We start from the raw sequence: 72,089 nt of genomic DNA, 5'->3' as shown, positions 1-72,089 counted from the left end.
TACATATATGAGGCAGCCAGGTGGCACTTAACCCTGTTTGCCTCAGTTTCCTCATCTGTAAAATGAGTTGGAAAAGGAAATGGCAAATCACTCCAATATCTTTGTGACCTCATTTGGGGTTTTCTTAGCAAAGAGTTGGACACAACTGAAACGGCTCAGCAATAACAAATACATACACACACACACACACACACACATATATGCCTATGTACACGTATATATACATATAGTTACATATAGAAATGTATCATTGTTGTTGTTGTCATCATTATTATCCAAGTTGCCTTGGGCTGTATAGTTAGTAAGGCCAGGTCTTCTGGCTCTTAGATCAGCACTGTTTCCACTGTATCACATAGTTTACTCCTCTCCTACTATTATCAGGGGATTGCAGCCCTGCAGATTAGCCCCTGGTGCTGGCCCCAAAGAAATCGGGCCAGGAAGTTTGTTACCAAACTCTGTGCTCCTCCTTCCTGGCCCCATAATCTGCTCTCCAGGCACTGGCTCCTACCCTTTGCCCTCTGTTTTCATGATGAAGTACAGGGCTGTGGACCATAGCCAGTGATGGGCTTATCTTCCATTTCCTAATTCCCACAGGTGCTTTCTAGAGCTCATCTGCAGTGGCTTTGCTAAGCACTGGTGTTTGCAGGGCACACGGAGAGCACTAGACTGCAAAGATGGATTCAGCTCCAGGAGAAGGAGGTCTTTGTGCTGAAAGGTTCCTTCTCAAAGAGAGTGTGATCAAAATGCTTTTCTACCAGTGTTGGAACCCTTCTGAAGTGGCCAATCACCCATCTGGCCGTCTGCCATTGGTATAGAAGCAAAGGGAAAAGAGGATGGTTATTCTGGCTATACCAGAGGGAGTGTAGTTGGGTAGAAGGCATGTAGTTCTTAGAGTCAAAAGACCCAAGTTTAAGCCTGCCTACACCTATAAATTTCCAAATCTGTAAAATGGAAGTAATAATACCAAGCCGATTCTCCTCACAGGATTGTAAAGATCAATGAAATCACAGAGATTATATATACATATATATATATATAAATCTTCATATAAATATAAACAGTTGTTATATTGGAGCAGCTCAGTAGTGCCATAGTGCACAGAGCGCTAGGCCTAAAGTCAGGAAGACTCTTGAAGTCTTGAACTCTTTGAAGAGTTCAAATCTGGCCTCAGACATTCACTGCAGGACCCTAGGCAAGTCACTTAATCCTGTTTGCCTAAATTTCCTCATTTGTAAAGTAAGCTGGAGAAGGAAACAGTAAACCATTCCAGCATCTTTGCCAAGAAAATCCCAAATGGGGTCATGGAGAGTCGGATATGACTGGAAAAACAACTGAACAACAAGTTATCATATCAAGATTGGGATCTTTTTTTTTCCTTACATTATTTTCCTTTTCTTCCCCAAGCATCAAGCTGTGTGATCCTGGGAACAGAAGATGTTTTTGGAGGGTGGTATTTGTCAATATGGGAGAACTGATAAATATCTGGTAGGCTGGGACAGATATCAGAAAAGGGGACAAGTTATTGCCCCCATGAATCAAGTGCTGAAGGGTTGAGACTGTAGCAAAGGAGAGAAAAGCCAAGTTGGAGGGCCTAGAGAAGTAAGGAACCCAGTCTTCAGCTTTTCCACAACAATTAGTGCTATTACCTTCTCACCACAGGAACGTTACTTCTACGAAGCTCAGTTTCCTCATCTGTGGAATTGGAATAATAAAATTTGCATTACTTATCTCAAAGCGTTTTTTGAAAACAAACTACTTTGTGAATTGTAAAGAACCATAAAAAGTGAGTTATTATTATTCCTATTTGAATTGTGTCTCGCAATCTTCAAAGTTATTTCATTTATATTATCTTTATTTTATCATTTGCTCAGTTTCTGCACCTGTAAAATATAGATAATACCTGTTATTCCTCCTTCAATAAGTTGATGTGAGGCTCAGATGAGATAAAGTGTCTTGTGGATCTGATATACAAGATGGGGAACTAACAAATATGGAAGACCAAAAGCCATTCCCCAGTGGTTAAGTGGTTAAAGTATATGCACAGACAACTCTCAAAAGAAGAAATGCAAACTATGAACAACCAAATGAAACACTACTCCAAATCACAAATGGTAAGAGAAATGCAAATAGAAACAATTCTGAAGTTTCACATCATACCCAGAAAATTAGCAAAGATGATAAAAAATGGGAATAACCAATGTTAGAGGGGTTGTAGAAAGACAAATTTAACAATGGCAATCTCTACTAGGTCCAAAGGAGGTGAGTCACTTGCTTTTTCCCTTTCTACTCAGCTTTAGACCCACATAGGTGGACCAGGTTCAAACCTAGGGGAACCAGGTGTCGAGAGAGAGAAAGAGAGAGAGAGAAAGAGAGAGAGAGATTGCACTCCTTGTCTCTCTACACTCTCACCCCTGAGGCCTAGGGAAAATTCCTTAAAGTTTAGGTTCCACACATATGGGGGATGTTCTCAAAAGAGGAAAGTAGAAAGAAACTCAATGTAGGATAGCTATTCATCTCCTCTATACAAGAGGAATGCTTAATACACAAAAGACTCACAAGTACACATTGACAAAATAACAACAACAACAAAACAATTTAAAAACAAAGCAGTGATATAACTACTACATTCTCCAGGATATTGAGACTTAAAACATGAACACATGAATCATTTGGGGGTGTTGCTGAATTGGTATTTTACTTGTATGTTGATGATTCTCAAATCTACCTGTCCTGCCCCAATCTCTCTGCTGACCTCCAATCTTACATTTCCAGGACCTTTCAAACATCTCAAACTGGATGCCCAGTAGACATCTTATTTTTTTAAATTTTATTTATTTATTTATTTTGGCTAGGCAATTGGAGTTAAGTGACTTGGCCAGAGTCACACAGCTAGTGAGTGTTGTATCTGAGGTCAAATTTGAGCTCAGGTCCTCCTGACTCCAGAGCTAGTGCTCTATCCACTGTGGAGCTTAACAGTTTTCCAAATGCTATCATATATGTATAAGTAGATGTTTAACCCAGAGATTCCACTACTAGTCATATCCCCCCAAGGAGATCACTGATTAAAAAAAGAAAGAAAGAAAAGCTCCATATGTTCTTTTTGTGATAGCAAAGGATTGGAAACAAAATAAAAGCCCATCAATTCAGGAATGGCTAAAATAGTGGTCCATGAATGTAGCAGAGTATTACTATGCTATAAGAAATAACAAACACGATGAATACAGGGAAGCAAGAAAAGATATACATGGACTGATGAAAAGTAAGATAAGTAGAACCAGGAAAATAGTATAAACAATTACTAGAATGTAAATGAAACAACAGCTACCACAAAAAAAAATTTAAAAGGAAATTTAAGAAGAAACTTCTCTTTATCCTTTGGAGGAGGCAGCCAATAGATGAGGAACATGGCCTACATTGTCAGATTTCTTTTTCAATACGTTGAGTGATTTTGCTGATTTATTTTTCTCTTCTTCCTCTTTTTTTTTTCTTTTAAGAATTTTTTTGTTATATGGAAAAGCTCCTAGATGGGAAAAAGAGATTGAGGGAAATTTTAGATATTAAAAATGAGGTCTCAATGATATTTCTTTAAAAACAAAAAAGAAGAGCAACAATCAATACATACAACGGAATCATAATGACTAAGGTTGGCCCCAAAGATTTGATATAAGAATTCACCTTTCATGCCTCTTTGTAGAGGTAGAGGACTATGGCTATAGAACGCTGCATATAATATTGGATTTGGGTGATGTGAGTTTTCCTTAAAAAAAGGGTTTTTTTTTTTCCTTTTTATTCTTTGATATAAGAGATGTCTTTTTGGGAGAGGAAGGGGTAGGAATATGTAAGAAGGGGTAGTGATACAAAAACAAAATATATTGATTAAAAATTTAAATTAACAAGCAAACAAAGATAGATCTTAAAGCCTGGTAGATTTTTTTATCACCCCCACTCCAAGAATGTAGGGTTCCTGAGGATCAGAGCTTTGTTCTTTGTTCTTCATCTACGTGCTGGGTACGCTCCTGCCAATGGCTGGCACATAGTAGGCCCTTGAATTGAATTAAATTATTTGGCTCTAACAATGAGGTGGGCAGAGCATTTTACATAGGAGAAATTGAGACTCAAGGAGGCTGGTGACTTACCCCAGCTTCAGAGTCAAGATTCAAATCTGAGAGTCAAGACTTCCCTGCCTCTTTGCAGCATAAACAGTCGTTGCTAATAAACTTTACTAAATCAAAGCTGTTGGTTCCTTTGTATTTAGCATAGTTTGTCCTTACAGTTTCAGATCCCTTCCCTGAGAAGGTCTTAAGCTATTTGTCCCAGACCCCTCAAGTCATGGGAGGACCATGGCAAGAACCAAAGTCTGAGTTTTCCCATAGTCCCCAATTTCCAGTTCTGTGTTCTATACACTAGTACCTATTCTTTGCTAAATTATTTCTCTCTATATTTTCTCTATATACAACCCAGATATTCTATATCTCTCCCTCCAACTCCCAATATCATCTTCCAGAGGGAAGAATATGTTTTCTCCAATGAGAGTTAGCGTAGGAGTCTGTAACCTCAGTTCGTGCCAAAATTGCTTTCCCCTGAGCCACGGCAACTTCAAACCAGCAGTTGTCCCAGCAGGCCATGCATGTGTGCCTTCAGCTAGCATATGGCATTAGAAGGCAGGTGGGCCAAGTTACGATCTCCATGGTGGTGGGGCGGGGGGTTAGCTGGTACCTGGAAGAACCCATGATTCAGCAGGAAGCTAGCACCTTTTGTGACTAGTGCAGGGCAAAACTGAGAAACCATCTGCAGTTTCTCACAGATTGAAGAAATCTAGGTAAGAGCTCTCCCATGCTGCCTGGAAAATAGCATTATCTGCCCCATTTCTGTCCTTTATTGTGAAACCTAGCCCCATCATAACCAAGCAAATAGTCAAGTATAGTGGATTGAGTAATTGCACTGAGAGATAGGACACCTAGGTTCTGATCTTTTCTCCCCGTTTTAGAGTCGGTGGGCATCATAGAAAGAGTGCTGGGTTTGGAACCAAAAGATGTGGGTTCAAAAACCAAATCTCATACTTATTAGTTGTATGACTGTCATGAGTAAGTCACTTAAATTCTCTTAGCCTCAGTTTCCTCATCTGTAAGATGCAAATAATAATAGTACCTACCTCAAAGGGCTTTTGGGGAGCTCTAAAGGGATGAATGATTTATAATATAAAGTGTCTTGAAAACTTTAAAGCAGTATATGTTGTTCAATTGTGACCAATTCTTTGTGACCCCATTTGGGATTTTCTTAGTAAAAATACTGCAGTGGTTTGCCATTTTTTTCTCCAGCTCCTTTTACAGATGAGGAAACTGAGGCAAACAGGGTTAAGTGACCTGCCCAAGTTCACACAATTAGTAAGTGTCTGAGGCTAGATTGGAACTCAGGTCTTCCTGGCTTCAGCCAGGAAGATAGACTGCTAGGCTATCCACTGTGCCACCTAGCTGCCCTAAAGTAGTATATAATTATCAGTTATTATTATTTTCACCTCCTTCATTCTCTAAATCAGCCCCCTTTGGGCAAGTCCCTCCTTCCATTTCTGTCCACAGTATTGATTTCATAGATTTATGTGGAGCTTAACAGTTTTCCAAATGCTATCATATATGTATAAGTAGAGCCTATATCAGATTGCATGCCATCTTTGGGCATGGGGAGGAGAGGGAAGGGAAGAAAATTTAAAACTTAGAAGCTTACAGAAGTGAATATTGAAAACTAAAAATTAATTAATTAATATTTTTAAAAATGCTATCATGTACATTAGCTTATTTGAATCTTTCAAAAACCCTGTGAAGTAAGCAGGGATAAGTAGTATTATTTCTATTTTACAGATGTAGAAATGGAGGCATTGAGAAGGTTAAGTGTCTTGTTCAAGTTCATACAACTAGTAACCAGCAGAAATGGAACTGGATCTAAAGTCCCAGGAGCTGGGGGAGATACAAAGATAACATAACATATGGTTCCTACCCCCATGAAGTTTAAAGTCTGTCAGCATTATATAAATAATGCACTAGAGGAGCTCAAAACCAAGTGTTCTGTGTGGTCCAAAGGGAGAAGATTGTTACTGACATGGGGACCAGGGACGATTCATGGAAGAGATGGCATTTGAGTTAGGCTTTATAAAGGATGGGTAGGATATAGGAAGACATGTCAGTTAAATTCTTTGAATTCTGAAGGTCAGTGATACCAGAGGATTAATGGCTTTTCCCTTCTAATGAGATTCAGCCAAATCTTCCCTGCTTCCTCTCTCCAAACCTTCTAACTCTGCCCCAGTTCTCTGCCGATTCAGTACACCTGAGAAGCATGACAAGATTTCTAAAATGTGTGTGAGCTGCAGAGGTAGTATGGTCATAATGATTGGGGCACAGGGTTGGAATTTGGGAGACCTGGATTATAAGTCTGGACTATGCTGTTGATTTGCTGTATGACATTAAATGATTCATTTCAGCCCCTCTCTGGGCCTATTTCTTCATCAGTCAAAATGAAGGGATTAGTCAAGATGATAGCTAACCTCTTGTCCTAACCTAACATTCTATGAGTCCATGAGGCTTTTCAAGGGTCTAAAAAACGTGATTCCCAGAACAGTTGGTTGTACGAAGCATTATTTCAAACCTGAGTTGAGAAGCATTTCAAGGTTCCTCCATGAAAGTTACATGTGGATCTTTGCTAACAGTCAACAAGATCCCATTCTAAATCAGACATAAACCACAGTGTGTGGGTGGAATTTTAGCTTGGCAAGACTCATCCCCCAGCCAAACTTCCCCAGGCTACTTCTCAGTAGCTCCCCTGGGTCTTAAAGCCTGTAGTGTCTGAGGACTCTAAGAAATTCCAGCTGTTGTTGAGGAAAAGGTAAGGTCTGTAGAGATATGCTTCAGACCTAGAGGAAGACTTAAAAGTAGCACTGCCAAGGTCACAGAGCCATATAGCATGACCGTCACCATTAACCACGAGTGAGTGTTTTCACTCTAAAGCTAACTGTTAGGTAGGAAACTTGGTGCATCATGGGAAGTATATAACTGCATGCAGAAGAAAATATATATAGAATAAATACAGGAAGGAGGGCACTAGCATGGGGGGAAGGGTCAGATGTAGGAATCAGGAAAGGCTTCATACAAAAGGGAGTACTTCAGCTGCATCTTAAAGGAAATAAGGATGCTATGAGGCCAAAATGAGGAAGGAATACATCCACGCATGGAGGAAGGCCAGTGCAAGGGCATGGAGACAAGACATATAGGTTTATATGTAAAGAACAAAGAGAAGGCCAGTTCAGCTGAACAACAGAGCCCACAAAGGAGAGTAATTTATAATGAAACCAGAAAGATAGGTTGGGGCCAGGTTATAAATGACTTTGAAAGCCCAACAAAGAAATTTACATTTTATCATGGAGGCAATAGAAATTCAAGTTGCGGAGTGACAAAGTCATATCGGCCCTTAAAGAAAATTATTTTGGCATCAGCTTGTAGAATAGAATAGAATAAAGTAGAATGAAAAGAGATTGGAGGCTGGGAGACCAACTAGGAGGATGCTGAAATAATCTAGGAGGGCCTGAGGGCAAGAGGACCTCAACCTAGGTGGGAACTGTGAGAACAGAGAGAAGGGATCAAATGGAGGATGGGGTGGGGGTATAAACAGCAAGATTTGGCATCAAGTTGGACATGTGGAGGAAAGGAGAGTGAGGAATCAAAAAAAAAAGAGGAACAGGAAGAGGGTGGCTCCTTGTCAGAAGTAGGGAAGTTTATTTGAAAGTTAGATTTGGGGAGAAGATGCTGAGTTCTACTTTGGACATGTTTTCATTTGAAATATCTCTGTGATATCCAGTTTGAAATGCCCAATGTTGATGATGTAGGCCTGGGGAAAAAAAAAGAGATTATGGCTAAATATATAGATCTGTGAGTCATCTTCATAGATACAACACTGAAATTCATGTAATCTAATGAGGCTACCAAGGAAGACAATGTAGAAATGAAGAGGGCTCGGGCCAGAGCCTTGGAGAACCCACACAGTTAGAGGGCTCACAGATGATGAATCACCAATGGAGATATCACCAATCAGATATATAAGAGAACCAGGAGAGATGTGGTACAAGAAACCATCGAGGTTAGAGCTTCTGGGAGGAGAGGGGTCAGCAGTGTCCAATGAAGTAGGGATGTCAAGAAAAAAGACCATCAGCTCTGGCAATTAAGAGATCATTAGTAACTTTGGAGGGAGTAATTTCAGTTGAATGATGAGGTCAGAAGCCAGACTGTAAATAGTTTAAGAGGAAATGAGAGGAGAGGAAATGGAAGCAACAAATGTAGATGGTTCTTTTTAGGAGTTTGGATGAGAAAGAGAGAAGATATATGATAATGACTTGAGAGTATGGAAAGGCCTGGTGAAGGTGTTTTAAAGCTGAAGGAGATTTGGGCATGTTTGAAGGCAATGTTAGAAAAGGAACCAATAGATGAGAAGAGATTGAAGATCAGAAGAGGAGGTTGATTGAGGGGGCAATGTGCTGGAGAAGATAGGAAAGAATGGGATAAAGGGTATATGTGGAGGAGTTGGACTTGGCAAAAAAAGTCTCTCATTATCAGAGACTAGAGGAAAGGAGGAGAGGGTAAGGAATGACATCAAAGCATTTTAGATGAAGAGAAGTGAAAAAGAGAGTTCATAGTATATGGTCTTAACCTTCTCAGTAAATAAAAAGCCCGAGTCTTCAGTTAAGAGAATAGAAAGTATGGAAGCATGGAAGGTTTGAGGAAAGAAGAGATGATTTGATACAGTTTTTGTGGGGTGTAGGTTAGGAAATAAATTGAGAAAGAATAAAAAGATTGCCTTGCTACAGTGTGGTCCCAGTAGAGGTTAGAGAACATAGCTTTATAGTATACCCAGTAAGTTTTCCAGCACCATTTACCAATATATGAGTAGGAGCAGAAGAGGCATAGAGTGGCAGCAATCTGGGGTTGGAGCTTAGCAAGGGGTGAACAGAGCTAGGAGAATTGGGCAAACAATTTGAAAGGAGACAACAGAGTGGAGTTGAATTGGTTAACTAGAAGGTTGAGAATGGGAAGAGAATTAAGTGAAATCAAAACCTAGGTGATGGTTTGAGAAAATACACGAGGAATGGAAGGATTAAAGGGTGCTGCAGACAAAGAATAGGTGGGAAAGGCATAGGATAATGGAATGATAGAAGGTTATAGTCAAAAGAATGTAAGATTTTTTGATTATGGATTTTTTATCATATTATTAATGGAGAGATCCAACATGGGACCATCCTTATTCATGGCTGAAGTGAAATGGAAGAGTAGGTCATGAAAAAAACTGAAAAGATTGTGCAAACAACCTCATAAAAAATGCTCCAAATCACTAATTCTAAGAGAAATACAAATCAAAACAACCCTCAGGTTTCATCTCACACCCTGTAAATTGGCAAAAAAAATGATTTAAAAAATGGCAATAAACAATGTTAGAGGGGTTGTGGAATAATAGGCACACTAATGCATTGTTGGGTGAGCTATGAATTGGCACAACCAATTTGGAAAGGAATTTGGAATTATGTAAATAAAGGGACTAAAATGTCCATATCCTTTGAACTAGAGACTCTGTTACTAGGCTTATGCCCCAAGGAAACCATCAATAAGAAGAAAATCTCCATATGTCAAAATACCAAAATATTCATAGCAGCACTTTTTGTGATAGCAAAGAATCAGAAACAAAGTAGACACCCATCAGTTGGGGAATGTCTAAATAAATTGTGGCACAAGTATGTTATAAGAAATGATGTGTTGGGGCAGCTAGGCGACGTAGTGGATAGAGCACCGGCTCTGGATTCAGGAGGACCTGACTTCAAATGTGACCTTAGACACATAACACTTACTAGCTGTGTTACCTTGGGCAAGTCACTTAACCCCATTGCCTAGCCAAAAAAAAAAGATGTGTGCTAAATACAGAGAAGTGTGGAAAGATCTATGTGAACTTATGTAAAGTGAAGTAAACAGAACCAAGAAAACAATATACACAGTATCTATCTACAACAATGTCAATGGAAAGAACAATGATACACCAAAAAAAAAGTAAATGCAACAAAACTGTAAAGACCAAGCAGGATTATAATGAAGAGGTATGAGAAGATACCCCTAACCCATCCTGTCATGGAGATGTGACGTTCACAGGTGTTATGCTTTATGCATGTTTTCAGACTTTTTCAACGTATTAATCGGTTATGGTGATTTTTTTTCTCTCTAAAAAATACTATTTGTTATATAGGATGACTTTCTGGAATGGCTAGTGGGGAAGGGTTCTAGAAATAATTATGATGATGTAATAAACAGAAAATATCAATAAAAACTTATTTTGAAAACAGATTTTGAGAAATGAAGAGGTCTTGGTATTTGATAGGCCATTGATACAAATATTGAATTCTCCTGTATATAAGGGCAGAAGTTGGGGAAGAGCTGAAGATGGTGAGCTATAGGTACTAAACTCCTTGAGACAGGAGGGAGAATGACTTGGGGTTCCATATCTAACCTCCACCACAATCTGTATTTCATGAAAATTTTTAAAAGCTTGAACTTCAAAGGGGGAGAGGTTGCTGAGAAATGGCAGTAAAAGGAGTGTCTGGAACTTGTAACAGGGAGCAAAGATTATTCTAACTACCTTTTAAAATAAATACTATAAAGGATGGCAAGCAATGTCATGCCATCGAGGAAAAGGCAGGTCTCTGTGAGTGCAAGCAGGTGAAAAGAGGATGAGAACAGGTCCATGATAAAGGGAGGTTTATTTATTATGAAATGGGAATTGCAAGGGGCATCTTGGAAGGCATAGGCAGAGTTGGAGTGGGACATGGAAAGGGAAGAGTTGAGCAATATGAGGATAAGAGAATGGTGGGGGAGGGGGGGAGGTTACTTGTTCCTAGGCAACTCTTAGGCAATTAAGAAACACAAAAGTAGGGAGAGTAACAGATAGTGGGAGTTGGCTAGCCATAGGAGTAGCAAAGGGTGGCACTTGAATTAGAACAGTCAGTCTCAGGGATTCCACCACGGGCTTTTGGTGGTTCCACTCAGAGGAATAGCCTCAAGGGGAAAAAAAAGTTGGTCAGATGAGTTTGGAAGAAACTGATCTGTAATACAAGGATATGTTTATCGATGAAGAGGATGCATCATAAAAAAAAAAAGAGGATGCATCATGACAGCATGCATTGCTATCAGAAACTTATCAGAATTAGAAATAATATAGGAGGCAGAGACATATGTTCCAGGGTATGTGTTCCTTTCCTCCACATGGCACTGTCTTTTCTCCTTGTTTCCCCTCAAGACAAAGGCCATGGCCGCCCAGACTTCTTGGCATGCTCAAGGCACTGTTTCATGGCACCTCTCTATGGGTGATGACAAAGATTACATTTCTTTGGAACTTTATGATGTGCAAAGTGATGTAGATACATGATCTCATTTGAATCTCACCACAAGCCAGTAAGGTCAGTATTATTATAATTCTCATTTTACAGATGAGGAAACTGAGGCTTATAGAGGTGAAGTTACTTAACCAGGATCACAGAGCTAGTAAGTAAGTATCTGAGGTAGCATTAGCATCCAGGTCTTGAGCACTCTAACCTCTACTGTGCTGCATCTCTAGCAATAATCACTCATCCAATGATGTGGAGGTCATATTTGTCTGTGATTACTGACTTAACTTTCTCTCCCTCCCAGGTGACTGGCTCTTCCTTGCCTCTGCCAGACTCTGGTCTTTAACCTCCAACGAGAGACTTCAACAATTCCATTCCATTCTACAAAGATTGTTTTGAAAACCTACTATGTGCAAGATTCTGTGCTAGGTGCTGAGGATACAAAAACAAAACAGTCCCTGCCCTCAAGCAGCTTACATTCTATTCAGTGATACAACAGGCAGACAAGCAAGTACATATAAAGCACACACACAGTGATTTCAAAAGGGTGAGGACATTAATCACCAGGAACAGCATCACCACTGCCCCGTCCCCTTCTACTACCAGAGCAAACCAAAGAAAAACTTCCCCCCAAGTCTCTCTGAACCCAAGCCAACTTCGCAAAGGGAAGGGAGCAGAGTCTATAACAACTCCAGGCCAGTGAACTTGACTTCAATTCCTGGCAAAATTCTAGAAACATATTATTAAAGGATGTTTAGTGAACATCTAGAAAAGGAAGTGGTGATTATCGACAGCCAGCATGGCTTCATCAGGAACAGCTTATTTCAGAATAACCTCATTTCCTTTATGACAGGGTTACTAGACTGGTAGGTCAGGGAAATGCTGTAGATATTTGCCAAGATCCAGCCAAGTATTTGACAAAAAGTCATTAATGTTATCCTTATGGACAAGATGAAAAGAGGTGAGCTAGATGGTTGTATGATTAGATAGACTCCAAACTGGTTGAATGGTCAGACCCAAAAAAGTAGTCATTTGTGGCTTGGAGGAGGTCTCCAGTGGAGTGCCTTAGGGATCTGTCCTTGGCACTGTGCTGTTTACCTCTTTTGCTCTTAACTTGAACTTGAATAAAGATATAGACAGCATGCTAATCTACTTTTCCGACGACACAAAACCAGGAGGGAGAGCTTACCCGTTTTAAGACAGTGTCAGGATCCAAGAACATCTTAAAGAGTTTGAACAGTGTCCCAAATCAAAAAGCTGAAACAATACGGATAAACGTAAAGTTCTCAATTGGCTTGTTTTCCCCTTAAATCAACCTGACAGATAAATATTGGGAAGGCATGGCTAAATAACAGTTTGGAAAAGAGCCAAGATCACAAGCTCATTCTATGTCTGTGCTTTCATTCAAGTCATGGATAAAAGCGATGACCAGTACAGGTCCAAGGAAAGGTTCCTGGGGCACTCCACTGAATATCTTTCAAGTTGACATCAATCCCATCAAGGATGTTTTTGGAAAAATTTTGATATCTGACATTAGAGCCATCCCTCTAAGCATCTTATTATCTATAAACCTCACTTAGCCAGCCAATAGGCATTTAAGAATTTACTAGGTGGCAAGCAAAGGTACAAAGCTACAAAGAAAGGTAAAAATATGGCCCCTACAAGGAGTTCACAGTCTAATGGAGAAGACAACATATAAACAGCTGTGCACATAGTTGGATATATATGTCCCCACTAAGTGTCATCTTCACGTTAAACATCCCCATTTCTTCAACCAATCCTCATACAGCATAGTCTCCAGTCCCCTTACCATCCTGATTCTCCTCTACTTGTCAGGCATCAACTTGTCAATATCCTTTCTATAATGTGGTACCTGGAATTTAACCTACTATTCCAAGTGTGGTCTGGCCAGGACAGAGTGAAGAGGGACCATTAACAACCTTCTATGCACACCATGCTTCTCTTCATGCAGCCTAAGATTACCTTAGCTGGTTTTCTTTTTTTTTACTCCCATGTGACATTTCTGCCTTACTTTCGAGTCCACTAATGCTCCGTCCTCCCCCCCATCCGAGGTGGTTCCTAACCTCGAGTCTGCTCAGTCCCCCTCCAACCCATTGCCAGGTTGATATTTCATAAACAGAACTTTTATCATCTGTCCCTTGCTCAAAAATCTTCCATGACGCTTTATTTCTTCGACAGAAAGCCCAGAACAGTAGATCAGAATCTCCCACTAGACCACAGATGTAAAGCTGGAAAGAGCTTTAGAGATAAGTTAAGTCCAGTCCTCTCATTTTGGAGATAAGGAAACCTGAGGCCAGAAAAGTTAAGCGACTTCCTCAAGGTAATCCATGTGCAAAGCTGGGCTTTAAACCCGGGTCCTCTGATTCTACAAGTTTTCTTTCTTCTTTCTGCCTCTCTCTTTAAGACCTTACCTTATAGGTCTCCAAATTGTTTTCCATGATTCCTTTTCAGCTGTTTGCCTTGTTTGCCAGCAATGGTGCCCCCCTCCCTTCCCTCTTCCAAATTATAGCTTTGTCCTTCCCCTCCCTTAGCTCCCCTGAGGTCATCTCAAAGGCTTAGGAAAAGTAAGGCAGCTTCCTCTCCCCTAAAAGGACCCTGTTTTTACTACATTCAGCCTCAATTCTGCTTATGTTTCCTGTTCCTTCATAATATGAAAGTAACTTGGAGACACCGGGCTGGGCCTGAAATCAGGAAAAGCTGAGTTCAAAGCTAGCCTCAGACACTCACCAGTTGTGTAACCCTGGGCAAGTCACTTAACCCCTATCTGATTCTGTTTCCTCAACTGTGAGATGGGGATAATAACAGCACCTGCCTCTCAGGGTTATTGTAAGAATTAAATGAGATAATATTTATAAAGCGCCTGGCACGGTATTGGGTGCTCAGTAAATACCTATTCCCTTTCTTTCTTTATGTGGATCCATGCTGCTTAGCTATCCTTATTATTTCTCATCACTCCCCAGGACAAACCCTTCACTCAAATCAGCCCAATTATTTCCCTGTCTCCAGACCAGGTGAGACTCAGTCCCACTTCTGCCTTTCATTCTCCCTGTCTTCCTGCCTGGAATGTTCTCTTTTCTTTGTCCCTATGCAAATTCACCCTATCCTTTGAGGCCCAGCTAAGACCCACCTACTCCATGAAGCCTGGACTAATCCAGCCATCAGTGATTGTCTATCTCTAAATTCCTGCATTGGGGGCAGCTAGGTGGCACAGTGGATAGAGCACCGGCCCTGAAGTCAGGAGGACCTGAGTTCAAATCCGGCCTCAGACCAAACACTTGACATGTACTAGCTGTGTGACCTTGGGCAAGTCACTTAACCCTGATTGCCTCACTAAAAAATAAATAAATAAATAAATAAATTCCTGCATTATATTCTACAGTGTACAATGCAGCATACCGTGCCCTGTCACTTGTCCAGTTATTTCCTGTGCATATGAGTTATTTCCTCAATTAGATACTTAAAGGCAGGAACCGTATCGTGTATTTCTATATCCCTAAAAGGGCCTGGTAGAGCTGTAAATATGAGGTAATTATTACCCAATGAATGCTTTTGAGTGAGTAGTTGAGGGGAGGGGACAGATTCTACCATCCACACACCAGGAGGAGAGATGTTCCTTGCTTTGAAAGGGAGAAAGAAGTACAGTTGATTTCTTGTCATGAAATGAAATAATTTTAATTCCCTGATGGAAAGACCAACTTTAAACCTGGGTAGTAAAGAACTGAGTTCAAGTCTTGCATCTAATATATAACAGCTGTGTGACCATAGGCATGCACTTAACCTCTCAAGTTCCCAAGCCACCGTCTAAGGCTATGTTAGAGATGAGATGCCAGGCATCAATGGAAGGCCTTTCACAGAATTTCAGAGCTGGAAGGAAAGCACTAGAAAAACTCAAGTAGGGAAAGATGAATTTTACCTAGGCATGGGGTTGGGAATGCAGTGAGAGGGTCAGAACAGAGGAGGCTTTACAGGGGAGGTAGCAGCTCAGTTGGTACCTGAAGAAAGAAACTCAAGGTGCTCTCTAACCCTGTGTCACTCATTCTCACAACAACCCTGCCCAAGAAAGAGCTTGACTGAGACCTGTGACTTGTGGGACCTTAAACAGATAACTTCCCTTCTCTGGCTTCAGTTTCTTTTTCTGAAAGTAGAGGACGTTGGAGAAGATGATTTTTGAAGGTCTCGCCCAGCTCTAAAATTGAGCCTACTGAATTTTGCCCTGGCCAAAACTCCTTAGTCATGGTTTGTGGTAGAGCCAAGAATAGAACTTACTTCTTCTCCACCCAGTGCCCACCCCGATTCCCCACCACCACCATTGCCTGACCCCCATCCAGGCTTCTTCCACTGGTAGGCTAAATGATTTGATTCCATCACTCCAGACAGGGCTCCTCAGGAAGAGCTTTGCCCAGGGAAACTAGAGATTGACTTTCCTGTTGCATTTCAGATTTCCAGTAGAGTTTAAACCAACTCTCCTCCCAGTCACCTCCCTGACTTCCCTGGACCTAAGGGGGTGGGGGCACAGAGTGAAAGGACAAACAGAAATTGCCCAGAACCTGTCATATAAACAGGCCTTACGGGTTTCCTTCCTGAGAGTCCCAAATGCTTCTGATGTTTTTGTTAACGTCAAAACCCTGACTGAAGGGCTAAACCGCCAAGCCAGGCCCTGGGCCCAGGCCAGCATCTCAAAGGGGAGAGGTGCAAACAGGAGCACAGATCTCCTGTCAGAGGCTTCGCCTCTTCGGCACGCAGGCATCTTTGCAAGGGCTATTTCTCTGTCCTGAAAGATCACAAGAAGTACATGGTAGGATGGCCAACTCAAAACAATTTACTTCTGGAAAGGGTGATTGGGAAAGAGGTAAGGGAAAATCACTTTCTCTCTGGGCCTCAGTTTCCTCATATGTAGCAAGAGGGTTGGACTAGATGACCTCTAATGTCCCTTTCAAATCTAAGGTTCTCTTATCCAACTCAACAAGCATTAATAAAGTACCTACTATGTTGCCAGGCACTGTGCTAAATACTAGGGGAGAAAGAAAGGCAAAAATATTCCCTGATCTCAAGAAAAAGAGGCAGCTGTAGGGATGGAAGAAGGTCCCATTTGCTTCAGAAATGGTAACATTTCAGTGCTGGAAGGGGCTATGAAAGTCACCTACTACCCAGAGCTTCTCATGTTGCTGATGGGATTGTAGGGGAAATTTTTAGGGACCCAAGAGGATTCATCATTCACCAATCTGGGTTCTTGAGGTCAAGGTTGCACAGTAGCAGTAAGAAGTCAATTAAGAGTAAAGCAAATAGCTGTTTATTCAACTGGCCAGGGCAGATTGCAGGATTTGCCAAAGGCCACACACCTAGTTAGGCACAGATCTGGGATTAGAATGCGGGTCTGCTTCCCAGTCTAGGGATCTTTCTACTGTATCAGGTTCATTCTCTCCAGGGAGCAGTGCTGGGTATTAGGGCAGGAAACCAGGGCATCGGAGGAATAATGCCACATGCAATAATGCCAAGCAGTCCTGAAGCCACTTACTCAGAACTTACTGTTGCTCCTTCTTGCCCTAAGCAAGAATCCTTAACCCTGTCCTGGAGTTGGAGGCTTCTAAGGGACTCCTGATGAATCAGAGAAAGCTGGGCAGACCTAGTCAGGCCAGCCACTCCATCTGAGCTTCCAGAATTCTGTTTTTCTTATATTAATATTTCAGAGCAACTTTCCTTAGGAAACTGATAGCTTTAGGGTGACTGAGGCATTTTGACTGAATCACTTCGGTCAAATAATTGTTTGGCTGATACTTCCATGGAATTCAGGGACCCATAGAATAAGGAAGGGACAATGGAGGCCATCTGGTTAATCTATGCCAATCCAAGAAGCCACTCTACAACATCCTGAATAAATGGCAATCCAACCTTTGCCTGAGGAACTCTACTGATGGTTAACCCTTATCTCCCATGCCAAGCCATTCCCCTTTTGGATAGCTTCAGTACGAAGGAGACTTTTGTTTACATAAAATCAAAATCTGACTTCTCCAGGTCAATTGAACTAGGTTGCGTGTTGATTGAGCGCTGTGTGTTGGCTCAGGAGGTTGACTAACCTGAATGACTATTTTGAGATCATCACCAGTGAAAGCCTATGTTAATTTGATTCAATAAACATTTTTTTTCAGTGTCTCCTAACGTACAAGACATTGTGCTAGGCACTACAGATACAAAGAAAAAATTAAACTACTTCTACCCTCAAAGAGCTTACTCTACTACAGAATATGACGTATGCACAAATGAGCACAGAGCACAGAGTAATTTGAGATAGAAAAAATGCTAGCCACTGAGGGAATCAGGAAAAACTTTGTACGGGAGGCAGGGCCTGAACTAAACCTTGAAGGAAGCATCACCAAGTCAGGGGCAGACTCCAGCTCACCAGAAGCTGGAATAGCTTTCTCTTCAGCAAATAACCTAGTGTGCTTTGAGGAGTAATGGGTCACTCTCTTTCCCTTCCAAAGTCCTCCCCATAGCAATAAAACCATTTAGAAGTCCATTCTTTTGAGTTTTCTTGATGGTGTTTCTGTCTTAGAATTTCAGAGCTAGAAGGGATCCCAGATATCACTAAGCCCAACTTCTCATTTTCTAGATGGAGGATCCTGAGATCTTCAGAGATAAAGTGACTTACCCAAGGTCACACAACGGGTTAGTGGAAGAGTAATTATCCTCAGTTTGTTGTCCTTCCAGGTACACTTTGTTGCCTCCACTGTACTGAAGTCTTGTCCTTGGTTCCTTCACAACAGCTTTTGTTATATGCCTCCATCTCTCCTCTGACACTGCCCCTACTATGTTGCAGACCCTCATCACCTCATGCCTGGACTATTGCAATAACCTGCTGATGGTCTGCTTACCTCAATTTCTCTCCCCCTCCACTCCATCTTTCATTCAGCTGTCAAAGTGATTTTCCTATAAATGCAGGTCTGATAATATCAGCCACCCCTCAATAAACACCAGGGCTCCCTCTTACCTCTAGGATCAAAAACATAAAACCCTCCGTTTGACTTTTAAAGTCTTTCACAACCTGGTCCCTAACTACCTTTCCAGTCTCCTTACACTTTACTCCCCTTCCCATACTGACCGACGCTGGATTTCTTGTCATTCCTTGCACCCAAGGTTCTACTGCTCATCTTTATGTCTTTGCATTGGCTGTCCCCTATATGCATGGAATGATCTCTCTTCTCATCTCTGCTTCCCTGGCTTCCTTCTCTCCACCTCCCCCACTATTAGTGCCTTCCATCTGAAATTATGTCCCATTTACATTTATATATCTTATATGTATATAGTTCTTTTCATGTTGTCTCCTCCATTAATACACGAGGTCTCTGAGGGCAGGAACCATGTTTTTTTCTGACCATATCTCCAAGGGTTTATTTATCATGGTGCCTGACGTACAGTAAATACTTAATAAATACTTTTGGACTGATAATTCCAGAGACCTCAATTAAAACAAATATGTCCCCTGAAAACTTGATGACTTCAGCTGTTATGAGCTAATAATCTGTGTAGGAGTCACTGACTGCTATCTGCATTATCTCAATGAATGGGTAAACTGACCTCAGAGAGGTGGAAGTAACCTCCCTAACGATTCCACTGCTATTAAGCAGCAGCCAGGATTCCATCCCGGATTCAACAACTTCAAATTCAGTATTCTTGCCACTGCCTCAATATTCTGTATCCCAGAATATTTCTTGCTCACACAACAGTTATTAGACATCTGCTAGGCAGCTAGATGGTGCAGTGGATAGAACATTGGACCTGGAGTTGGGAAGGCCTGTGTTCAAATCTGGTCTCAGACATTTCCTAGCTGTGTGACCCTGGGCAAGTCTGTCTGCCTCAGTTTCCTTAACTTAAGACCTTCATTGTCCCTTCCAACTCTGATATTCTATGGGTCACTGAATTCCATGGAAGTATCAGTCAAACAATTATTTGACCAAAGTGATTCAGTCAAAATGGCCAATGGAGTAGTAACATAATAATAACACTTACTCCCCAGGGTTGTTGCTAGGATTAAAACAGATAAAGTTTGTAAAGTGCTTGCTTAGCACAGTGCCTAGCATATAGCAGGTGCTGAATAAACACTTCTTTCTTACTTCTACTATATATACAGTTCTGTGCTAGTGGGGGTGGGGCACACTAAGAAAGAGAATTCATTCATTTGTTTATTCAAGAGATATTTATTAAGTCTTTAATGTGCACATTTTTGGCCACAGTAACTTGATGACTATTGACCAAGTAGAGAAGGGTTTTATCTGCAGGGGTGGAGGGATGACCCAGACTGACAAAATCATGGAACCTGGAAGCTTAATGGTGCACATACAAAGCATTGTGCTGGGTTCTTGGAGGGATACAAGAGAAATGTGACACATTCTGCCCTCAGAGAGCTTACAATTTAATTGGGTAGACCAGATTCACACACATACACACACGTGAAACAGTTACATAATAACACGAGACAGTACAAAATTAAATGCCATAGTGCCATAGGAGTTCACAGAACCATGAGATCAGCACGGGCTGAAGTGGTCAGACTTGATGGAGGAGGTGGCCCTTGAGTCACGATGAAGGATAAATAGGCTTTATAAGAGAAATAGAAAAGGGATCTTCTCTATTTCGACATGAGCAAAATCATAGAGTCAGAGATGAACACTGGGGGGAGGAGGGCAATAAGAAATGGACTTACTGAAACTGCATGTTATTTTGGGGAGAAGACATGGGAAAGAAGGGAATTAGGTAGGTAGAATGCTCCAGGTTTTAGAACACTCACCTTAGGATCTTGAACTTAATCCTGTGGGCAATGGGGAGCCATTGAAAGCTCTTGAGGAGGAACTATGTGATTAAAACCTGTGTTTTGAGAAGAGGAATCCAACAGAAACACATAGGGTATCTTTTAGGTTGGGAGCTAAAGAAAGGAGAATAAATTACTAATGCATCATCCTGTCCTCTAGGAACTTCCAGTTGGGAAAATAAGCCATACAGACATTGAAAAGTTAGGGACCACTAAAATCCCACCCTTAAACAGTTTTCAACACAGTGAGTGCAGATGACTAGGCCTGGCATAGGCCCTTTCCTATACATGAGAATCAGAATAAACAAGATTGAACGTGTTTAAGGAAAACATGCAATGTGTCCCCAGGCTTATTAAATGCTGCCTGTCAGCAACTCTGAATTCTGGTTCTAGTTAAGCTGATGATTCATTGTGTGAGAAGTCAAGAAGTCACTTCCTTCCTTGGGCCTCAGTTTGTAGGGTCTAGAAAATGGGATCACTATGAAGCCCACTGGAGAGGAGTTTGGTCCACTATCTTCAGTGAATCACTATTGAAATAAAATGCTTCCCTTTGACCCAGCAATACTGCTACTAGGTCTGTTCTCCAAGAAGATCAAAGAAAAAAGGAAAAGGATTCATATGTACAAAATTATATAGCAGCTCTTGTTTTGTGGTAGCAATTAATTGAAAACTGAGGAGATGCCCATCAATTGGGGAATGATGGAACAAGTTAAGGTACATGATTGTGATGGAATGTTACTGTTCTGTAAAAAATGATGAAGGGAATGGTTTCAGAAAACCCTAGGAAGACTTGTATTCACTGATACAAAGTGAATTTGAGCAGAACAGGAGAACACAGTACACAGTAATAGCAACAGTGTAACAATAATCAGCCGTGGAAGACTTAGTAATTCTGATCACTGTAATGGTCCACAACAACTTCTAAGGACTCGATGAAGAATACCACTCACCTCCAGATAGAAAACTGATGGACTCTGAGTGCAGGTTGAAGCGTATTTTTTTCTCTTTCTTTATTTTTCTTGTTCTCCCCCCACAACATGATTAATGTGGAAATATATTTTGCGTGACTTCATATGTAAAATGGGTATCATATTTCTTTCTTTCCTCATGGCTATAGGAGGAGATGGGGGGAGGGGGTGAAATTGGAACTGAAAACAAAATTTTTAAAAATAAAGAAATAAAATGCTTCAGGAAGCCATTTCCCATCATGGTGATTATTAACTGGAATTGTGCCTTTCAGGACAGGTTCAAATCCCAGCGTTGCCACCTTACCTGTGTGACCTTCTGGTTGTTGCTATTCAGTCATTTTTCAACTGCATTCAGTAGCTTGTCAGTCATATCCCACTCTTCATGACCCCATTTGGGGTTTTCTTGGCAGGGATATTGGAGTGGTTTGCCATTTGCTTCTTCAGCTCATTTTACAGATGAGGAAACTGAGTCAAACAGGGTTAAGTGACTTGCCCAGGGTCACACAGCTAGTAAGTGTCTGAAGTCAGATTTGAACACAGGAAGATGAGTCTTCCTGATTTCAGGCCCTGTACTTTATCCATTGCACCACCCAGCTAGGCAAGCCTTTTAACCTTCAGTGTCCTGAGGCAATTCTCTAAGATTATATAAATGGCCAAGAAGGCAATGATTTGCATTTGTGGAGAACATTTCTCACTTTGAGCACCATGTACTGGTGAAACATAGATCTGTGTAAAACATATTATTATTATCATCATTATTAATAGTTGACACACATAGAGTTCTTTAAAGCTTATAAAGTGCTTTCCATATGTTATCTTAGAAAAGTTCACAGGATCATAGAGAAAGCTATGATTTCTCTGGAAGACATCTTAGAGGTCACTGGGTCCAACTACCCTTACTCCCCATTTTGTAGGGGAGGAAACAAACTAAGAAAAAGGAAACGACTTACTCAGGGTCACCCAAGTAAGGTTGCAAAGCTGGGATTCAAGCCCACATCATCTGATTCCAAATCCAATGTTCTTTCCACTATACCATGAAGCATTTGTATTTTTAAGCTCCTGGGCTACTCCTTGGGAAGTGAAGAGAGTATCGAAGGGGTGATGGCAAAAGAGAGGCAGGGCCCTCTACCAAAATATCACATTTACTTCCAAAGAAAAGAGGAATGGCCATTCTTATCATTATTCTGAGATGTCTACAGACATCTCATACACAACATATACACATCAAAACTTTTTCCCCTCAAAGCTACTCCTCTTCCTGACTCCCTTACTTCTATAGAGTACATCACCAACTCCCACTCACCCAGACCCGAAAACATGGATCTATCCACCATTCTTCCCTCTACCCAAATCTGTCCATATCAAACCATTTGCAAATCTCATAAGATTCTTCCTCCATTGCATCTCTAGCATCCATTCTCTACTTTGCTCACATAGCCACCATCATAGTAGAGGGTCACCTCTTGCCTAGACTTTTTCAAAAGCCTCCTAACTGGTTATCCTGCCTTGAACATCTGAGTTTCCTTTATGATCTTTCTTAATTGTACTTTAGTAAAACTGGTGTCATAATGAATAAGAACGTGGTTTCATGTGGTATAGTGGAAAGAATATTGGACTCGTGGTCAGGAGACCTGGGTTTGAATCACGTCTTTGACACTGTTAAAGATCTTGGACAAGTCATTTCAATTTCTTCATCTGTAAAATGGGAATAATACTTGCACAAATTACTCCCACAGGGTTGTTGTGAGAAATTTACTTGCTAAGCCAAAAAGTACTCGAGTATAGAAACATGAATTATGATTATTACCCGAATCTGTAGGGGGAGCTTCCTCAGACTTGAGAGTGAGAGAACTCCATTTGGCATTAAACAAGCTCCATGCTCTGTCAAAGGCTGACTGTATTGTGAATGAGGGATTGAAGATTTGGAGGAAATCACAATTTTTTTCATTTTCACAACAGCTTTATTGGTTATTTTTATTCTTTTCTCTACCCAGAAGCCTCCCTCTCGCTCATAGATAAATTAGATAGATAGATAGATAGATAGATAGATAGATAAATAAATAGATAGATAGATATCCCCTTTCTCAGAAGGAAACACTGAGGTTGCACATTGAGTCAATGCCAGAGCTCCTCAGCCTTAAACTCGTAAGGCTGGGAATTCCATTTCAGCACTGAGATTCCCTCTATTCCACCACCCCACCACCCTCTTCATTAAGGAGCCGGTCAGCAGTTGTTGCAGGTGTGTGAAGCTGCAATCTCCAGGAGTGTGGTTCTTTCCACTGTTTAGATGGGAGGCTGAACAGGCGGTTACACAAAGCAAAGCCTGAGCAATCAGATGGCTCCTGCACCACCTCCCTTAAAGTTGAGGGACCACATTTTGCAAGATAGAAACCCAGGTGGAGGGAAGAGGCGCTTTAGGCAGGGCCAGGTAGAGCCAAGTTGAAGCCTGAGGAGGAGCCTGAGGGGCTGGAGGTGGGGCCCTAGGCTTTAGGGATGGGGCCAGGCTGAGGTGGCTAGGAGCCTAGTGACAAAGCAGGGTCGGGGTGGAGGAGGGCAGAATTGAATGGTAGTAACTCAGTAACTCAGAGGGGAGTTGGACCCAGTGACCTCTAAGAAGAAGGAGCAGGAGCAAAGGTTTAGGGGTGTAGAACAGTCTACAATTTCAAGGCAGTCCAATGAGAGGCAGGCTACAACAAGGGGCCTGAGCTGTGGGCCTACTGTGAGTACAGATGCTTCTCTGGAGGGATCTGCCTAGCAGGACAAAACAAATGCCAGGCCTATGTACTGTGATACCTCCATATATGTTCCTTCGTCCTTCTCCCTCTGCCTTGGGAGTGGGGAATTAAAAGGGAATGAGATAAGAGGAAGAAGACTGGAATTTAGGGATTAGAGGATTTAGAGTCTAAAGAGAATTTAAAGATGATCAGTCTGTGAACTTTTTAAAAATAACTTGATAACTATTTCAATATATTTTGTTTTCTTTGTGATTCTGTGTACTTTATCTCGTGCATTTAAAAGCATGATTCTGAGAAATCAGACTGCCAGTGTGTGTGAGTGTGTGTGTGTGTATGTGTGTGTGTGTGTGTATACATAATACAAAAAATAAGGTTAAGAATCTCTAGTCAAATCTCCTTTTGCAAGTGAGGAAGAAGCACTCTGTCCAAGGCCTTGTGAGTGGCAGGACAAGAATTTAAACCTAGGTCCACATCACCTTTCCAGTTAGAAAGGAACACTCTGGACATCAAAGCTGGGCACCGGAGATTTCTCTGAGCTCTGCACTGCCTCCCAGAATCTCGGTCACCTTCTTCACCCAGGGCTTCATTGATTTAATCTGTAAAATGAGGGGATGGGTGAGGTTCCCTTTTAACCCTCATAAGAGGAACCTTGGAGATTATCTCATCTCACAAGCTCATTTTCCAGATGAGGAAACTGAGTTGCTTAATGCCAGCTAGTGGCAAACCTGGTCCCAGGTACCTTTTGTCAGCTCAGATCAGGGAAGCAGGACATTTGGCTCAGAATTCTTGGATGCTAGGTTCCCCGACCTCCCTCTCCAGGCCTTGCTCCCCTGTTCCCATCAAAGCCAGTGTGCTGGCTCCTCTCTCTAAGACACGCCGCTCAGAGTGAGACCCCGGAACCAAATTATCCTCCAAGCCCCAGAAAGGCCTCAAGCTGTCTCCAAGTAGGCTAGGCCAGATTGCCTGCAAGAGCCTGCAGATGGGAATTTCCTTATCCCAGCTGTTGCCACTCAACCCTGAGAGCCAACTATTGAGAAGGCCAAAGCTAAGCTGTCAATCTCGTTTCCCAGGTTCCCCACCCATCCAGAAGCTGATGGAGAAAGGTTCAAGTCTTCAGCTATCCCTGGAAATGAACTGATTTCTTCATGGAAAATCTCTTGAACAATGACTGGGGACAAGAAGTTCAGCTCCACACCTCTAGACACTGCTCCTTGGCTACGAGATGCCCCAGGGACCTTTGAGACCCACCATGCTAGTACCTGATGGTCAAGAAGCATTTGCTTTCCCAATCACATAGGTAGATTGGATCTCTGTTCACACACAACCAGAGATTCTTTGAAGGTTCTCATGCTCAGCCCTTCAGGACATTAAATACCCCTACGAACATGTCTGTTTGCCATGAAATATGGATATGACAGAATGAGCGGAGAGATCAGGGGGCTAAGGGAACATAATAAGACCCAGCTTTCTGCTCTTTCAGAAAATGGGCTAGGAGAGAGGAACAGGGCAGACAGCAACAATAATAGCAACAATAATAGTAGTTAGCAGTTATATACCATTTTAAGGTTTGCAAAGCGCTTCACAGGTATTATGTCATTTGATCCTCACAACCACCCTGTGAAATAGATGATATTCAGAACCAGGAGAACATTGTGCACAGTAACAGCAACATTGTGCGATGACCAACTTTGATAGACTTGGGTCTTCTGAGCAACATGAACATGGTGATCTAAGACAATTCCAAAAGACTCATGATGGCAAGTGCTGTCCACATCTGGAGAAAGAGCTATGGAGTCTGAACAGGGACCGAAGCATTCTATTTTCACTTTTTTTTCCTTCATGATTTTTCCTTTTGTTCTGTTTCTTCTTTCACAACATGACTGATGTGGAAATAAGTTTAATACGATTGCACATGTGTAAACTTTAAAAAAAAAAGATGCTATTATTATTCCCATTTTACAGACGAGGAAACAAGCTGAGAGGTTAAGTGACTTGACCAGGGTAACAAAGCTAGTGTCTGAGGCAGGATTTGAACTCAGATTTTCCTGATTCCAGGTCCTCCTACCCCCTGGTCCTGAACTCACTGAAATCTGTTACTCAGTGGTCACAGCTTTTCATTACCAAGACAGCTCCAGAAGGCTGCTCAGGGGAGCCACAATGGTCTGTCACAAAACTGGCTGCCATCACTGGACCTATGTTCTCCAACTCAGATTTCCAGTTCACAAGTTCCAGCTATACCGTGTCTTCAAATGTTCCTGATCCCCTACTTTCCTCTTACTCCCCATGGGAGCTATGGAGAGGAACTCTCTGACACTGGCCCAGCAGAAAGACCCCTTCTTTAGGGTTCTAAAAGAGCAAAGAATTCCATTGAGGAAACAAATTCAGATTGCCCCATGAGCCAAGGTAGTTCCTACTTTATGGGGGTCCTCCATTGGTGAGGTGTTTTTGAAATCTAGAGGGTTTCACAGTCATGGGGGAAGGGGATGGTGCTCCTGAAGGGGTAGATGCTCGGATTATATTTTGGTCATATCCTTATTTCCTGCTCCAAGCCTGAGCCTGGGGACAGGGGCAGAAGCTGGGTGGAGGGAGGAAAGCTTGGGAGCAGCCGCATTATCTAGAGCTGTTATTTTTCTCCTTAACTGGCCCCTTCCCTCAGATCAGCTCTCCCCTTGAAGGTAGGCCCTGAGACCATGGATCCAGCGGGAGGGGCCGCCTTATCAGGCAGGAAACACTAGGCTCTGGACACATCCTGCCCCTCTCCAAAGTAGCTCCCATCAGCAGGCCCCAGCAGGAAAACACTCAGCAGCTTGTCTCGCTCCTCCACCCTCTCTGCCTCCCCCCTCCTCCACTCCTTCACCCTCTTCTTTATAGCTGAGCAAAACCTAGGAGGGAGGAGAGGGCCCCACACCAAAACAAGTCCACCTTTGGTCCATTCTGGAATGACAAAAATCTACTTTGTGCTCCATGTACCGCTCTGTTTCAGTCACTCCTGTTTCCTTTTTGTCCCTGCCCTTTCTTGGCCATCAATCAATCCATCAAAAAGCATGTATTAAGTGCCTCTTGTGTGCCAGGCACTCTGCTGAGGATCTCCAACACTCTATCAGCTGTCTCAGGGCTGTCTCCTATTTTTCCTCTATGCCCCTTAGATGTCCCCTTTGGCCCTACTCATAAATGGAGTCTGACCCTCCCTTGCTTCCTGAGGGGAAGGGGTATGCCAGGTTTGGCAGGAACAAGAGACAAAAGGCATTTACTCCATAGACTTCCTCTGTAAGTAAATCTTGCTCAGGGGGTCTAGATGCCCCCTCTGAAGAATATGTGTTCCAGATTTTAATCGGGGTCCCTTTTTTTGTCACCAGGCTGACTCTAGGTAGGGGGTTGGTAGCGGGGAGGTGGGAGGACTGGGGAAGGGGATGAAGGGGCATGTAGGGAGACGACATCCCTTCCTGCTTACTGGAGCCTATGACAGAGCCACAGCTCCAGCTAACTGATGACAATATGAAGAAAGTCACCACCTGTTCCCTGAAGCCATGAGGAAATGGAGTCTCCTGGGAGCATACCTCCCCTCCTCCCCTCTCCCAAAGGCTTCCAGACAGGCCAAAATCCAAGGCTATCTGGGAAGGGTGAGGTAATCATTATTCATCAGGCCTGGTATTGCAAAATGGTAAGTTTCATTTAAACTTGGGAAGCCATCTCTTTTTGCCTCACCTCCCACAAGGCAGAATGGCTATCACCTAACTGCAACACCCACTGTAGTCCCCTGAGGAAGAACAGCTCCATTTGTCCAAAGGAGATGATGATGCTGGGAGCTGTTGTCCACATACCTCCAGGTCACTCTCCTTCCTTCCTCAATGAGTTCAATACTTGGCTCACAGTTTTTCCCCCCTCTCTAACTCCTGCCCTCATGTTAAAGGACTTCAACATACATATTGACTGTCCCTCAAACACCCTAATCACTCGGTTCCTTAACCACAAGCTAATTCTCCAACCTCCCTCAGCCACATACAAAGATGGTCATAGTATCACCAAATGTACTGCTTCCACATTCAAGAATTCTAAACACCCTTTATGTTACTATAATCTATTGGCTTTTCACCTCTCCCTCTTACTTCCCTTAAAAACCATCCATATTGTGACTTCTAATCCTCTGACCCCTCAATTCTCTCCCAGGCCATCTCCCCTGAACTAACCATGCTATCTCTTTTCTCCATCTTGATCCCTTGCTGAACCAATTCAACTCTACACTGGAGACAACTACTCTTCTCTTGAATTCCTTATCATTTAACCAATTACAACCTGCCAAGCCTCAGTCTTTAACAATCAGCTACCTTCACACACACACACACACACACACACACACACACACACACATGCTCTTTAATGAAGTCATGCAACTTTTCTGATTGAGTCCACTACAAATTTGTTACATAATCTCAACTGGGCCCTCACTGCTGCTAGGCAATCCTACTATATACCTTCCTTGTCAATTCACTATCCCACTCTCCTTAGTGGCTCTTCCAAACCTTTTCATCCTTCCTCAAGCCTCCCATGCTCTTCCTGGTCCCCAGATAAGAACTTGTCTCATATTTTATAGAAAAAAATAATGCCATTGTCTGTGATCTCTCTTTTCTCCTCTCTTCCTCATCTCATTTCACTCAGATGACATCTGCCATTATCTTCTCCCTCACCTCTGTTTCACAGGATGAGGTGGCCTCATTCCATATCAAGGGCAACCCTTCTACCTGATCAATTGATCCCATTCTATCCCATCTCAATAGATTGCCCCCTTTGTCATCCTCCCTCTATCATTTATCTTCAGTCTCTTTCTGTCTACTGGTTCCTTCTGTATTGCCTCCAAATATGCCCATGTCTCCCCCATCCTCAAAAAATCCTCCCTTGAATACACAGTAGTAAACTATTACAGTAATTTCATGTTTTACAAATGTAAAGATTTAAGCTTTGGGAATAAGAAAATGCTATTTGGTAAAAAAAAAAATGTTGGGAAAACTGGAAAACAATCTGGCAGAAATTGGGTACAGACCAATATCTTATATCATTTACCAAGATAAGGCCAAAATGGATACATGACCAAGATATAAGGGAGATATCTTAAGAAAACTAGAAGAACATGGAACACATTATCTATCAGACTTATGGATAGGAGAAGAATTTATGAATAAACAAGAGAGAGAGAACATTGTGAGATATAAAATGGATAATTTTTATTATAGTAAATTAAAAGGGTTTTGTACAAATAAAATCAATGTAGCCAATATTAGAAGGAAAGTAGAAAATTGCAGGAAAAATTATAGACAGTTTCTCGGATAGGGTCTCATAACTCAAATTTATAGAGAATCTTGTCAAATTTGTAAGAATATGAGTCATTCCCCAAATGATAAATGGTCAAAGGATATGAACAGGCATTTTTTATGAAGAAATCAAAACTATATGTAGTCACCAGAAAAAGTGCTTTAAATCATTATTAATTAGAGAAATTTAAATTAGAACAACTTTGAGATATCATCTCACATCTATCAGATTGGCTAAAATGATAGAAGGGGAAAATGACAAGTGTTGGAGGGGATGTGGAAAAATTAGGACATTAATACACTGTTGATGGAACTGTGAACTGATTCAACCATTCTGGAGAACAATTGGAATTATGCCCCAAAAGTTATAAAACTGTGTATATGCTTACCCAGCAATACCACTATTAGGTTTGTTTCCCAAGGTAATCAGGGAAAAAGGAAAAGAGCCTATATGTTCTCAAATATTCATAGCAACTCTCTTTGTACTGGCAAAGAAATGGAAATTGAAGGGCTGCCCACCAGTTGGAGAATGGCTAAACAAGCTATGGTATATGATTGTGATGGAATCCTACTGTGCTATAAGAAATGATGAGCTGAGGGGCAGCTAAATGGCACAGTGGATAGAGCACTGGCCCTGAAGTCAGGAGGACCTAAGTTCAAATCTGGCCTCAAAACAAACACTTGATTCTTACTAGCTGTGTGACCCTGGGCAAGTCACTTAACCCCAATTGCCTAAAAAAAAAAAAAGATGAGCTGGTTGATTTTAGAAAACCATGGAAAGACTTGCATGAAATAATGAAAAATGGAATGAGTAGAACCAAGAGAATGTCGTATTCAGAAACACCAATATTGTTCAAAGAATAATTGTGAACAAACAAGTTATTCTGAATATTATAAATACTCAAACTATAAAGGACCTATGAAGGAAGATGCTATCCACCTCCAGAGAAAGAACTAATGAATAGAAGTATGCATAGTATGACTTTACATATATTTATAAATCTGTGTCAAAATGGTGGCTTTCTCTAGTGTGGGGTGAGGAGGGAAGGAGGGAGACAGTTCGGAACTCAAAATGTAACAGAAAAATCTAATTTAATTTAAAAAAAAGTCCTCCTTTGAACCTTCTATTCCTATGATTGTCCTATATCTTTTCAGCCCTTTGTAGCTAAATTCCTCAAAAAGACCATCTAAGATACGGCCTCCCCTTTCTCCTCTCTCATTCTCTTAACCCCTTTCTCCTCCTTGCTACTCTGTTCTCTCTAGGTTTTTGGGACACCAGTCTCTCCTGGTTCTCCTCCTCCTACCCATCAGACCTCTCCTCAGTCTCCTTTGCTGGATCTTCTTCCAGATCACACCCTCTAATTGTCGGTCCCACAGAGTTCTGTCCTGGGCCATCTTCTCTTCTTCCTCTATACTATTTCACTTGGTGAACTCATCAGCTCCCATGGATTTAATTAGTACCTCTATGCTGATGATTCTCAAAACTACCTTTCCTGCCCCAATCTCTCTGCTGACCTCCAATCTCACATCTCCAAAAGCCTTTCAGACATCTTGAACTGGATGTTCAGTAGACATTTTAAACTCAACATGTCCAAACTCCTCCCCCCACACTCAATAAACTCTAGTGGTTCCCTATTGCTTTCAGGATCAAATACAAAATCCTCTATTTGGCATTCAAGGTCCTTCATAACCTCCCTCCCTCCTACCTTTCCAGTCTTCTTACACTTTATTCCCTGCCACATACTCCACAATCCAGTGACACTGACCTCCTGGATATTCCACAAATAAGACACTCCATTCCTCGGCTCCAGGCACTTTCTCTGACTGCCCTCCATGCCTGGAATACTCTCCCTCCTCAACTCCACCTATTGGCTCCCCTGGCTTCCTGTAAGTCCCAAATAAAATCCCATCTTTTACAGGAAACCTTTCCCAACCCTTCTTAATTCTTAATTAAGAGCCTTTCTTCAGTTAATCCTTTCCTATTTATCCTGTATATTGCTTGTTTGTACATAGATATTTTCATGTTGTCTCTTCTATTAAATTGTGAGCTCCTTGAAGGCAGGGATTGTCTTTTACCTTTTTCCACATACCTAGCACTTAGCACTGAACCCAGGACATAAAATAAATGTTTATTGATTGATTGATTGATTGATTGTTACCTATTCTATAGGTAGTGAGAATCCAATGAAACCCAGTATGTTAGAGCCCCTAGAGACCAGAAAGTATCATACTGATAGAATCAATTATCCTTAAAGAAAAAAAGGTAGTCTGGCACAGTGGCTAGAGTGCTGAACATAGAGTCAGAAAGACCTGAATTCAAATCTTGCCTTGTACATCTACCAGCTCTGTGAGTATGTGCACTTCAGATGTCTTGTTTTCTGATCTATATAGAAATAGCACATAGTAGGTGCTTAACAAATGCTTATTGACTTGACTCACATGATTTTTGAGAGAATATAAGTTCCTTGAGGGCAGGGACTGTTTCCCTTTTATCTCCATATTTCCAACACCCAGACAGGCACATAGTAGGTACTTAATAAATGCATGTTGTTTGGCTGAGGGCTGAATGAGATAATGTATGTAAAGCACCATATAAATGTCAATTATTATACTAACCCATTGAGGCTCCTTGTCCAACTACTTTGATTTTTTGGGGGAAAAAAGATGGGATTTTATTTGGGACTTACAGGAAGCCAGGGGAGCCAATAGGTGGAGTTGAGGAGGGAGAGTATTCCAGGCATGGAGGGCAGTCAGAGAAAGTGCCTGGAGCCGAGGAATGGAGTGTCTTATTTGTGGAATATCCAGGAGGTCAGTGTCACTGGATTGTGGAGTATGTGGCAGGGAATAAAGTGTAAGAAGACTGGAAAGGTAGGAGGGAGGGAGGTTATGAAGGACCTTGAATGCCAAATAGAGGATTTTGTATTTGATCCTGAAAGCAATAGGGAACCACTAGAGTTTATTGAGTGTGGGGGGAGGAGTTTGGACATGTTGAGTTTAAAATGTCTACTGAACATCCAGTTCAAGATGTCTGAAAGGCTTTTGGAGATGTGAGATTGGAGGTCAGCAGAGAGATTGGGGCAGGAAAGGTAGTTTTGAGAATCATCAGCATAGAGGTACTAATTAAATCCATGGGAGCTGATGAGTTCACCAAGTGAAATAGTATAGAGGAAGAAGAGAAGATGGCCCAGGACAGAACTCTGTGGGACCGACAATTAGAGGGTGTGATCTGGAAGAAGATCCAGCAAAGGAGACTGAGGAGAGGTCTGATGGGTAGGAGGAGGAGAACCAGGAGAGACTGGTGTCCCAAAAACCTAGAGAGAACAGAGTAGCAAGGAGGAGAAAGGGGTTAAGAGAATGAGAGAGGAGAAAGGGGAGGCCATATCTTAGATGCTCTTTTTGAGGAATTTAGCTACAAAGGGCTGAAAAGATATAGGACAATCATAGGAATAGAAGGTTCAAAGGAAATTTAATCCTCTCCAGAATCAATACCCTACTACTTTTTCCTCTTTTTCCCAACCTTGACCTTACCATCTATCATGGCTACTCTCTAAAGGCCAGGCTGGACAGTAAGTCTCTCTCTGCTCTGGATAGACACTCTTTGGAGACTGCTACAATTCCCTTTTCCAATATTCCCCAATTAGGTGTCTTGTTGCCAACCCCAAAACAATGGCACCACGGGCCCTGATAGTGAAAATGGGGCTCATGATTCATGTATGGCTTAGCCTAGAGGATCCCTAAGTCTCATCCAGCTAAATTTTATGATTCTATGATGGCTGCCCCAGGACTGCTTTGACTCTGTGACTTTTCATCTTTCAGGAATCACAGGTGTGTACAGAATTTCTGGCCAGCTTACCTTCGAAGAGGAAAATATCTGCAGGGGTTACAGTGCCCTAGACTAGGGACCCATGCCAACTTGTAGTGCCCAGAGAGCAGGGCAGAAGAGGGAGAGATATTCTGCTACTGACCATCTAACACCTACATAGATTAATTATATTTAACAGAAAGTGCCCTGACTTTATACATTACTTCAAGAATCTTTTATAAGGAATTCACAAATATTCTCTCACAGAGCTTCTTCCAACAACCATCCACGTGAATTCAAAAGGGTTAGCATCCCTTTTTTTTTCATTTTTTTCAAGCAGAGAAATAGAAACATGAAAAAATTAAATTATTTTAACTGTCACCAAAGACTGACAAAATCAGCATTGGAAAATAGTTCCCATCCAAGATCTTCCATTTAGTTACCTTAGGTAAGATACTTCTCCTCTCTGTACCTCAGTTTCTTCACTTGTAGAAATGAGGAAAATATTATCTGTCCCACCTACCTCACAGGACAGTTATAAAAATCAAATTAGAAGGGAGGATACTTTGAAGGCTGTAAATCACTAAACAAATATGAGGTATGCTGATGATGGTGTTGGTGGTAGTGGTAATAATGGTAGTGATGGGGTGATGTTGGTGTGGTGATGGTGATAGGAGAGGTGGTGGTGTGACATTAAGGGAGCAATGATGATAGGGTGGGAATGGTAGTAGGGATGATATTGATAGGGTAGTGTTGGTGGTGATGGTGACATGGTAGTGATAGTAGGGTGGTACTGATATGGGATGGTGGTATTCATGGTGATGGTGGTAGGATGGTACTGGTGCTAGTGACAGTGATGATGATCATGGTAGGGGTAGTGGTGGTGATTGCAATGGGGTGGTGGTAATTGATGATAATGGTGATGAGAATGAGGATGATAATAGTGATGACAATGATATTGATAAGGGTGAGGATGATGATAGTGATGATGAGGATAATGAGGAGGAGGACGATGGTAAAGACGGTGACGTGAGGAATAGGGGTAGGAAGAGAATAGTGGTGGTAATCCTGATGATAATAATGGTGATGATGATGATGATGATGATGATTTGTTCAGTCATTTTCAGTCATGTCTGACTCTTGTTGATCTCATGTGGGGTTTTCTTGGCAAAGATACTGGAGGGTTTGCCATTTCCTTAAGTGACTTGCCCAGGATCACACAGCTAGTGTCTGAGGTCAGATTTGAATTGGGATCTTCCTGACTCCAGGCCTGGCACTCTATTCACTGCGCCATCTAGCTGCCCCAAATAATAATGATACCCACTGTCAATGTATTCCCCCAGAAGAAAGTAACTACTATTTGGATTTAGTTCTCTCATAAGCAAATGCTCAAGTTACAATAGCCTATCTACTCCAAGTATGTTACCTCCCACCACTCCATGCCTCAAAAACCTGTATTTTACAACCTGCCTACTTTGACACCTCACAGTTTAAGGGTATGATGGAAAGGACTTGGAAAGAGTCCCAAGGAGAACACCATAAAATGATTAAATGATAATTCCAATAACCTGTGGTTTTATTAGTATGTGTACCATGTAGAAACTCCTTTCACAGAGGCGGATTACAATGGGTCTATCATGTATAGACTTAAGAGTTAATCGAGTCTGGGAGAGTCCAAGTGGTTTTGCTAACGGTAAGGATTTAAACAGAGGACTCCCTGACTTCAAGTCCAGCATATTACCATTAGGCCATCTCTAAAAAGACCTGGAATGAGTATGAATGAGGAAAGCAGGTAAAAGACCTAAGATGACAGTCTGGAAGACAGAAACTAAGAAGTGACAAGTCTTCAAGTATGTAACATAAAGAATGTTGAGTCCTTGTTTCCCCATCTCCAATGAGGATGGAACAAGAAGAAATAGGCTTACACTGTGGCAAAAAGGATTAATATTAGCTAAAAGGCAGAACTTCTTGACAATAGGACCCATTAAGCATTAATCTATCTTAGTGAGGAAAGCTTCCTTCCCCCGAGGCTTTAAAAAAAAATGGAAACCAACCCATCTGCCTGGGACGGCTTGTGAAGCAGCTCTGCCTCTAAGTAGCAAGATAGAATAGAAGGCCCTCTAAGGTCTCCTTAGAATTCTATGAATCTATTTTATTCCCATCAGTCAGTCAATAAAGTATTTATTAAGCATCTAATTTATGGCAGGAAGTGTGCTAAGGGCCAGGGATATAAAGAAAGGCAAAAAAAAATGGGCCCTGCTCTCAAGGAGCTCACAATCTAATAGGGATAACAACATGCAGACAACTCTGTGCAAACAACTACAGACAGGATAAATAGGAAATAATCAACATAGGGAAGGCACTAGAATTCAGAGATATTGGGAAAGGCTTCCTGTAGAAGGCGGGATTTTGGCTGAGAATTGAAGGAAACCAGGAAGTGGCGATGAGGAGGGAGAACATTCCAGAGGGAGAGCATTTCAGGCACGGGGGACAGCCAATGAAAATATCCGGAGAGATGGAATGTCTTGTTCCAGGAACTGTAAGAAGGCCAGTGTCATCGGGCATGAGTGGGGTGGGGGAGGAGTAGAGAGTAAGTTGTAAGAAGACTAGAAGGGAATAGGGGGAGGGCCTGCTATGTGATAAAGGGCTTTGAATGCCAAACTGAGAGTTTTGTATTTGATCCCAGAGATGATAGGGAGCCACTGGACTTAATTGACATGGTTGGATCTGCGCTTTAGGATAATCGTTTTGGCAGTTGGCTAGAGGAAAGATTGGAGTGACAGGCAGACCCACCAGCAGGCTATTGCATTATCAGAGCATGAGGTGATGAGGGCCTGCACTACAGTGGTAGCAATATCAGAGGAGGGGTATTTGAGAAATGTTGCAAAGGTGGGCATACTGAGACTTCATTCACTGTCTGATGTCTCATTTTACCAGTGGCAAGATAAGTGGCATTATCACACTAGGGGCCTCTCTATGGTTGTCATTTCAGGGGGAAATCAGAGCTGCTGTCTCCACATATTTTACCCCCGGAAGGTTTTTTAATCTATTTTTGTATCATGGATTTTTGTAGCAATCTGATGAAACCTGTGGACCCACTCTCAGAATTGTGTTTTTCAATAATTCAACAATACGCTAAATTTAAGTTAGAAATTAATGATTCCTTCTCTTTTTGAGAAAAAGTACTTGAAGCCTCTAGCTGATGTCCAGGAGGAAGAACAGGGACATGCCATGCAGTGAAGGAGGTAGAGCTGAGAGAGCTCAGCAAGGAGCAGATGTGGAGAAAACAATGTAAGGACGTCTCTAGGTGACATTGGCAGCCCTGCAGCATTAGTGGACTGTGTTACCCCTCCATGTGCAGACCCTGGCCTAGTGTGTTCCTCCACATTTGTCCCCACAAACATATTCCCTCTTGCATGATCCTTACCTGTGTCCACTCTTTCCACTGATGGTGTGCCTATTTGCAGGAGAGCAAGTTTCAGGGTCTATGGCTACTCTTCTTACTATGCTAGTTCTTTAGATGCTTTTACTTTGAACTAACTGTATCTTCTGACTGACTAATGAAACTAACCACATCAGTGGGGGTTCATGAACTATGGTTTTGATGAGATGCACATTCAGTGAATACATTGAAATTGGAGTGGCTTTTCTGGGTGACCCATGTGAAAGATAAGATGCCCCTGGTGACACACTATACCCTCATTGCTACTAGGTCTTTCATCTGAGTACAGAAAGAACAAGTCTAATTTCTCTTCTAGGTAACAGCCTTAAAGACTTAAGACAGCTATTATATCTTTCCTATGTCTTCTTTTTTCCCATAGGCTAAACAACCTTTGTAGGGGCAGCTAGATGGTGCAATGGTTGGAGTACCAGTCCTAGAGTTAGGAAGACTCATCTTCCTGAGTCCAAATCCAGCCTCAGACATAAGTCACTTAACTCTCTTTGCCTCAATTTCCTCATCTGTAAAATGACCTATAGAAGGAAATGGCAAACGACTCCAGTGTCTTTGCCAAGAAAACCCCAAATGGGGTCACAGAAAGTCAGATACGACTGAAAACAATTGAACAACAACAACAACCAACCTTTGTAATGTAAGCTCCTTCTTCAGGTGTCTGCATATGGCACAATCGCAATGCCTTCAACCCTCTGGTTGCCCTCTGATGGATGTTGTTTGGTTTATCAGTGTCCTTCTTAAACTATGGCATCTAGAATTGAACACAGCAATATTCTAGATGTAGTGAGACCAGAGCAGACTACACTGAGAACATTACATCTTCATTCCTTGAAGCTATTTATACCTCTCTCATGCAACCTAAGATGGCATCAGCTTTCCTGGCTGCTGGGTCATAATGCTGACACATATTGGACTCAGTCTACCAAAACTCCCCAATCTTTTTCAGACAAACTGTTGTCCAATAGTGGCTAGTCATATTTCCCATACCTTCTACTTAAAAGTTGACTTTTTAAACCCAAATGTAAGACTTTACATTTAGCTCTATTAAATGTCATCTGATTTGATTCAGCCTGGTGTTTTAATTTATCAAGAACTTTTGGAATCCTGACTCTTTAACTGACTTTGTGTCCCTCCTAGCTTTGTGCCATATGCAAACCTGATAAGTAGCCATCTATTTCTTGAACAGGGGCAGCTAGGTGGCACAGTGGATAGGGGCTGGAGTCAGGGGCATTCATCTTGCTGAGTTTAAATCTGGCCTCAGACACTTACTAGCCCTGTGACCCTGGGCAAGTCACTTAACTTTGTTTGCCTCAGTTTCCTCATTGGTAAAATGATCTGGAGAAGGAAATGACAAACCACCCTAGTGTGTTTGCTAAGAAAGCCCCAAATGTAGGGTCACAAAGAGTTGGACATAATTGAAAAACAACTGAACATTCCTTTATCAAAGTCACTGATAAAAATGTTAAATGGGGGCAGCTAAGTGGCACAGTGGATAGAGCTCCAGCCTTGGAGACAGGAAGACTGGAGTTCAAATCCAGCCTCAGACACTTGACGCTTACTCGCTGTGTGACCCTGGGCAAGTCACTTAACCCTGATTGCCTCACCAAAAAAAAGCAAAAAAAAAAAAAAAAGTTAAATAGCACAGGGTCAAGCATAGTTCTCTAAGACCAGAGGGTCTCCACTAGAGACCTCCCTTCAAGTTGATATGGAATCATTAAATGACTATTCTTTATGCCTAAGCATTCAACCAGTTCTGAAGCTATCTGATTACACTATTGTTTAATCCACATATCTCCATCTTTTCCACAAGAATCTCATGAGTTTACCAAATATTTTCTTTGGTTTTTATGTCACCTTAATTTCCCAATATATCCCTCCCCCTTCTTATAACAACAAAAAAAAAATTTAAGCTGTTTAGCAAAACTAACCAACACATCAAGATATTATTTCATTTGATCCTCACCGCAACCCTGAAAAGCAGAGTGCTATTATTATTCCCATTTTGCGGATGAGGAAACTGTGGCAAACAGAGGTTAATTGACTTACCTAAGGTCACAAAGCTAGTAGGTGTTTGAGGTAAGATTTGAATTGAGGTCTTGACTTCTAGACCCAGAGCTCTATCAACTGTGCAACCTAGCTGCCCCTAGCCAAGTCCAACATAATATAAAGTGTTCCACACCTGTGGTTCCCCTACCTCTGCAAAGAGAAAGTGGTGCTTTCTCGTATCTCTTATCTGGGGGATTGTTGGAGGGTTATTGTTCTTTCCACTTAGCCCTGCATCAACAGAGCACAATGAGCATTCTCATAAGGACTGCACTTATTAGCCCATTACACATTACTGCAATCATTGTGTATATTGTGTTTCTGGTTCTGTTCACCCCATCATATATTTTTGTAGTGATTTAGTTTTGAAACCATTTTCATATGCAGTGAGTGTCTCATCTGATCCTCAACAGCCCTATGAAGAAAGCAGACATGCCATTGTTATTTCCATTTTAGAGATGAGGAAACTGAGGCCCAAAGAAATTAGGTAATTTGCCCCAAAGTCAAACAAGCAGTTAAATAGCCAGGATGAGAACTCAGTTTTCCTGGCTCCTAGTACAGTAACCTTTCCCCCTGAATGTTTCTCAGATAAACAGAGGAGTTCTAATCATTATAAGATACCTCATCAGTCACACAGATAGTGAGCTCCTGTGGTTGGAGGCTTGGACTCACTGTCCTTAGGGCCCAGTGATGATATTGGCAAATTATAAGAAGAGTTGGGGAAATCTGGCCAGCCCAACCAGCTGTTTTGCAATCTGGGAGCTGGGTGAACCTCCTTGTGAGGTTGGTGCTGGGATTGACATGTAAAGAATACAAGCACGCACACGCGCACACATGCACACACACACAATTGGCTAAGAATAGTTAGTAATAGATTGGAAGCTATGTTGAGCCAAGCTATAGAACATTACATTAATCACATGTAAAAGAAAAAGGACACCGCAGAGTTGAGAATAGAAGCAAGCAGGGAAAACCAGTCACTGAGAGTCGTGATCCAGCAAAAATCAGGGAAGGCCATTTAAATCTGACCAGTTTTAGGAAAGAGTAGAATCCCAGCACTGGAAGGGACCTCAGAAGTCCCCTAGCACAACGTCCTCATTCAACAGATGAGGAAATGGAGGCCCAGACAGCATCAGTGACTTCCCTAAGTCCTTACCTCTGGACAGAATCTGACAGCTTTTGAAGTACTTTCACAGACATTATTTCATTTTATCCTTACTGTAATCTGGTGAGGTAATAACAGCTAATAATAATAATAGCTAGCATTTACTATGGCACTTTAAGGTTTGTGAAGCACTTTGCAAATTTTATCTTATGTTATCCTCACAATAACCCTGGGAGAGAGGTGCTATTATTATCCCCACTGTACAGATAAGGAAACTGAGGCATGCAGAAGTTAAGTAATTTGCTCAGTGTTACACAGCAGCTGGTTAAGTGTCAGATTTGAACTCAGGTCTCCCTAACCACAGGTCCAGCACTACCCACTAGGGAAGGATGATATTATTGTGCAAATAAGAAAAACTGGGGCCCCCCAAAATGAAATTACTTTCCCAAGGTCATCCATACAACTAATCAGTAACAGAACTATGACTCAAACTCAGGTCTGGAATGGCCCTGCTCATTCTCTTTCCTCTGAAACCCACTGGCCTCCAAGTGGCCCTATGGGTTTTATTCTCTCTTTAGGGCCAGAGTCCACCCGGGTGACTAGGTGAGGGAAACAGATGTCTCAGTTATCCCTTGAAATGAGCATCACACGTAGGTTCCTCCTTTACAATGATGTCATGTCAGACTAAAAAAACATCTTCCCCCTCAGGTGGATTCTGTTGACCCCTACCAAGCCCTCCAGAGACAGAGAAGGAGAAGGCAATCCTATTAAGGGCACTTTCCCTCCACCCTTCCCATTCCCTCTACATCCTAATTATTTTCACACACACACACACACACACACACACACACACACACACACTTAGATGAACCCAGATGGTTGCTGACAATTGTCACCCCAAGCCCTGTCCAGGAACCTGGGGGGAGTGGTGTGGAGGAGAGGGAAGGGAAGGGGGCCCTTCCTTTGAGAGTTTGTCTTCCCCTATTAAAATGTAAGCTCACTGAGAGCAGGGACTGTCTTTATGCTTGAATAGATGCTGACTGACTGATTGACCAGCATTATGGCAGGAAACAGCCCCACAGAAGCTGGGAGTTCAGACTGGGACATAACCAGTTTCTTCTTGATTATTCGAAGGCCGGGAAATCGGACTTTTTGTTCCTGATGTAAATTGGGTCTAATGAAGCTACCAAAAGATACTTCAGCAAGGAACAGTCCATGCCAAGAGGAGCTCATACTGAAGAGACCCAGCTTTGAATCCTGCCTTAGACACTCATTAGCTGTGTGACCGTGGCGAGTCATTTAACCTGTTAGCCTTGGTTTTCTCATCTGTAATATGGGGATAAGAATGCCTGTAGTACATATCTCTCAGGGTTGTTGTAAGGCTCAGATGAGATCTATGTAAAATTCTATAGGTAAGCTGTTATTACTCAGAATAGGTTCGATTCTTTAACTGTCCTGTTCCTTAAAAGGCTAACTTTTGGTAGCCTAATCGAATTTTTGCAGGGCACAATATGTTTTCAGTGACCCCCACTTATATGAAACACAAGCTAATCACCTGAAGTAACAAAAGAGAATTTGTTATTGGACCAGGACTCTTCCCATAATCACCTCTCCCTGGAAGCCTTGGCGCTCTTGACCCATCTAAGCTAGGTAGTACAAAGGGAGAGAAAAGTGTAGTGAGGCACGTATACCCGCGAAAGCATGGGTGCAGTGTGAACAGGGACCTAGGAGACCGCCTTGAGAGGGTTCTACTGTGTCCTGGTTCCTGAGAGCAAACTGCCTTCAGGTAACCCCTTGGCAATCAGCCCTGGTAGCAGCAGCCAGCTGAGTCTGTCAAAGACTCAGGCGTCATCTGTTTGACCCACCCCTCCCACGGATTGTCCCATCAGCCAAGACTCACAAGGAGCTAGCTATGACCGAAAAAGCAAAGGCATACTGAGTGGGGATTCTGCAAAAAGAGAAAAGCAAGCACCCTCTGTTCCCACTTGGCCACTACATGTATGCCAGACTACCTTTGTAATTTGACTTTGAGCCTACTCTCCCCAGGAATCCTATGGGTGTGCAAGGGGACAGTTTGTCCCAAAGATTGGGGGATGGGGAGGGATTCCTTTGTAACTATTGCCCTTGCTATCCCTTCTTGGTAAATTCCCACCTGTAAAAACTAATTGATGTTAACTGATTGTTGGATGTTGGGAAACACATGATATGGAGACTTAGGAGCAGCAGCATTAGAAACACCGGCTCCTTGGGGCCACCCCTAAAACCCTGAAGATGATTCATTGCCCTCTGGGAACCTAAGCTGCTCGTCAGTGTGAGTGCAGAGTTAGCCCAGAGAATGTGCTATGTAACAATCATCCACAAACACAAACATTTCAACAAAGAAGAGCAAGAAAGAGGCTCGCATCCTCCTTGATCAGATTCCTCCACTGTAAAATGGCGAGAATAATTGCACCCACCTCCCAGAGTTGTGAAGATCATAGGAGATAATGATGGTAAAGCACTCAGCACAGCGCCTGGTATATAAATGTTAGTTATTTTGGTTGCTGTTATTTAAGAAACTGCAGAGTTCTGTTAGGTATGATTTATTTTTCAGAAAGTATGTATATAGATACATAATATATATATACAGGATGTCTCAAAGGTCCGCACTAAGACTTTTGAGACACCCTGCACACACACACACACACACACACTCTCTCTCTCTCTCTCTCTCTCTCTCTCTCTCTCTCTCTTTCTCTCTCTGTCTCTCTCTCTCTGCAATTTAATAAGGTAGTTACAAAATTGCCCTATTTTTGTCCCCTTCCATGTTTCCTTTTTATTTTCCTCTGTACATTGAAAAATGTTTATGGATGGTCATTTTTCCTGTATGTGACACTCTATTCATTTTTCTCAGGATGAAGGGGTGGGGAGGAGGACCAGGGAAGCTGAAGGAGGGGTGAAGGAACAAAAAAAGAAGAACAGTATGATTGTCTCCCATCACCACCAGTCTACCTTGTGATTTCCCTGAGGACCAAAAGAACAATGCAATGGCAACCGCCACCATTAATACCATTATCCTTCACAGCGAGCCCCCAAATCAGAATAGATTCATCTGGAGAAGCAATGGCTTCTGAACAGAAGATTTTAATATCCTTTCATCTGTCTTTCCTGTCCTCCCACTACCACCCCAGGCTTTGTCTGAAAATGCAAACCGCAGTAAGTGGACGTTGCAAAAGCTCTTCCAGTCAGCAGGCAGTGCTGCAATCTATCACTGTTAGCCAGGTAGCACCCAATAATAACAATAACTCATATGTTCAGGATTATATGTTTAGAGCTAGAAGGGCCATCTGAACCAGCTCTCTCATTTTAAAGATGAGGAACTGAAAAGTCTAGAGAGGATTAGTGACTTATCTACTGTCACACAGATCAGGAGCTTCAGAAGCAGGATTTGAACCCAGGTTCTCTGGCTCCAAAGTCACTACTCTTTCTTTTGCGCCATGATGCTTCAGATAGAGAATATTTTAAAGATAGCAAAATGTTTTCCCTACAACAAACCTATATGATAGGTTTTATGTGTTAATATCACCCCCAGTTTACAGAAAAGAGAACTAAGAACCCAAAAAAAGGGTATGGTTATATAGCTATGAAGTGCTGAGTTGAGCTGCATTACAACCCAACTCGTCTGATTGCAAGATCATAGATTTAGAGATAGAAGAGATCTTAGAGGCCATCTAATCAAACCCAACTCTCCCATTCTACAGATGAGGAAACTAATTCTATGTCCAGTATTCTTTCTATGCTTTGCTGCCTCTCTTTCCAATCATTTGCTAATTGATTTGTTTTTCATTTTAATTTTAGGTTCATAACTTCCTATTTGTTCTTCCTTGCTTTTCTTCTACTTTGTTGCACAGTTGTGCTGCATATTATATAGTCATATACAGCCATAAAATGCTCCATAGAAACCCTAAGCCTGGACCAGCTGATCTCAACAACAGGCAAGCCTATCTGTGAGTTCTAATTCTGGTTGACTCATTACATGACCTTAAGTTGGCCATTTCCCCTCCCTAAGCTCTAATGGCACTGCCTATGCAACAGGATGGAAGAATGATCGAGCTCCTCCTGGGCTGTGGGCAAGAAATGACCCGGAAAAATGTCTACAGAGTTCCTTGTAGCTATAAAGAGCTATTAAAATGATGATTAATTATTATCATAATTGAATCATAAGTACGATGCTAGTTTGGGCCCTCCCAGGACTTATTTCTCAGCACAGCAGGGCCTGAGGAAAACAAGTTACTGAGTTCAAGTACGTGACATCTAAGTTGCTTCTTTGTGGAAGGGCCTCATCTAGAGCTTTACTGGTCATAGAGAATTATTCTATAAGAAATATATACCTCCTAATAATTGGAGTAACTATTCAAAAGTGGAATTAGCTATCTCAGAAAGGCTCCTCTATGGCTGAGATCCTCTAGCCAAGAATGGATGACAACTTATCCAGTAGGATATAGAGGAAAATCTTGTTCAGATAAAGGCTGGAATTCTTATGGTCTCTGAAGTAATCTCGTACTCTGAGCTTTTGTGAATCTGGCTGTGCTGTATACACACACACACACACACACACACACACACACACACACACACACACTGAATCTGGCAGATGAGATGGTTTTCCAGTCTAAAATAATATTGTTGGCTGATAATTTAGGTAAAGATGACCTTTTTTAGTTTGAAATATGTATATAATGGCCTCAATTCACTTTCAACGTGCTAACTCTTCTGTAGACCTTGTAGGAATGAGTTTCCCATCATATGCTACTTAATATCCCTATATTTCAGACCTATGCTGATACCATTCTTTTCAGGAGAATGTGTTGAGATTCATAGTTTTACCAGGCTTTATAAAATACCACAGCAGTTGTAAATATAACCACAAATATTTTATTTTAAAAAAAGTTGACGTAGAAAAGATTTTGACTAATAATACATACAAAAGTTGCATACGATAAACACAATAAATGTTTCTCTCATGAGAACCTTTTTTTCATTTTGGGGGGCAAAATTATAATTCAAATGATAAAATCATCGGTAAAAAAAAAGTGTTTATTTAAATTAAATATTTCAAACAAACTCATATCTACACAGCTGTTCCAAAGCAAACTTCGCTCCTATAAAAGATGGAACATTTTAGCTTAATAACTGTTGTGTTTAAAAAGACAATTAATACACATTCAAGATTGCACATCAGTCAATCGTAGCTACAACTATTTATTATTTATTATCAAATTTCATATGCAGTAATAACATGAAGATTAATCATGTTTTATAATTGATTTACAATAAAACTTTTCATGGAAGAAAAAAAGAAACTTTAACAATACAAAATACAGGGGGAAATTGAGGAAGAATATATATAATCAATTTACAGGTTCCTGATAAGCAATAATACACTGAAGGTGAAAGACAATCAGTGGTCTTGTTGCTTAGCGTTGAATATGTTCCTTCAAAAGAGGCTTTGGAGAAGGCTGGAAATGTCTGTAGGATGGCATCAGGGCTCATAAAATCTTCTAAAGTGGGTGTCTATAATTCCTTAGGAGGCAAAGGGAAGGAAGGAGGCATGGAGAGAAGGAGAAAGTAAGCATGACAGAGACAGAGATAAGGGACAAGAGAGAGGAACCTTCCTATACGGAGAAAACTATAAAAAATATGGCACATGGATCCCATCAGTCCTGATATTGGAAGAAAGTCAGTTTGTTTGGTCCTAATGTGCTTCATGACCCTTCTAGTGGTGACAGACTTGGGGTTTTGGGATTTTAGTGAAGGTATTAAGTACTGTATATATGTGTACAGAGGTATATAAGACAGTCCAAGTGTTATCCTCAATATACACGTGATTGCGTTTGTTTTCATGGATTTTTTATTTCCACAGACTCTCCCAGAAATATGGTAAACTACCTTTAGTTCTCTGATCTTCCTTTCACCTTTGCAGTTTTATTTTCCATAAACCTTCAACCAATAATTTCCCAAATCATGTTGTTGTGTATGTTGATTTAATTTGGTTTCTTTGACAGATTTTTTTTTAAAGCAGAAACTTAAAAAATAAAGCTAGCAGAATGCAGAGAGCACTGTTGAAAGCATAATTCATTTTTGTTTCCTAAGTAGTTGGAGGGAACCTTGGAGATCACCTTGACTAATGATTGCATTTGACAGAGGAAGAAACTGAGGCCTAGAGCTGCTTAATGTCATCTTGAAGGTCACATAGCTTGTCTGTTAGCAGAGCTGTAACTGGACTTCAGTTTTCCTGACTCCCTGTCCACAGCTCTTCGCACTATGCTGACCTAGCAATCAATGCTTTTGCGCTGATCTTCTGCAAGCCTGTATCTGGGGCAGGGAAAAGAGTACAGTAGAAGGGTTCCTAAAGATGGAGTGGAGCTGTTATATTTCATATGATGGAAAGAAGAGAGGAAAGTCAGAGAAACTTTCAGTCTTAAATAGCATCAGTAGGAAACTTACATTCATGTAGTAGAAAGAATTAAGAAGCAAGATTCTCAGAGAGGAGGCTGAAGGAAAGTGGAACTAGTTGTCAAGAAGGGAAAGTGGATCGGCAAAAGAACATTTATCTACAGGATGAAGTAGATTTCAATCCATCAGCTTAGACCTGGACACATTCTGAGGGAAGGCTCAGAGGTGTTGTATCAAGGGAAGCTGTTTGTAATACTGTTTAGTCTCTCCGCTCAGTCCACATAGATGAGAAGGTCATGAACTGCCTTGTGCATACCAGCCTAGGAGACACTATAGCTATTGTAGTAGGTTGCCGTGGCATCAGCCAGGACTGAGATGAGGCTGGTCTCCGTGGGTCCCCCTGGTGTCACCTGAGAGACTGGGGCATGTCCATTGATAGTGATGCCCGCCGTAGAGTCTGGATGGCCGGGAGTGTTCAAATACTGGTCAAATTCATTACGGTCCATATCCCCCAAGAGTTCCACCTGGCTCAGTTGGTCTAGAGCATCAAAACCTGGGTGCTCAGGGGGAGGTGAGAGCTGGCCCAGATGGGCATGGAGGTTGGGGTGGAGAGCATGGAAGGCAGGGGGAGAATAGTAAGCCGGGGAAGGGGAGCAGCTGGTTACCGAGGGAATCATGGAGACGCCCGGGGACTGGGGGAGGGCAATGGAGCCCAATGGGTGATTGCAGTGGAGGGGGCTGGGCATATATTCTGGAGAGTACGTAGCTCCTGGTATGCGTGGGAGACGATGGGAATGAGAGTGCTCTTCCTGGCAGGGGGAAGAGAAGAAGGTCTGCTCAGGCTCCAGGACATCCAAAGGAGACATTTCTGGTGGGGTGGGCAACCCATACGGGTAGGCATCCACACTGCTAGTGGAGCTGCTACCGCTGGTGCAGCTGCCGGTGGGCACCTCCTGGTAGCAGCCCCGGAGGCTGGGAAGGGCTGTAGTCGGGGAGTACTCACCATGTTCTTCCTTCTCCCCCACAGAAACCCTGCTGCCACACCTCTTGTCCGGGAGGGAGTTCTGGTCCCGAGACAGGCTGCTCAGCAGGAAACCTGGGTCCACCCGTTTACAGATGCGCTTGAGCTGTTTCTTTCGACGGGGGCGATACTTGTAGTTAGGATAATCTTGCATATGTTGTACCCGGAGCCTCTCAGCTTCATCCACATATGGCCTCTTCTGGGAGAGGGTCAGAGCCTTCCAGGACTTTCCTGCTCACAGGGGGTAGAAAAGGCCACTCTTAGGGTCCTTCACATTGTGAGAGGTCAGGTGTCTGAACAGCCCTCTCCCACACAGTTAGTACCAGATAAGGCCCAGGCCCAGCACTGCACGCACCTTCCAGAGTTCAATCACACCACTCTCACACAACTGAGAAACACAAACAACGCACTTCACACGCCCTTCCCAGATGCCCCACGCACATTTCCCACCACAAATTCACACACACCTACAGAATCCTAACTTTTCATATTCTTCCTCCCACAAACACTCCACCTGAAAATCACGAATACGCAAGCACACTACTCACACATCATCTCATACACAAAGGTATATCAGTCAAAGGGCTACACTTGAGGACCTAGAGGGCCACACACAGCCTCGAGGCCACAGGTTCCCCACCCCGGTAAAGGTAGTATCCTGTTTCATTGCTAAAAGACCAGCTGAACTTTCTGCAACTAAAATTATTTTAAAAATGCATTTAATTAAGGCCCTGCTTACATTCAAGTGTTAACTCTAATCACTTGAGAATTTAAATGAGAGTTATCACCTGCCTTCATTACTAAACGTCAGCAATTGTGTCCTTAGATTTCCACAAAAATGTGTAAATATCAGGCATTTTACAAGCAGGAAATTTCAGACATTTTACAAGCAGGAATTAAGACTGAATCAGTCAAGGCATAGAATCCCACTTGAGTTAGAAGATCTTTCTTCAGGATATTAGTGGATCCGGAAATCTCATTAAGGTGGGCACTTCTTCCCAATTATGCCCATCAAAACATCATCTTGAATGTAATAAATGATTGTCCTTCACAGTTGAAAGGTGAACAGGATTCTAGTCCACAAATATGCTAGTCATTCTTCCCTAACAGCAGATTAGACTGTCTAGACCTAGATGAAGACTGCAACCTGTATTCCAACCGTCAAGACTGCCTTTAATTCGTGGACTTCTGGGAGCTAGATTGAGGACAAATTAATTCCAGAATCTAATCCCACAAGTAACTAGATATTTGGCTTCAGAAGCAGTTGTTTCACCTCCCTGGGGTCACTTCCCTTGTCATAAAATCAAGCTACTGAAATAACATCCAGTTCAAAAATATACTTCTTGCAAGAATGCTTCCCTGATTAACCTGACCCCACCCAGTCCGATCATCCGGTCTAATCTCCCAATTTTATGGATGAGACCGAGTTCCAGAAAAATTAAGTGACTTGCTTCGTCGAGATCATACAGTTGGTTGACAGCTTAGCAAGGAAACAGGTTAGATATTGACATTGGCAGGCAGAGTGACCAGGAAAAAAAGTCTTAGTAGTAACACAACCAAGGAAATACTTATCCTGCAAAGTCAGTCAATAAACATTTATTAGGATCCTGCTATGTGCCAGGCACTGTGCTAAATGCTGGGATTTCTTTGTGTAAGAATGGCAAAAGATAACCTCTGCTCTCAAGGGACTCATAAGTCTAATAAGAAGAACCCCACCTCCCAGGCTTCAGCAAGTCCCTCTCTGCCTTTCAGAGAATTTGCTCACCGAGTGAATGGCTCAGAAAATCTAGTCTTCACCTTCAATAGTTTAGTTCTTGAGAGCCTGAGCACTAGACAAAGGCATGTTTATTGTAAACATGATCTGGAACTGTGTTCATGGTTGGGGGTGGGGTGGGATGGGGAGGCCTTGCCTTCACAGTCTCCCAGTGAAGAAAATCCCTCTACCAATGAAGACCAACACCTTCTGCTATTTACAGCCACAGAGAGTTGCCTGTGACACTGAGAGGTTGTGATTTGTCCCAGCAAAGAGAGCAGGTCTTGAATACAAGTCTATCCAACTCTGATGCCAGTTTTCTATCTTCTACTCCATAGGTGTCAAAAACATGGCCCCCACAATACTCCCAAGTATGATCTGAAGCATATTAAAATGTAATGGGGAAATATTTAACAAAGTAAATGAAAATACAATAAAATATAGATATTGCTACATTTTAAAACTAAGTCAATATGTGCTGCACAGGGATCTTGATGTACAGATTAATGGTCTCCATTTCCATTTGAGTAGACCCCACTGCTCTATGTCACACTGCTTCTCATTGTAAATATAATTACTAAAATACAGATTTACTGTCCTACTTAATAACAAGGAGGAAGTGCTGTATGAAGATAACAGCACTGGTGTGGTGAAAAGAACCCTGGACCAGGAGATGAGAGATCTGGACAACTGGCTTTCTGCTCGAGCTCTGCTGCTAACTAGGTCTATGATGTAGGCAAGATATTTGATCTCTCTGAGACTCAGTTTCTTCAGCTGAAAAATATGGAGGGTTTAGGAGTGGCTAGGTAGTAGAGTGGATAGAACACCAGCCCTGGAGTCTGGAGGACCTGAGTTCAAATCTGGCCTCAGACATCTGACACTTACTAGCTGTGTAACCATGGACAAATCACTTAGCGGGGATTGCCTTGCCAAAAAAAAAATGTTCTAAAATAGTATTTCTACTCTACTAGATAGTACTGCTTTAGTTCAAAACTCTGTGAATTCTGCTATTAAAAGAGTACTTACTGAAGAAGTATTTTTCATCCAAACTGTTAAAAGAACTTTTATCTCCTTAGGGTCCCCTTAAAGGTAGTGGCAAATACAGGACGTCAGCCAGATCACAGCATTTTTTCAGTCATTCAATGCCAACCTAAGCACTGTGCTTTGCACTTAATAAATGTTTGTTGAATTGATACAATGAATTGTAGGCACACTGTATTGGACCTTATCAGGAAAATACTAAAGAAATGAGAAGTGATTTTTGCCTGAGATTTTCCTAAGGGCCCTTCTAGATTTGATCCAATCATTCTAAGTCATAGGTTGAACTTATGCAGTGGTCTTCATTGTATTCCAGGCTCTGTCATTTTTCTCCAAATTGCTTGGAAGCAGTGGTGGATGACCGAAAGCCCAGAGTCTTTGGAGTTAGCAGGTGGGTCGTGGTTCAGTTAGTACCTCTGAGCCAGAACTGATTTGTCCTGCCTTCCTCTAAAATTCAGAAATGGGACTCGCTTGGATTTAGCCAGAAAAGATGAGGTTGTTCAGGAATTTCTAGCATATGAAATGGTCAAAACTCAGAGGGAAGAAGGAAGCTCCCCTGTCCACAAAGTCCAGATCAGTATTGGAAAGAGATCTGATGCCTTTCCATTTTAACCACTGAAATAAAGCTCCAATTTTACAAAGTCCCCAGTTCAAGAATTAGAAACAGGGAATCATAGAATATGCATACAGAATTGAAAGAACTCTCTAGTCTTCGATTTGAATGAAATAGGCCTTAAAATGAAGTGGCAAAAGGAAAGAGATTCACCTTCTCCAGGAACAGAAGTATTTGATTACATTGCATAAAAGAGAGAAAGCCCTTATTTTTTTTAATATAAAAAAGAAAGAAAAACAAAAGAAAACAAAACTCCACCTTTACATTAAAGATTGAAACAGGAGTCCTTAACCTGGTGTCCAGATCTTCTTGTTTTTAAATATTTTGATAACTATATCTCAGTATAATTGGTTTCCTTTGTAATCCTACGTATTTTATTTTAGGGATTTAAACATTCTGAGAAGGGTTCCATAGGCTTCACCATACTGCTAAAGTGATGACTGATGCACACACACACACACACACACACACACACACACACACACACACACAGGTCTAGAACTTTTGGTCTAAAGAAATGCAGCCTTTTATCTTCCAGGAGGTTGACCAAAAGAGCAGCCTCTTTTCCCACTGTACCTCACCTTCCCTTCACGCAGACACCTTTAAGTCCGAGCCTTCTTCTGACTCCCCACGGCAAAGTCCCAGCATCCAAGGTTCCCTCCAGCCCACACCCTCGCGAATCCTTTTCTTCATCTTAAAAAGAAGTCCCGCGACAGCCCCTGAGTGCTTGCCCTGGGTCCTTCCTAACAGCCTCCAGCCGGACTGTGCCCTGATCCTCACCACTGGAAAGATCAAAACGGTTCGAGAGAATCCGACTCAATCTGCTAGTCGGGGTCCACACCCCTACTCTAATCTACACATTCAGGTAACGAATCTTGCCAGATTGTCCGTATTTCCTTTCCTGCTCTACACATATTTTGTATGATTAGTAATTTATAACAAATGCTTATCCCCAGGTGTTACTCCGTTGCTAATAATGTTTGTTATTATTCAAACTGTAACAATACCTCAAATAATGTGTAAGGAATAATTACTTTCCGGCTCTTGTGTGCCTATTAGTCATCTAGATTGACAGCGATCCGTTCCCTCCGTGTTTCGGTTACAAGCCTTTTCCGTTCTTCTTGGTGGGTTCATTAGTGTTCGTATCAATAAGGCGGCTTCAGTTTCTAACTCAGCTCGGAGTCGTCCGTCAGACTTTGCCAAAAACAGTAGCTGTCCCGCACTCCTGACGGGATGAGTTGCCCGCTTTGGAGGGCAATTTGTGGGTGCTTTTGTTAATTAGCACCAAACACCATCCCGCCCTCCAGAGCCCTACGGCTGGGAGGTGAGTGCCAGGGACTCAAGAGAGCCTGAAGCTCCTGGGCTCTGGAGTTCCTCAACTTCAGGCCAGTCTTGTATGTACAGTTGTTCGCGTTACTTCCCCACTTCGGGGTAGGGATTTTTTTTTCTTTTCCTCCTTAGAGGAAAGTGTTAAGACGCAGTAGGCTGGCATATAGTAAGCGCTTAATAAATTCTTGTTGACTATGAGTGCCCGCAGTTTTATTCAGTCCCAAGAGCCATATTATTTAGTTCCTGAAGTCGTGACTAAGCTATGTGGGGGCTTCTGTTCCCCTCACCTGGGTCAGTCCCTCCTTCCTCCAGTCTAGTCCCTTCCTCTCCCCCCCAAAATTCCCTCTACGTGGACCCTCCCCCACCCCTGCCTCCATCTCCCAGAAAACACCAGCTCCGCTTTCAAATGCCTCTATTCTTATCGTGGATCCGTAAGTTCACTGTATTTCATTTTAAACATTCACACAATAATTGTATTTGTCTCTCCCCCCGCCGCATATTTTCCCAGGACCCCAAAACATAGACACAATAACTATTTCCCAAATATGCAGACTCCTAGGGCCCATAAATACACACATGCACACACAGCAGAGACTTTTGCCAGCTTTAACAGAGACCCTACCTCCACCTATGCCCACGTTACTATAAACATCTCTCCATCTCCCGCCACCTCTGCCGCCCAATACACCCATCTACATATTCTGCTGTACTCAGTTTCTCTCTCTCTCTCTCTCTCTCTCTCTCGCACACACACACACACACACACACACACACACACACACACACGCAGCACAAAGCAGTACTTGGGATGATAACCTGGCGGGTTCACCCCTGTTCTTACCCAGCATCTTGCTGAGCTCCGCGTTGTGTAGGTCGGGGTTTTGCACGGCCAGCCGCTTCCTCTCGTCCTTGGCCCACACCATGAAGGCGTTCATAGGCCGACGGATGCGACTCTCCGCGCCCTTATCCCCCGGGGTACGGTGGGCTGCGGGCGACGCCAGCCCGTCGGAGAGCTCCCCGTCCAAAGCCGGGCATTCCAGCCCGTCTGGCCAGGGGTAGGCGCCCAACAGCGTGGCCATGGTGGCCCAGACTGCTCGCTTGGCCCTGACCTCCTTGGTTAGGGTTGGCTTGGGTCTGACCCTCCGGCGCCAGCAGCCCAACTCACAGGATGGCTCACACGGGTCAGGTCGGGGGCGCCCCACACTCGCCTGTAGCGGCCGGCCTGCCCTCTATATATCAGCTCCCGGGCTGTCGCTTCCTCCAATGACACTTAAAGGTGCAGCGGCTCCTCCTTCCATTCCGGCTAACTATATCCCCTCCCTAAGGGCCAGGGCCCGTGGAGAGCTGCTCCGACCTGCCACAGAGGGGGGAGGTGGAAAAAAAGAGGATGGACACACCTCCAAGACTAGGCAGTCCCCTCCCCGCCCCACCCCCTCCAGGCCCGTCCCGTTTCTCTGAGCTCAAGCTCGCGGGTGGATCTGCAAGCTGCAGCGCGGACTGCTCCATGAGTTTATTTCCTTCCGGGACCGGACAGTGTCTGAAGTGTTACCCTTTGAAACAAACTTTCTTTTTTTCTTTTGGCCTCAACCTACGGAAGGGCTCGCGGGCTAGAAGGCAGAAGACTGAAGTACAAGTCTTACTACTTCTAATTTTACCATGGACAAGACCCTTTGACCCTCTGGACCTCAGTTTCCTTGTCTGTAAAATGGGCATAACACCCGCACTGTCTTCTTCATTGGTTGTGCGAAAGAATGAATGAACAAATCGTTCAGCATTCATCTGTTAATCTCCTACTATGTACCAGTCACTGTGCTAAATGCTAGACACAGAACCAATTCTTTTCCGCCCAAAGCATTTTTAAAGCCCCTACTACGTGCAGAGGTTCGGCTAAGCGCTAGGGAACTTTCTTCTGGAGCAGTTCCCCAGGCTTCCCCTCTCCCCCCGCCCCCAACCCCGGTGGGCTAAAGAAGAGGAACAGATCAGAGGCTCAGAAACATTTTTCTTCCCGCCGTCCTCTCCCCGAAGCCCTCCCCCGCTAGAACCCAGGAACTGAGCATCTTCAGATCATTTCCCGAGACCTGGGCTCTGACCCCTAAGTGCACTGCCACAAAGACAGCATTAAGGAACACTTGAAGTGTCCGCATGAATATGGAGGACTGGGCTGGAGGGGAGCACTTCGCCCCAGCCCCGTCAATCACCAACCCAACCAAACGCATATCCGCCAGAATCCCAGGCCTAACTGAACTCCAGCACAGCCCCAGACTTCCATTGAGACACGGAAGTGTTTTACCTTACCCCCCAATCCGAGAGCTGAACCCCGTTCTTCAATTTAAAACAAATCAACGACAACATCAAAAAAGAGAAGGCCCACCGAAACTATTAAAACCGGAGTAGAAGTTGTTTATTTTCTAAAGAACAAAATAAGCAGTATAGAGCTATTTTCCGAACCAAACCTGAAGAGAACTCACGCTTCCTTTGGTACCGTCAGTCTTCTCGTAGTTAGGTGTGGAGCATCCCCAAATGACCCTTCCTTCTCCTTTTCTAGTCCTATAGCACATCTCTCTACTCACACGACTTGAAGTAGGATTCTACCCCAAGGTGATGCCAGGGGACTCAGAAGCCAGGAGAGCCTCCTCATTCCCTATCCTCCCGCCCCACAGTCGCTCACAATTATTGGGGGATCCTCTATCTGGGTTCCATACTCTGTACCATGGGTGTTGGTGTAGGAGACCCTATATCACTTATCTGTGACTAAAGAGTGTTCATTCTTGGAGGGAATGGGATGGAGGTGGGGATGTGGGTTTCAGTCTCTCATTCTCTTTCTCATTGTCTTTTTTTTCAGCTTGGGAATCTAGTTTTCTTTCTGGGGAAATTCTAATCCGTCCCCACTTCTATCTCTCTGTCAGGCTTTCCCTCTCTAAACCCACTCTTGCATTTTTTGGATATTGTTACTGTTAGTCACACTGAGCCTGGGCAGTGGAGATCATCCTTGCCTCTCCAGTCCCCAAGGGCTTCTTAAATCCCTTAAAGCACAGAACTGGCCTCCAGGAAGAAGCTTCTGTTGCACATAAGATCCGTTCACACATAAGGAATATAGATGTGACTCTGCTTCCTGGCCAAATGCCAATCAAATGCCCAAAGCAGGAGAGGGCAGGTACCTTTCCAAAGGAAACTGAGCTGAGACTGATTCTAATCCTTGTTCCTTACTTGACATCCAGAAACTTAAGCACATTAGGACTCAGGAGGTAAAGACAGACTTATGACCCTAAAGTGTTATAACTATGTAAAGATAATACTAGTAACATTATAAATTATCAAAGCCATTCTGTGCAGCCACAGGGATATAGTAAGGCTGTATATTAAAATATGTATGAATTCCTTATGTAGTTTACAAAATATATCTCTGCATTCATAAATGTTGCACAGGGAATGTGGAATGAACTTCAACACTGTTCCTTGGCAAAGATGGCATCTAACCCCACAGGATGTGCATTTTTAGCCATATTTAAAGGATGCTCTGTATACAACAGTATGTCCAAACAATAGTGAATCTATAAAGAAACTATATATTCCACCCCTCTAGATCTATTTATTTTTGCATCCTATCAGAAACATGGAAACAAGAAACTCAAGAGACCTGTTTCAGGCTCTGCCACAAGTTCATCTAAGCAATACCAGGCCATCGTCATCCACAGAGGAGGAGGAAGTGAGAAGGATGGAGGAGGGGAAAAGGAGAGGAAGGGAAAAGGAAAAGGAGGAGAGGAGGAGGAAAGAAGAACAGAAGAGGATGGAGGAGAAAGAGCAGGAGGGGAGAAGGAGGAAAAGGAAGCTGCAGTAAGGAGTTAACTAGCACGGGTGGCAGTGTGGCTTAATGAATAAAGGACCTATCAAGGAGCCAGGAAACTTGAGTTCAAGCCCAGCCTCAGACGCCTGGGTGACTGCACTTAACCTCTTAGCAGCTGCAGCCAGCCATAAATGATGAACAAGTTGACACTTTGCAAAAAGAAGAAATGTCCAAACTCTACACCAATGATCTGGAGGTCCACCGCTATAAAGCTTCCAGGTTTGCAAAGTGCTTTATGAACATTACTTCATCTGATTCTCACAACTCTATGGAGGTTAGTACTATTAACCCCATTTGACCGATGTGGAAACTGAGGTTGAAAAGAGGTTAAGTGCTTTGCCCAGAGTCACACAACCAGTACATGTGGGAGGTAGGATTTGAACCCAGGTCTTCCAGATTCTTGGATCTACATAACCTCTAGGGTTCCTTTCAACTCTAAAGTTTTCATATTTAATGATCACAGTCTTGAAACGTGTGAAAGTCTGTCAAATAGACAAGCGATTAGATTTAGTCTGAGTCTCCTCAGAGGACAACTGGGACCAACAGGGGGAAATTACAGGGAGGTGAAGACAGATTCATTTTAAGGAGAAGAATTTCCTAACAGTTTGGAGATGTCCAAAATTGGAATGGATTGCCTGGTCTGGTAGTGAGCTCCCTGTCCCTGGAGACGGTCCAGCAAGGGATGGACTATCTGGGTAGGGATGTTTAGAGGGAATTCCTTCACTCAGTATGAGGTTGGACAAGCCCATCTCTTAAGTTTCCTTCCACATCTAAGAACCTATGGCTGTCCTTGGATAATTCTGATTCCTGCCTCCTCTCTTCCAAATATACATATATATATACTTGGATAATTCTGATTCCTCCCTCCTCTCTTCCAAATAGATAGATAGATAGATATAGACACAGATACATAAATATATAGATATATATCAGATTGTCCCTGATTGCACTTCAGTTGACCTTGTTTTCTCCAGCTCATATCCTGTTCAAACAGAGGCTCCATGGCCCCTTGTCCAGAATGCTGTAGAAGGGGGATTCCTCCCTCAGGGTAGGAGACTTAGAGTCCCTTCCAGCTCTGAAATTGCAAGATTTTACGACTGACTGCTGGGACAGCTTAGTTTTCCCTTGCCAGAATGGGGACCCTTTTCTTGAGTTGGGCCCTTACGGATGCTTCAGACTAGGCCAGACTATGGAACAAAGAAGTGCTCATAGAGGCACAATCTGCAAGGTCAGAGGGGACAACAAGGTGGGGGGGCGGGAGGGCGAAAAGAGTCAGAAGCCCAGGTACCTCCGAGGCAACAAAGATGTGTTGAGCATTGCTGAACACCCAATGCAATCGATCATCAGGCAGATCCTCTCTGGGGGTAAGGGGGTGGGGGGGTGGAGGAGGGAGATTTGTTCTCTCTCTCTCTCTGGAAAGGGGCTGGAAGAAGGCAACCTAAACCCTACTCCGAAGTCTCTCCTTACTCACTATTCTGGGTCCTTTCTTCCAGGAATCCTATTAAAAAAAAAAAAAAACAAAAAAAAAACAAAAAGGAAACGTTGAGTAAGTCCCTGTCTCCGGGCTGGCTGAGGGGAAGGAGCGATGAGGCAGGGGTAGCGCTCATCCTCAGCTTGGGCGGGGGAGCGGGGAGGGGTAGAGGGAGAGGGACTCTGGTCCAACCTTCCGGCCCCAGGTCCAGCTCTGGCGCCTGCAGCTTATTCTCAGCTTGGGAATTTGACGAGGTGTTGGGAGAAGGAGACGAGGGACGCAGGAGACAGGCTTCATCTTTGGTGCTGTGCACTGAAGCCTGAGGACAGAATCAATTTGACAAAGAATAAAAAGAAAGTCCGACCCCTGGAAGTTCCTTTGGCTCTTCCTGCGGAGCCCCGCCCTGGAAAAATTAGGCTCGGGCTTCAGGCCATTGCAGGACTTCATAGGTTGGGTTTCCCACTCTCCAGAGGGAAGGAGGGTCCCTAGATCTCTTTCCCAGAGCGGGAGGAACATCTTCTACTAGGCACAAAGGGGAACCCTGGCAAGTCTTTAAGAAGAGTGAAATGATGGACTTCTCCAAGACCTGAAGCAAAAGAAATTCATCTAATCAGAAGAAAATGATTTGAACTGGGAAAGGGAGAGAATGAGTATATGTATGAGGAGGTGGGAGTGAGTTTGGGGATGGGGATGGGGGTGGAGAAGACAGAGAACAGTGGGGGAGGGGAGAGACGGGTGCAGACAGAACAGAGCTAGTGAGAGAAATAAAGAGAAAAAAATAGAGAAAACAATAAAAAAGAAAATATAAAAAAGAGAAAAAGAAAAAAAGCCAATGAAAAAGAAAACGTGAAAGAAAAGGGAAAGAATGAAAGAAAGAAGGCAAAATGAGATTTTTTTAAAAAAAAAGCAAAAACAATCTAGAGTAAAGAGAAATAAAACGAGGGAAAAGAAATAGAAACACAATGAATTATCGATTGAATGTGGAAATCGTGAGGATTATTTTTCTATCTTTGAAATGGCCTGAATTTCAGCAACAGAAGTGAGGAAGGCAGGTGCTTAATAAACACAAGACGAACTAGTAGCCCCTTTTACTGTTGAGTTTGAGCTCAATTTGGATCCCTCCCCAGCCCTCGAGGTCCTGGACAACTCCGACAGCCATCAGCTGGGCTCTCTGGACAGGCTCCAAAGGCGTTGTCTAGTTCCGCAGATCAGGGGACCTCTCGGACCTGGCCGTTCAGCTCTCGGACTGCCTTCTCCCTCCTGTCTCCCGCCTCCTCTCTAGACGGTGACAGCATCTCTATTAAAAACAGCGGCCAAACCTCAATCTCAATAACTACGCAAACTCACTCCATGTCCCGAAGCCCCAGTCCCCGCCCCCGCCTCCCTCTTTCAGCTCTAGGAGAAAGCCCTGGGGAAGTTTGGCGCTGGCCTTGCTTGACTCAGCGCTGGGACTCAGCTTCCCGAAGGATACACACCTTACCGAGACGAGTGGCGCGCCATGGAGAGTCACTCTTTAGTCCAGTGCCTTCCTTTCCTAAACTCTGGCTTTTCCTGCCCCTTCTCCTCCCCCCAATTCTAACTAAACCCTGATTTACAGGAGGTGGGAGTAACTATGGGATGTAGGAGCCGGAAGGACCTGAGATCATCTCAGTCTAATCTCCATATTTTACAGTCAACATAACAGAATCCAGGTCCCTCGTCTCCTAACCTATCTATTTTTTTTTTTAATATCTTGCGTGTCAGGAAAAAAAGAGGTGGGGGGTGGAGAGGTTCTTTGGCTTTTTGGTCCCACCCAGGCGTGAGATAAACGTGTCCATTGCCCAGGTGAAAGTGTTGTGTACAAACAGTTCTTCGGCAAGCTCCTCGCCGCGACCCGGCACGTCTCTATTCGCTAGGCAACATCTGATACTCAGACTGGGGACAAGTGGGCATTTTTCTCTCCTCTACACTCTTCTGAGACCACGCCCTGTTCCCCAAAGCCTGTCTGCAGCTTTGCTCTCTAGGAGTAAAGACCCGGCTGGGGAGGGGTGGTGGTGGGAGGGCCGAATTCTGTCATTTAAACCCGTCTGCTTCCACCGCTGGATGTGGAATGACCTTACCCCTCCCTCTACACCTCGGGAACTAAAGGGCTCTCAGAGAGTGTCGCAATTTCAGAGCTAAGAGCTGGGTTCAGGTGCTGGAGTGTGTGGGTGTAAGCTTGAGAAAGAAATTCTTCTTTCTCCCATGCATAGGGAGTTCATTGGAGATGGGTTTTGTTTTTGTTTGTTTGTTTTGGGCGAGGGCAAGGACTGGAATCTTTAAAACTTAATTTTCTTCCTCTTTTTTTTTTTTTGTAGGGATGTTGGCAGAAGTGGCACAGGGTACAGAGCTCAGGAAGACCTGAGTTCAAATATAACCTCAGACCCTCCTTAGCTATATGACCCTGGGCAAATCACTCTGTCTCATTTTCCTCAACTGTAAAATGGGGATACAAATAGCACCTACTTCACAGTTGTGACGATCAAATGAGATACCATTTGTAAAGCACTTAGCACACAGTTCCTGGCACAGAGTAGATGCTTAAAAATTTTTATTTCCCCCCTCCCTATTCTTCACGGTGAAAAGCAGAGTGCTGGATATGGAGTCACAGAAGGGAAGTAGCTTAAAGAGAGAAGATATGGAACGGTGGTTGTAGGGTGTACGTGCAAAATCATATAAGAATACAAGAAGTAATGACAGCCTTGTTAAGATTAAATAACATGAATTTATACTGGAAATAGTCAACACTGGTTCTAATACACTGGGAAGTTGTGTGACTTTCCCCAGTGTTCATGGAGACATTGGAATAGGAATGGAGACAGTGAGGGAGAGGGAGGATAGCCCAGGATTGAGATCTGACACAATGTCTGGCACATCGTAAGACTTGGCAAGGCATGAGTGGCAACAGGAAAAAAGGCAAGGGATTCAAGAACATAGGACAGTAAATAGCTGAAATGACTAATTATAGGGTCAAGACTATGAAGGGTGAAAAGTAAGACCAAAAGTAGATGGATTAAAGGTTATGATGAAGTCAAAGAATAGTCTAAGAAAATATGGGATGTGAATTAATGGAATATTATTGTGCCAAATGAAACTAGGAGACAGATTCAAAGAAACTTAGGAAAACTTAAATGAACTGATGCAGAGAACAATATGTAGAATGACTATAATATTGCAAAGGAAAACCATTTACGAATTTTTATCAATGCAGTGATTAATCCTGACTCCAATGCCTTATTATCATGCTTTCCAACTCTTAGAAGAGAGTAGTGATGGACTAGAGGTGCAGAATGACATACATTTTCAGATGCTTATATGTGAATTTGTTTTGCTGGACCATATTTATTTGCTACATAGCAGGGCATTTGGGGGGAGGGGTCATTGATGAAAGTTGTGGGAAATAGTGATAATCATGCAAAAAAAAGGAAAATAAAGAAAAGATCATTAATTAAACATTTAAAATACATATGAGAGAACAAAAGAAAATTGAAAAGGGGACAGAGGCAAGCGGAATCCCCTTTAACCACGTTAAATTATATATAATTATCTCTGTGTATATCTGTACATAATAGAGATTCAAGGTTTAATATGTAATCTTCTTTTACTGCTATTTGTATAAATGTTCATATATGTTGGTGTTTGTTAAGTTCATAGGATAGGAAGGGATTGGACCTGTGTTTTCACTGGTATAGAGAACCTCTAGATGAAGAAACTACCATTATCACATGATTGCCTTCTCAGCAACTTATAGTCTTAGAGAGTTGCCTAAAGGACCACTGAAGGTTAAGTGATTTGTCCAAAGTCACATAGGCAGCATGTGTCAGAGTCAGGACTTGAACTCAGATCTTCTTGGCTCTCTAAGGCTGGCTCTCTACCCACTAAACCATACTGCCTCTCCAAGTTTATAATAAAAAAAGCCTTAGGAGGAGTGAAGCAGAGGGAGAATTAGAAGGACAGCAGATTATGATTCAAAAGAGGAAATTCAGAGTCCAAGATCATAGAAATGGCACAATTACATATGCTGGTAATTATCACATGGTCTACGACATAACCATTGCTGTGGATGATTGAGATTAAAAATGTAGGTCATGGACTTTAGAGTGTCAGTTGAGCCTGGAGTCCAGGATGTTCAAAAGAACACCAACAAATACACATATATATGTGTACATGTGTGTGTATGTACATATATATACACACACACATATAAAAAAACTGACACTGTACAGTGTTGCAAGGAATGCTGTGTCTTGTCTTCTGGAGAGACCCAGGTTTCTATGAGCACCAGAAAATGGAAAGCATTTGAGATGAAGAGGTCTAGAATAAAAGAGAGATTATTAACAATAGGGCAAGAGCTACAGAAGACAGGATAAAACAGAAAGGTAGAGGGAGCTAGGGATCTGAGAGGTCTGGAACTGAGCTGTATGAAGATGAGAAAATGGAAAAGGTAGTTGTAGATTGGGGTAGTTATCTCAGTAGATTCTTCTGAATCACAAGGATTTAGGGGAGGAAGGAGTGAGAGTTGTTTTTAACCAAAGGACAGAAGATGTACCAGTTGACTATGGTCCTATGATGACAGAGGTCAGCTCCCGTACCTTTCAGTACTTTGGCTAGTCCTTGGACTACAGCTGTACAGTTCATCATTGAGCACCCCACCCCTCAAAGCCTTTTGAGCTTTGTAGTACCTGCTAGAACTTGCAGTCCAATAGTAATCAATGACTATAGTAATCTACTGTTCAATAAGCCCAAAGACTCCAGTTTCTGGGATAAAAACTAAAGACTCTGACACATGCTGCCTACGTGACTTCTGACACTATTTGACAAAAACTGCTGAGAAAACTGGAAAATAATATGGCAGAAACTAGGCATAAACCAACATCTTACACCATATACCAAGATAAGGTCAAAATGGGTACATGATTTAGACATAAATGGTGACACCTTAAGCAAATTAGGAGAGCAAGGAAGAGTTTACCTGTTAGATCTATGGAGAAGGGAAGAATTTATGACCAAATAAGAGACAGAGAACATTATGAAATGCAAAATGGATAATTTTGATTACATTAAATTAAAAAAAAAAGTTTTTGCACAAACAAAGCCAATGCAACCAAGATTAGAAGGGAAGCAGAAATCTGGGAAACAATTTTTGCAGCCAGTGTCTGTGAGAAAGGCCTCATTTCTAAAATATATAGACTACTCAGTCAAATTTATAAGTATACAAGTCATTCCCCAATTGATAGATGGTCAAAGGATATGAACAGGCAGTTTTCAGATGAAGATATTAAAGTTATCTATAGTCATATGAAAAAAATACTCTAAATCATTATTGATTAGAGAAATGCAAATTAAAACAATCCTGAGGTACCACATCACACCTATCATATTGGCTAACATGACATAAAAGGAAAATGATAAATGTTGGAGAAGATGTGGGAAAATTGGAACACTCATGCATTGTTAGTGAAATTGTGAACTGATTCAACCATTCTGGAGAGCGATTTGGAACTATGCCCAAAGAGCTATAAAACTGTGAATACCCTTTGATCCAGCAATACCACTTCTATGTCTATATCCCAAGGAGATGATATAAAAGGGAGAAGGACCCACATGAACAAAAATACTTATAGCAGCTCTTTTTGTGGTGGCAAAGAATTGGAAATTGAGGGGATGCCCATCAATTGGGGAATGGCTAAACAAGCTATGGTATGTGAATGTAATGGAATGTTTTATAAGAAATGTTCTATAAGAAATGATGAGCAGACAGATTCCAGAAAAACCTGGAAAGACTTAGATGAACTGATGCTGAGTGAAGTGAGCAGAACCAGGAGAACATTATACACAGTAACAGCAACATTGTGTGATGACCAACTTTGATAGACTTAGCTCTTTTCAGCAACACAATGATCTAAGACAATTCCAAAAGACTCATGATGGAAAATGCTATCCACATCCAGAGAAAGAAATATGGAGTCTGAATGCAAATTGAAGCATACTATTCTCTCTTTTTTGTTGTTTTTTTTCTTTCTCATGGTTTTTCCCTTTTGTTCTGATTCTTTTTTCACAACATGACTAATGTGAAAATATGTTTAATATGATTGTACATGTATAGCCTATATCATATTGCATGCCATCTTAGGGGGGGAAGAGAGGGAGGAAATTTGTAACTCAAAATCTTATAGAAGTGAATGTTGAAAACTATCTTACATGTAATTGGAAAAAATAAAATACCATTAAGTGGGAAAAGAAGAACTTGTAGTCCACTGGCTAAGTTTCTGAGAATCAATGAGGCACCACAGAAGGACTGTAGTAAAAGCTGCACATTCTGGGATTTTTATTTTGTTTCCCTCATTTAATAATACTTTCCCCCACCCCATAACATGGTGAACTGCTTGCAAATGAAGAGTCAATATCAGGAAACCATGAAGAACTTAGTGGACTTTGATCTGTTTTCTCAGGCTTCCTGGGTTGGGGCTATGAACCAAGAGAATAAGAAAATTGAGGTTCTTGTGTTGTGAGTCTCTGACACACAGGTTACAGAAGGAAGTTTTGTGAAATCAAAGGCTCTCCTATAGCAAAGGTTATCATAACTACATTGGAAATCTAAATGTGACTATACACATGAACCTCATCTTTAACTGCTCCTTGCAGTTGAATTTTACTACTAACCTTAGAGGGAAATATAGCAACAAAGCAAAAAAAAAATTCTTGTTGGTTCAAGGGAAATATATACATAATATATTTTTATATTATATTATTATATAACATATATTATAATATATAATTTTATATATTTATATATAAATCGACTTTATTATATAATTTATATTATTATATTATATATTAATTAATATATTATGTTATATTATTATATTATATTATATAAATTTATTATATAAATAAACATTTATACTTATTTATAGATGTGTATTTAAATATGGCCCTATCAATAAGTATATATTTGTTACTAAAATGTATATATATGCATATTTTAGTAGCTTATATATATTTATTTATATACACCATTTAAATGATTTATAACTTTGTATGCCACAAAAAATTTATGCTTGATAGAAGAAAGATAAACAGAATAGGAGTCTCCTTTGGAAAAGATCTTGATGTTGGGAAAGATAGAAGGTAAAAGGAAAAAGGGATGGCAGAGGATGAGATGGATAGATAGTGTCATGGAAACAATGAACATGAACTTGGACAGATTTTGAGAGATAGTGGAGGACAGAAGGGCCTGGTATACTGTCATCCATGGAGTCAAGAAGAGTCAGACACAACTGAATAACTGAACAACAACAGAAGTCCCCTGGAAACAGAGGTTGACTGGTCTCTTGTTGAAGTCACCTTACATATCTGCCATCTAAAGATTTCCAACAGAAATTCCATTTCAATAGCATACAATGTAATGACCGATGTTGTCATTAAGGTTTGACCCCAAAACCAAGTCTCATCACCCAAGACTATTGGCAGCAGCGAACAGGACCCATCATAGTTAAACAGGTCAGTAAACTTCAAATACAGATTTGAGTTACAGAGTTCCTTAGTGTTTGTGCTTCTTTGATCCAAGCTACTCTTTTAAAGATCTCCCACTGGGGAGTGTCCGGCAGTGTTCCACACTGTACATCTCATGGGATAAATAAACTTTTCTGTTTCCCTACTTGTGAGTAAGAGAAGGCAGAGGGTAATTTGTTTTATCCTTCCACTCCTTTATATGACAGAGACGTCATTGGTTAGCTCCAAAATTTCAAGGTCAGAAAACTGGGATATTATAGAATTTTTGGAGTTTAGAGTCATCATTACAGTGCTAAGTGATGGGAATGGAAAGGAAGGAAAAAACAATCCCACCCACAAGGAGGAGACATGTAAATAACTAGGTCCATTCTATGAGGGAGACAATATACACCTAACTAGGTCCATCGAGAACAAATAGAGAATGGATGAAAGGAAATTGGATAGGAGAAGGTACTAGCAGCTGAACCAGGAAAGGCATCCTGCAGATGAGACCTGAAGGAACCCAGGGAAGGGAAGAAGCAAGGGCAAGGGGGATAAGGAGGTGGAGATCCTTCCAGGCATGGACAGCTCCTGCTAAGTAAGGAGATCAGAGATGGTGTATCTCGTGGGAGGAATAAGAAAGTAGGCCAGCCATAGCTAGGTCATAGTGTGTAGGCGGGAGTAAAGGAAAGTAGGAAGGAGCCAGGTTAGGAAGAGCTTAAATGTCAAACAGAGGGCTTTATATTTGATCCTGGAGGTAATAGGGAGGCAGTGGAGTTTATTGTATGTGCGTGTGTGTGTGTGGTGGGGGGAAAGAGTGACATAGTCAGACCTAGTCTTTAGAAAAATCACTTTGGCAGCTGAACGGAGGATGGATTGGAATGTGCAAAGACTCAATTATTTATATCCCAATAGTACTGAGAGAGGATGAGAGCCTGAACTCTACAACAGCCCTCTCTTTTCACAGCTGAAGAGACTGGGCACCAGGCAGGTTAAGTCATTAGCCTAATGCCACATAGCTAAAGTGTCAGAGATGGGGAAAAACTGAAGGTCTACTGGCTCCTAGTTCAGAGATCTTTAAGTTATCCAGCTATACGATCTTGCTTCAGGAATCCTGAATATTCTTCAATACCAGCTGCTCCACAGACCCCACTTTTCTTATTTTTTAGGCAACTGGGGTTAAGTGACTTGCCCAGGGCCACACAGCTAGTAAGTAGCTGAGGTCAATTTTGAACTCAGGTCCTCCTCACTCCAAGGCTGGTGCTCTATTCACTGGGCCATCTAGCTACCGTACCCAGACCCCACTTCTCAAAGCTTTGCCCTTCTAACTTTGCTTATTCAGCCTACCTCAGTAAACCTTGTGTGTCATCCCTTAGTATCACATCCTGGTCTTGAGTACGGCCCCAAGTCGGGCAAGTGACTTAAAAGAGGGAACCGAGAGGGGGGAAATGGTGTTTTCCTAGGCTGGTGTTAAAGCTCTTGAGGCTGATATCCATATAATCAGTCCATAAACTCCCCCTAACATCTCAACAGAATACAACTACGTCTTCCTTTCCTGGCTTCCACAGACATGCTGCACGCTGCCCTTTAGTGACTTCATGACCCTTTCAAGGTTCCTTTGGGTGGTTTTTCCCCCCTTCAGGGATGGAGTGGAGTGGAGTGGGTAAAATCAGGAGAGGAAGGAAAAGAAGATGAACAAGAGTACTAGTTTTGACAGTTTCCTGCTTCCTTTATAGCTAACATCATTTCTGAATTCCTCAAATATTTCACTGTAGCTTTCTTTTTTAAAAGTCATTTCAAATTTGAGTGGAGCAATAAGGTGAATTCAATGCTTTTCAGAATTATGGAATCTTTGAGTTAGAAGGGAACTCAGAGGCCATTCAATGCAATCCATACTGGAAGAAGAATTCCCTCTCTAACAAGGATTCTTAATCTTTTCTGTGTCACGGACCCCTTTGGTAGTTTAGTGAAGCCTATGGAACCCTTCTCAGAATCATGTTTTTCAATGGATGAAATAAAATTTATAGGATTACAAAGGAAACTAATTAAACTGAAATGTAGTTACACAAATATTTTTAAAAACAAATTCACACCAAAGGTTAAGAACCCTTGTAATGGTAATAGTTAGCATTTATATAACACTTTGCATGTATTATCTCATTTTATCCTCACAACAACCCTGGGAGGTAGGTGCCATTATTATCCCCATTTTATAGATGAAGAAACTGAGGTTAAATGACTTGCCCAGGATCACACAGTTAGTAAGTGTCTGAGGCTAGATTTGAACTCAGGTCTTCCTGACTCTAGGTGTGAGCTCCCTTTTACCAATAGCTACCTTTTACCAATAGCTGCCAATAGCTACATTTTACCAGTCAAATGGTCATGTAGAAAATCTGAAGACTGTCAATGAGGGAAACCCATTACCTCCTGAGGAAGCCCATTCCACTTTGGGGTAGCTCCAATTGCTAGGAAGTCCTCAATGATATCAAACTGAAATTTGCTTCTTTGCAACTTCCATTCATCATTCCTAGTTCTGGCCTCTGGGCCCAAGAGAATAAGTCTACTCCTTGGTGAATAAGTGAAAAAACCTTTATTAAGTCCTTAATATGTACAATGTAGGGCAACTAAGCGGCTCAGCAGATAGAGCGCCAGGCCTAGAATCAGGGAGATCTAAATTCAATTCCACTCCCACACACTTACTAGCTGTATGACCCAGGACAAGTCACTTAACCCTGTTCGTCTCAGTTTCCTCATCTGTCAAATGAGCTGGAGTAGGAAATGGCAAACCACTCCAGTATCTTTGCCAAGAAAACCACAAATGGCATCACAAAGAGTCAAATGCAGAAAACAATGTACAACAACAATGTATAAAAGCATTCTGCCAAGTGCTGGAAATAGAAAAGCGGAGACAGTCCCTACTCTCTTCTTTTTTTTCTTTTTGGTGAGGCAATCTGGGTCAAGTGACTTGCCCAGGCACAGCTAGTAAGAGTCACGTGTCTGAGACTAGATAAGAACTCAGGTCCTCCTGATACCAAGGCTGGAGCTCTAACCACTGTACCACCTAGCTGCCCCGACAGTCCCTACTCTCAAGGAGCTCACATTCTAATGGGATAGACAACAAATAGAGGTTGCTTGGATGTGACAGACCTCAAATATCTTCAAGACAGTTTTTGTGGCCCCCCTAAATCTTCTTTCTCTTTCTTTTTAATTATAGAATACATTATTCTCAGGCCTCATCCTTCTTGACCTTTTTGTAGCCTTTGACACTTCTGACTACCTTCTCCTGGATCCTCTCCTCCTGTCTGATACCCTTTCATCAGTTTCCATTGCCTGATTGTTATGTTTGTCACTACTCTTTACTGAGCATCCCACAGGGCTCTGCCCTGGTCCTTATTTTCTCCTCTATACTATCTCATTGACAACCGCCTCAGCTCCCTTACATTCACTTATCCTATCCATGCAAATAAATCCCACATATTTCCAGTACTAATTTCTTTTCTGACTTTCAGTCTTACATCTCCAACTGCCTAGTGGACCTTGTCAAATGTTATGTCCTGTAGGCATCTAAAACAGGACAAATCCAAAACAGAACTCGTATTTTCCCCCAAACTCTTATTTCTTCCAAATTTCCCTGTTACTGTTGAGGGCGCCATCATCCTCCCAGTACCCTAGGCTTACAGCTTTAATGTTCTTGAATTCTCACTCTCACTCACTTCACATATCCAATCACTTATCAAATCTTCTCACTTCTACCTTCACAACATCTCATTTATATCCCTTTTACTCTTCTCATGGAACCACTGCCATAGTTAAAGTCCTCATTATCTATTGTCTTGACTATTGCAGTAGCTTTTTGGTTCATCTTTCTGCCTTGGATCTCTCCCTACTCCAATCCATTTTTTAAAAATTAAAGTTTATGTCTTTAGATTGTCAAGTATTTATTTTTTTTCTCCTTCGCTCAGCCCTACCCATGTACTACCAGTGAGGGGGAAGAAAGCAAAATCCTTGTAACAAATATGCATAGTCAAGCAAAACAAATGTTGGCTAGGTCAAAAAATGTGCATTGCATTTTGCATATGAAAACACCACCTCTCTTTTAGGAAGTGGATAACATTCTTCATCATCAGTCCTCTGGCATCATGAAGCCAAACAGATTAAGTCTAATTCCTCTTCCATGTGACTGTCTTTCAAGTACTTGACATTTATCATGTTTTCCCCTCCCTTCCCCAAGCCTCCTCTTCCTCAGGCTAAACCAGTTCTATCAATCAATCCTAATACGGTATGGACTCAAGGCATTTCACCATTATGGTTGTCCTCTGGATGCTGTCCAGCTTACCAATGTCCTTGATAAAATTTGCTAGCCTACCTCATAGTATACTTACCTGTGTCTATGTTATATCTCTCCAGAAGGATGCAAGCTCCTTTCAGACACTTGCATTGTTATCTTTGTATTTAAAGTGTTTAGCACAATACGTTGATTATTTCCTATCTCTCCCTTATGTAGCTTGCTTGCATATTGTCTCCCCCATTAGACAGAGCTCCTTAAGGGCAAAGAATGTTGTTTGCATTTCTTTGTATCCCCAGCACTTAGCACAGTGCCTGGCAAACAGTAGGCACTTAATAAATGCTTATTGACTATCTGACTAACCTTCTACATGACTGCCTTAAGAAGTCCAATGTATTTATTAAGTGCAATACACTTAATAAATGTTTATTGAATTGTTGTTGAAATCTTGTTTTGTTATATATATAGCTTAGTCTCCTATACAGTATAAGCATATACACACATATGTATATGCAGATATATAAATACATATTTAGACATATAACTCTAGTTTGTACTATTCTCAAGTGGTACCTCCTCCAGGAAGTCTCCTCTGATCTACTCAGTAATAATCCTGCCTTCAACCTCATATGCTACTTTGCCCCTCCCTTTGCCCTACCCCTTTATTATTTTGTTAAGGCTATTTGCATACGTTTCACAGCACCCTACCAGACTATAACCTCTATAAGCATTCTTGTGTAAACTTTCCAACTCCCTCAGCACCTAGGGCAGTGCTCTTTGAACAATAGTAGTTGAATTTGTCTCAACAAAATCAGAGGGAAGCAAGGAGAATACTACACTGGAAGTCAGATCATGTGGGTTTGTTCTGCTCTTGAGCTACGCTATTAAGTGAATGAACTGCCAATCAAACCACCTTACTCAATATTTCCTGTAATGGAATTCCCCCCCACCTCCACCCAATGCTTTTCCATTTCCAGGCCTCTTCAAGTCATTCTGTATGCATGAAATGTTTTTCATCCCCACTAACCTCCAACTCCCCTTCTGACCACTCACCCGCCATCTTAGTTGAAATTCACTTCTGTCTCTGAAGACCTAGTTCAAATGCCACCCCTTCCTTGTAATCTTCCATAATTTCTCCATCCAGAAGGCATATTTAAGGTTGGCAAAGTGTTTTCTCTATTACAGTCCATTGAAATGGGTAGTACAAGAAATATTATCCAAATTTTATAGGTGAGGAGATTCTGAGAGAAGTGAAGTGATTAGTCTACCATTACAGAGCTAATGAATGTTTGAGGTGGTATTTAAACCCAGGCTTCTTTATTTCAAATCCAGCACTCCTCTCAGTATGCCATACTGCCTTAAGAGATTCCTCTTTATATGCTTTACATCCTTTTAAAAATGTTTCATTGATGCTTTTGAAAAATACTGCCATTTTCAAATAAATTCTTCTCCCAATGGAATACCACCTAGTAAATAAAAAAGTACATTTAAGCAAAACTGTCACTTTGACTTTTGGCCATCAGTACATGCTTTGTTCCCCACCAGCTGTCCTTTACCTTTCTGCTATGGGAGGAAGGTATGTTTCATCAATGGTTCTCTGGAGTAAAGAGTAGTCCCTGCACTGAGCTGAGTTCTGATATTTTACTGTGGTTTTCCTTTATACTACTGTGATCATTATGATTACTGTTCTCTTGGTTCTACCTTCACTATGCATCAATTCATATAAGCATTCCCAAGTTTCTCTTAATTCTTTATATTTTCTTACAGTGTAAGAATTTCTTAAGACATTTCCAAATTGATGGGAACCTACTGTTTACAGTTTTTTTTCTACTGTGAAAAGTACTGACATAAATATTTTTATATATAGAAGACCTTTCACTGTCATCGACCCTCTTGAATTACATGACCAGCTATAGTATCCCAGTGCCAATGGTTATGAAGAGTCCAGTCACTTTTCTTTAGTTTTTTAAAATAATATTTTTATTTTCCCCCAATTACATGTTAAAACATTTTTTTTACATTTTTAAAAAAGTTTTAAATTCCAAATTTTATCCTTCTCTCCTTCCCTTTCCCCTTCCCTGAGATGGCAAGCAATATGACATAGGTTGTGCAATTATGTAAAACATCTCTAGTCATTTTGTACAAGATGACTCAGAAAGGAAGGAAGGAAGGAAGGAAGGGAGAGAGGAGAAAGAGGATAAAGGGAAAGAGAGAGAGAGAGAGAGAGACAGAGAGAGGGAGGGAGGGAGAGAGAGACAGAGACAGTATGCTTCAGTCTATATTCAAACAATATCAATTCTTCTGGAGGTGGACAGCCTCATGTTTCATCATGAGTCCTTTAGGATTGTCTTAAATCATTGTTTTTCTGAGAATACCAAAGTCATTCACAATTCTTCATTGTACAATGATACTGTTACTGTGAACAATGTTCTGCTGGTTCTGTTCATTTCACTTTGCATCAGTTCACGTAAGTCTTCCCAGGTTTTCCTGAAATTGTTCTGCTTGTCATTTCTTATAACACAATAACGTTCCATCACAATCATATATCATAGCTTGTTCAGTCATTCCCTAAATGATGGGCATCCCCTTGATTTCCAATTCTTAGCCACTGCAAAAAGAGCTGCTATAAACATTTTTGTACAAATAAGTCCTTTTCCTCTTTTTTAAAAAATCTCTTTGGGATACAGACCTAGCAGTGGTATTACTGGATCAGCTACTTTTCTAACAGAGCTCCAAACTGTTTTCCAAAATGCTTACAAGGATGTATTCGCCACTTTACAAATAGTATCGCCTTTGATTTTCAGATCGATTTTAGGAGGTAGATGCTATTATTAGCCCCATTTTACAGATGAGGAAATGGAGGGAAATAGAGGTTAAATGACTTGCCCAGGATGACACAGGTAGTAAGTGTTCTAAGCCAGATTTGAACTCAGGTCTTCCTGACTCCAGTACTAGTGCTCTATCCATTAGATCCATCTAGACACCTGGGTTCTCTCTCCTTAAACCTGACATCTCTTTCTGCTTCTACGTTTCATCACTCCTTGTTCAATGCTTCTCTTGCTTCCCAAGGGCAGCTAAAGTCCACCAACACAATGAGAGGGGTCTATGGGGAAGTGTCTGGTATGTAGGAAAGGTGAAACGTACAGGGTT

The 72,089-nt window shown here is 42.0% G+C and overlaps 1 protein-coding gene across 1 annotated transcript; it reads right to left on the bottom strand.

Moving 5' to 3' along the window:
- Positions 1-44,696: 44,696 nt before the first annotated feature.
- On the bottom strand, positions 44,697-53,044 carry SOX7 (SRY-box 7). The gene is made up of 2 exons (XM_027853963.1): positions 52,669-53,044; positions 44,697-47,325 (listed from the first exon to the last, which is right to left on the bottom strand). The coding sequence occupies exons 1-2, from the start codon at positions 52,904-52,906 to the stop codon at positions 46,394-46,396; spliced, it is 1,170 nt and encodes a 389-aa protein (XP_027709764.1). The 5' UTR covers positions 52,907-53,044; the 3' UTR covers positions 44,697-46,393.
- Between the last annotated feature and the right edge of the window lie 19,045 nt (positions 53,045-72,089).

The sequence above is a fragment of the Vombatus ursinus genome, unplaced genomic scaffold (genome assembly GCF_900497805.2).
Source record: "Vombatus ursinus unplaced genomic scaffold, bare-nosed wombat genome assembly UNPS02010219.1, whole genome shotgun sequence".
Taxonomy (NCBI): Eukaryota; Metazoa; Chordata; class Mammalia; order Diprotodontia; family Vombatidae; genus Vombatus; species Vombatus ursinus.
Note: the sequence above shows the minus strand (reverse complement) of the source record. Positions and strands in the feature narration are given on the sequence as shown.

Excerpts from the sequence above, each read along its gene's own strand:
- SOX7 (XM_027853963.1), bottom strand. The coding sequence starts at position 52,906 with ATGGCCACGCTGTTGGGCGCCTACCCCTGGCCAGACGGGCTGGAATGC. Across the intron at positions 47,326-52,668 it reads GGAGCTCAGCAAGATGCTGG|GAAAGTCCTGGAAGGCTCTG; the intron begins GTAAGAACAGGG and ends CCCTGTGAGCAG.